At 32.9% G+C, this 72,089-nt stretch overlaps 2 protein-coding genes across 2 annotated transcripts; both read left to right on the forward strand.

The window, feature by feature from the left end:
* The first annotated feature begins 2,930 nt into the window (after nucleotides 1–2,930).
* Nucleotides 2,931–51,826, forward strand: LOC114342412 (peroxiredoxin-6). The gene is made up of 4 exons (XM_028293216.2): nucleotides 2,931–3,115; nucleotides 14,626–15,000; nucleotides 15,092–15,164; nucleotides 51,602–51,826. Exons 1-4 carry the CDS (start codon nucleotides 3,030–3,032, stop codon nucleotides 51,728–51,730), a joined length of 663 nt encoding a protein of 220 aa, XP_028149017.1. The 5' UTR covers nucleotides 2,931–3,029; the 3' UTR covers nucleotides 51,731–51,826.
* On the forward strand, nucleotides 4,833–6,736 carry LOC126888073 (trichohyalin-like). The gene has a single exon (XM_050656095.1). The coding sequence runs from the start codon at nucleotides 4,912–4,914 to the stop codon at nucleotides 6,388–6,390; it is 1,479 nt and encodes a 492-aa protein (XP_050512052.1). The 5' UTR covers nucleotides 4,833–4,911; the 3' UTR covers nucleotides 6,391–6,736.
* Nucleotides 51,827–72,089: the final 20,263 nt, after the last annotated feature.

Here is a 72,089-nt window from a genome sequence, read left to right on the forward strand (position 1 = left end):
TCCCAAAAAAGTGCACCAAAATTGAGAGATGAGGTGGAAACACAGTTTGGAAAAAGATGTAATCCTAAAACAATTAGACGGATATTACAAAGAATAATCTACATAGCTGAACTGCAAGAAATAAATCTTCTATCAGCCAAAGAAATAAGCAACAAGGAGTTTTGTTTTCTTTATTAATATTCTCCTTTAAAAGTTTACATCATTTTAGCTGACATCAAAATCGTACACAAAATAATTAAAGAACTATTGTTATTTAAGTATGGTATATTTGAAACCCAAAACATAGCTTATGCTATTTTAGAGGACTTATAGTTAGTAACTTACTTTCAGTATGTAATTTTTTTTCTAATATTGGGTCACTGACACAAGCTAGTTTTATTGAGTAACGACTGTATCATTTCAGAATTGAGGCTGTGAGTCACTGTAGGTGCAGTACAATAATTTTGCAAATTATCAGTAATAATATTTATTTACATCAAAATAAAAATTCCATCACATAATGATGTCTAACAGCTGATTGTCATTTGTCTTTATTGCTTAATTCTCTGACCAATACGAACACAGATATCACGTGGGTAGTTCTAACCCACGGTTCGTTGCACTTGCTGCAGAATTATTATCTCACACAACTGCAACAGCCTTTAAAACATTATTTTAAAAATGCAGCCAGAGATAAAAAAATCGCAGCACAAAAACTTGGGGAGTTCATAGAGCTTATTAATAGTTGGTTTGATTTAATGAATTCCTTTACACCTGTTACATCTACCACGAAACGACCTTATGGATTGTATATTTTGGAAGAGCAAAATAGGTTACTGGATCTAGTAATTAATACTGTTACTAAAATGGTGTGTATTGGAAAAAAATCCATGCAAATTTTCCAAAGGGGGATTATAATATCATCCAGATCTATCCAGGCGTTATTTACTGACCTAAAAGAGAAATATAAAATTTCTTATTTCTTAACACACAGATTAAATCAAGATTGTCTGGAAAACTTTTTCTCACAGGTAAGAAATAATTTGTTATCTATTTTAAGCATATTTATATTTAATTATTTTATATTTTTAGTTGAGAACAAGGGGTGGATTACATGACCATCCATCACCTCTAAATACCCTTTACAGAGTGAGAATGATCATACTAGGAAAGAATCCAGGTATAGTCGGTTCACTAAACTCAGACGCAATTGGCTAGATATTTTTGTCGATAGTTTTTTTGTTTTTTGCCAATTTTGCAAAAATTGGCAAAATTACTAACTATTTAGTGATTATTAACTATTTAGTAATTATTTTTTGCCAATTTTACTAAAATTGGCAAAATTACCGACTAAAATATTTAGAAAGTTGCGTCTGAGTTTAGCGAACAGACTATATGGTGCAAAGAACTACCAACGTTTCTCATTACGGTGGCCAAGAAAATGAAGAATATATCGTTGCAAAAGCTCTTCAACAAGCAAAGATAAATATGTTGCCACCTGAAGCACCTACAAATAATATAGATACTGTGTTCATGGATCTGCAAAATCAAAGTAGCAGTAGTTCAGACTTGTCAGTTCCAGATAATATTACTAAAGAAACCGAAACAGATGGGTTGATATATATTGCTGGTTTCATAGCATTTAAATTTAAAAATAAATTCCCAAATTTAGGAAGACGTACATATGAAGAACAAAATATAAATCTTCATAATTATTCTGTACCAACCTGGGTACAACATTTATCATTTGGTGGACTCACAAATCCTTCATCAGAATGGGTAGACCAAGTATTAACAATGGAAAAATATTTCCAAAATTTTCATGGTGAAAACCTAAATCGGGGTAAAAAAATTATACATCGAACTACAGAGTATATTTTCCATCATTGTTCGGATATACAGTCGGAAAAATGAAAGAATACCCATGAACGAACATATAAAACACGCTGTATTTTCCTGTCACCGTGTCACACAAAAAATTGGCCAGCGCAAGTACATAAAATAATTATTGTTACATGTACTTGCACTGTACAATTTTCTTTATGATACGGTGACAGGAAAATACAGCGTGTTTTATATGTACGTTCATGGGTATTCTTTCATTTTTCCGACTGTACCTCTTTGTCTAGTAAAAACATACTGTAGACAAAGGATTTTCGTGCGGATTAAGTATTTTAATAAGTGCTTCAAACGTCAGGTTACCAGTGGCAAAAGAAAAAAAGATCAATCAATCAAAGAGAATGATCAATCACGGAAAAATATTAAAAAAATGAAAAAAATAATTATGTAAAAGAAAGCGGGGGAATGGTGCCCGCTTAAGCAGTAATCGCTTCTGGTGTAAATTTTTAGATCTGCAGTGACCGGCACAAAAAACGACCACCCCATAAAATGGATCATTTTTGATGTCTCGAATTTCCTAAACTTGTCCGATTTAAGTGATTTTCTTATATAATATGTTATAGTCTTCTTCTTTATATATTGCTGTAATAATATGTGTTTATAAACTGTGTTTTTTTTCTCAAAGTTCACCACACCCTGTGGAATATTCTAGCAATTATAAAATACTGAAATTAAAACATAACTATAGCTTCAGGTTTTAGTCTAAGAACCGTGGTTGTAACCAATAAAATCGTGGAATTCATAGCGGTTATTAACGGCTCGTCTATTCATGCCTTAATGTGAACAAAGTGGTTAGGTAATATAGCAAAATTTTATTATTTATAAAATTCTTTCATACAGCATGACTTGCTCGAAAACCATTTAGATACCTTTTCTTTGTAAAATCTAAAAATTAATAATTTTCATATTTCTATTTTATTCCAATTTCTATTTGTATGTAATATTTTTTAAATAACTCAAAGGCCCATTTTGCCGATTCAAGTTTATATAAGCAACCCAAATTACACGGCGCAAAGTAGTTGGTCATGATTTAGATAGACGCATCAACGCAACGCATGCGTTATGGTATGCATTTTTTGAACGGCTAAAATACACATAACCTGATTTTTAGTTTTCTGTAAGAGATAATTTCTGTAAGAATTTGCATAAAAATGGTTATTTTAGGAGAACAATTTCCTAACTTTTCGGCAAAGACGACAATAGGAGATATAACATTCCATGACTGGTTAGGAGAATCGTAAGTGTAATATTCTTATAAAATTGATTTGGAAACCCTACTTCTACAATACATATGTTTACATTAGTTTGTTTTAATTTGAAATATTTTAATATAAACCTGCTTGATATAAAAAAACTTATGAATATGAGATATTAATATTTGTGATGACATGTTTACCCAGCAATATTGTGCAATTGAGGGGGTCTAGATGCAAAACCGGACATTTCCACTTTTTGGTCAAAATTAGTTGAATACACCACTGTAATCTGTGATTAGAGATCCATATACAGTTGACTCGCGATTAGCCGAGGTAACTGGGACCTGACTACCTCAGATATGGAGTTAACACTGAGTTTGGTTATATCGATAGAAAAAATAATCATAGCAGTGGATATTTTAATGATAAAACTAATACAGCACTGTCTATAAAAGATAATAGCTATTTGTATTAGCTGTAAAAGGGAGGAAAGTGTTACTTTTCCTCCCGAGAATGAAGTTTACTGCCCGACGCGTAGCGGAGGGCAGTAATCATTCAAGGGAGGAAAAGATACTTTACGCCCATGTTATACATATGGTTTTTCCACCTTCCTCAAATAACAAGTCATTTTTTATTTTTACTTATAATATATTTATGTAACTAACCAACAAAATTTATTAGAACTAAAACCAACAAGTAGGTACATTATAACTGTCAACTGTCAAATATAAGTCAAATTATTAATGTAAACATTGTTTAATCAGAATAACAATTTACTGTTTTTTACCATTCTGCAAAATACTGTAGGATTACATTCGTTTAAGTTATTTTATTTTATCATAAACGCGAGCTGAAAGCCAGTTAAGTGGCATTTGCCTAATAATAAAAAAAAACGCGATAGATCTATAGGTTCAGCATATCATGGCCAAGTGACAGTAGTCAGAAAAGTCAGAGAAAAGTCGAGTTGACATTAAGACGCTGATGATAAGGGGCAAACAGCCTTTTTCATCAGAATAAAGACGAACGATGAAATAAGATAGCATATTTTTGATATACTTAAAGCCGTTTTAGATGTTCAGTGTTAATTACCGTTCACATTAGTTGTTACATTATCCTTGTAATTACGAGTTCTACAATAAAGTATTTGTTGTATCCTAAAATCGACCTGTGGCCAAATAATCAACCCTAGACAAACAGAAGATAAAAGCCTACATTTTGGGGCCTCTGTCCGGGATAGCAGATAGAAGACAGATATAATAAGGATAATCAGAGATATGGATTGAACGTGAGATCGACTGACGCTGAAGTTTAGCCGCATATCGCCGTGCCGATATTGTTTTGAATGCTATGTTTTGAATGAAAACACAATGACGAACTCAAGCCGATGAAATGGTAGTAACGAGTTAAACTATTAGAGACGATTTGCAAGGTAAGAGATTTTTTTGCAACATTCTACCAAGCGACTAAGATGATAAGAAGATTGAACGTTATGTTTTCAATGACATTTCCCTTTTGTTGATGTGCTGATGCAACAGAAAATTCAGATGAACTTTGAAAACACGTTTTAAGAAAAAGTTTTTTATGTGAATGAACGATTAATTGATCTTGATTTAATTTCGTGTCCATTATAAAAATATTCTAGTATATTTTTTGTTGACGATATATTTTCGTTTTAAGATTAGGAAAACGATAATTTTTGTAGGTTTTATAGCACAAATATGCATTACTAAGGTTATTTCATTTTTTAAAAAGGTTTAATTTTTGCATGCTTTAGTTTTTTACGTAGTTATAAATATTTCTTTTGATATTGTTGAATATTTTTTGAAAATATTTTATTATGTCAACTTTAGGTTCTATTCGTAATATTAACGATAATATTACTCACGCTAAGTTGAGAGTTGTTAAAATTTTGCATTATATTTGTTTTACCACTGAAGGTGAACCTCGAAAAACTAGAAAAGCTTTGCGTGCTTTTCCTGGTTTTCGGCTTGACGACACTTCCGAACAATTTTTGAGTAAATGTAACGATGTAAGTGAAAAATTTGATCTTCCTGATTTAATTGCGATATGCCAAATTCTTGATTTGAATTATAAAAATGAGAAGCATGATGTGGTTGTTCGCGTTTGTTCCTTTTTGAATACCTTCATTAACGACGACGAAACTGAAAATGACGAAGAGGAGAATGACGTATCAGATATAGACGAAGACGACGAAAGACGAAAGGAAGAAAAAAGACAACTGGAAGACGAAAAAAGACGAATGCAAGAAGAAAAACGACGATTGGAAGACGAAAGACGGGAAAATGATGAAAGACGAGAAAAAGAGAAACGACGATTGGAAGAAGGAAGACGAAAAGACGATGAAAGACGCGCAAAAGACGATGAAAGACTTGAAGAAGAAGAAAGAAGAAGACGTGAGAGAAGAAACGACGAGGATAGACGAAGACGCGAAGGGCGAAATTATGACGAAGGGCGACAAATATGTGATGAAAGACGTAGATATGAACGAAGTAATGACGAAGAAAGACGAAGATACGAAGACAGACGATATGACGAAGATATTCACGTACATGAAGAAATTGGAGAAAGAAGCTATAGCGCAAGCAATAACGCTGAAATGAGATCCGCGAATAATGGAGCGACTGGTACAAGACGACAGGAATCATTTGCATTAAGTTTTAGAGATGTGGAAGACAGCATAAGATCATTTAATGGAAAAGATGAATATCCTATTCGCACGTGGATTATCGAGTTTGAAGAAGTAGCTGAGATAACAGGATGGAACGACTTACAGAAATTAATCTACGCAAAAAAATGTTTAAATGGACTTGCCAAACTGTTTGTGCAGTCAGAAAAAGGCATCAGAAGTTGGCCTGATTTGAAGAGATGTTTAATCGAAGAATTCGGAGTACATGTAAATAGTGCACAGATACATAAGATGTTGATGACGAGACGAAAAAAATATGATGAGACTGTACAAGAATACATGATTAAAATGAGAGAAATAGCTAATAGAGCTTACTTAGAACAAGAAGTTGTTATAGAATACATAATTGATGGAATACAAGACGAATCATCCAATAAACTAGTGTTATATGGAGCAAAAGATTTTGCAGACTTTAAGGAGAAAATTAAACTGTATGAGAGGATACACGGTAGGGAAACTACTGGACAAGTCAAGGCTTTAGAGCAAATAAAGAAGGATCTAAGAAAAACGAGGACATCGTTAAAAATGAAAAAAGAGAGAAGAATGACAGGAAAAGAGAGAACAACATTACTTGTTTTAATTGTGGAAATAGAGGTGTCACAGATCTAAGGACTGTCCAGATAAGTCCAAGGGAACGAAGTGTTTTAGCTGCAACAAATATGGCCACGTTTCAAGTAAATGTCCCAATAAAAAATCGACGAAGGCTGCTACAGAAAACACAGCTTTGAATGTAATTGAGGTTCAGCCGAAAACAGCGCTTAAACTTACAATTAATCAGATCACACTAACAGCTTTATTTGACACCGGAAGTGATATATGTACGATAAGAGAAGATGTGTATGACAAATTCTTTAATGATATTTGTTTAACACCTGACATCATAATGTTGAAAGGCTTAGGAGAAAATGCGAAAGTTAATACATTAGGATCATTCTCGACACAAGCTGACGTTAACGATGAGAAGTTTGATCTAAAATTTCATATTATCCCAGAAGCTGCGACATCTTTTCAAGCAATAATTGGAAATAATATTTTACAACAAGCATCTGTTAGTATAAGAGATGATGGGATAGTATTGTGCAAGAGGACAGACGAAAACTTTATTATGCACATTATGCTTGACGAAAAAGACAAAGAAGATGAAGTAAAAGTAGCACATATTGAAGACGAAAAATATAGAGAAACTGTTAGGCAGTTAATGGAAAGTTATGAACCAAAGAAAACGAAGACGACAGAAATTGAAATGAAAATTGTCTTAAAAAACGAGGAACCAATTTATGAAAGACCCAGACGATTATCTGTTCCTGAAAAAGAAGAGGTAGATACGCAGATAAATGAATGGTTAAACGAAGGCATAATTAAACCTAGTTGTTCGGATTTTGCCAGCGCAATAGTATTGGTCGGTTAATAGGACGGTCGGACAAGAATTTGCTGCGATTATAGAAAAGTAAAATTTAGGTTTGACGACAAGCAAAAGAAGGCTTTTGAAACACCAAAGGAAAAACTAATAAGTGAGCCAGTGTTACACATTTATCGACAAGGTGCTTATACGGAACTTCACACTGATGCAAGCCAGCATGGTTATGGAGCATGTTTACTACAGCGGTCTATTGATGATTCCAAGCTCCACCCAATATATTATATGAGTAAAAAAACCACACCTGCGGAAGAGAAGTACACCAGTTACGAGCTAGAGGTACTCTAGAAGAAGTTTAGAATATATTTACTTGGGAACAAATTCAAAATTGTTACAGATTGTGATGCCTTTAAGCGAACTATGGACAAGAAGGACCTTACAACAAGAGTTGCACGATGGGCACTGATGCTAGAGGAGTACCAGTATGAAATTGAGCATAGAAAAGGTACTCAGATGTCTCACGTGGATACTCTTAGCCGGTATCCAAAAGTTTTAACGGTTACAGAAGAAGATGGTATAATACAAAGAATTAAAGTGGCTCAGGATAAAGACGAGCACATCAAGGCGATAAAACAAATACTTCTGACAGAAGCATATGAAGATTTTTACTTAGAGCACGAAATATTATACAAGTATGTCAATGGATTAAAACTATTAGTTGTACCGAGAAATATGCAGACTGAGATAATAAGAAGAAGTCACGAGATAGGACATTTTTCTGAGAGAAAAACTGAGGAAGTAATAGTTAAAGACTTTTATATACCAAAGATAAAAGAGAAAATTAAAAATGTTATTTCTAACTGTATAGCATGTATATTAGGAAGCAAAAAGGAGGGAAAAAAAGAAGGAACACTTAATCCCATACCAAAACAAGATGGTCCACTGCATACATACCATGCGGATCATTTGGGTCAATTGCAGTCTACAAGTAAGAATTATCAGCATATACTTGTAATTATAGACGATTTCACCAAATTTGTTTGGCTTTACCCGACGAAGTCGACAACGACGAAAGATGTTATAACTTGTCTTGAAAAGCAACGTAGAATATTTGGAAACCCTTCTCGAATGATAACCGACCGAGGTACAGCATTTCGATCAGAGGAATTGGAAAGATATTGCCAAGAAGAAAACATTCAACATGTTCTAGTCACAACTGGAGTGCCACGAGGAAACGGTCAGGCTGAACGAGTGAATAGAACAATTATCCCTGTTCTTACGAAATTGAGTTTAGAAGAACCTACGAAATGGTATAAGAATGTTGACAGGGTACAAAGTGCATTGAATTCTACTTATCAACGAAGTATAGGTACTACACCTTTCGAAGTATTGGTTGGCGTAAAAATGAAAAATAAAGAAGACATTCGAATCAGAGAACTCAAGATACCGTGGGTCGACAATGAAAGTGACGAATCTGAGTCGGATTCTGAATAGGATGGCCGAGTGTAGGATTACATTCGTTTAAGTTATTTTATTTTATCATAAACGCGAGCCGAAAGCCAGTTAAGTGGCATTTGCCTAATAATAAAAAAAACGCGATAGATCTATAGGTTCAGCATATCATGGCCAAGTGACAGTAGTTAGAAAAGTCAGAGAAAAGTCGAGTTGACATTAAGACGCTGATGATAGGGGGCAGACGGCCTTTTTCATCAGAATAAAGACGAACGACGAAATAAGATAGCATATTTTTGATATAAAGCCGTTTTAGATGTTCAGTGTTAATTACCGTTCACATTAGTTGTTACATTATCCTTGTAATTACGAGTTCTACAATAAAGTATTTGTTGTATCCTAAAATCGACCTGTGGCCAAATAATCAACCCTAGACAAAGAGAAGATAAAAGCCTACAATACAGAGTGTTTTTAAATAAACGTTAAAATCTATAGATACTTACGTAATAGAAAATAGATATTGTACAGGGCGTTAATAAGTTATATTTCATGAATGAAATACCATGACGTCACTTTTACTTTTCCTCCCTAGGGAGGAAAAGTACAACTTTGCTCCCTACAATTAGGTCCGGAAAAGTATACTTTCGGTAGAGGTAGGTGGAAATAGCTATTTGTATAACAAGGGAGGAAAGTGCTACTTTTCCTCCCGAGAATGAAGTTTACTGCCCATCGCGTAGCGGAGGGCAGTAATCATTCAAGGGAGGAAAAGGCACTTTACTCCCATGTTATACATATGGTTTTTCCACCTTCCTCAAATAACAAGTAATTTTTTCATTTTTACTTAATTTATTTATGTAACTAACCAACAAAATTTATTAGAACTAAAACTAACAAGTAGGTACAATATAACTGTCACTGTCAGTATAAGTCAAATTATTAATGTAAACATTGTTAAATCAGAATAACAATTTACTGTTTTTTACCATTCTGCAAAATACAGAGTATTTTTAAATAAACGTTAAAATGTATAGATACTTACGTAATAGAAAATAGATATTGTACAGGGCGTCAATAAGTTATATTTCATGAATGAAATAACATGACGTCACTTTTACTTTTCCTCCCTAGGGAGGAAAAATTTTTTCCTCTCTAGGGAGGAAAAGTACAACTTTGCTTACTACAATCAGGTCCGGAAAAGTATACTTTCGGTAGAGGTAGGTGTAAAAAACATTTACCTTATCAATATTTATTTATTTAAATATGATAAATGATTTATTTCAAATGTCACTTATAAATGTTTAAATTATAAAAATTATTGTAAAAATGGATAAAACACCTTCAAAAAGTCATGATAATTCACATAGAAAACGAAGTCCACCAAAAGAATCCCATCAGAAATTTTTCGGAATCTTTTCTTGAATTTTATGAGAGTTTCGTAGGTCCCATAAACAAAATTTAACAGTAAATGAATTAGTGAGAAGAGGAGCCCAAATTTTGAAGACAGATGAGCGAAAATATTTGATTCCTTTTTGTAAACTTTAAGATAAATTAATGTAGTTTAATATAATCAAAATTTAACCCTCACGCACAAGTTGTAGTCCGTGTGACAAACAACTTCAGTGAGAAACTGGGTTTATTTATAATGTTATTATTTGCTACAAATAAACTCTATTATTATTATCCAGATTTAGCCATACGGCTCACACTCCCTCTAAGGGGAAAATTGACTCATCCCAGATACCTACGGTATCAAAAGGATTGAGCTCTGGTGGGACTCTTTCCGTGTTATCGAGCCCTAGGTGACTTGGTATGCAGGTGTATCTCCCAAAAATTTTCGTACACATCTGGCCGTTGCGAGTAGTACAGCTTTCTGCATGGTCTTGTAAAGATGTTCATTTAGATCCAGCCTTTTTATGCTTTCGAGGAGGTTCTTCGGAATGACTCCAGTAGTAGATATAACAATAGGTATCGTCTGGGTACTTTGCATTCTCCATTGCCTTCGTATTTGAATTTCTAGATCTCTGTACTTGGCGATCTTTTCAGTGAATTTACTACGTAGATTATTGTTGTTAGGTATCGCCACATCAATTAGTGTTGTTTGTCTTGTTAATTTATTGACTAGTACGAGATCTGGTCTATTATGTGCCACTGTTTGATCTGTGAGCACAGTGCGGTCCCAGTATAGCTTGTAGTTGCCATCCTCAAGCATACTCTCAGGGACGTATTGATAATACGGGAGATGGTCCGTTTGGAGAAGTCCCAGCTTGATAGCTATCTCTTGATGAAGGATTTTTCCCACTGCGTCATGCCGTTCCTTGTATTCAGTTGCAGCAAATGCCTGGCAGCCCCCTATAAGATGTTGGATGGTTTCTTGGGCTTGACATCCATATCGGCATCTGTCGTTTTGAACCTGAGGGTCTTTGATGATATATTTCAGGTAGTTTCTGGTTGGTATAACCTGATCCTGAATGGCCAGTAATGAACCCTCCGTTTCAGGGAACATCCTTCCTGATGTCAACCAGTAGTTCGACGCTATATTGTCGACATAATCTTGGCTGACCTCATTGGGATGTCGCCCGTGCAAAGGTTTACCCATCCAGGCGCGCACTTTTTCGTCCTTAGTAAGGTGGTTTATGCGCAGTTCTGCTTCCCTCAGTTTGATCGGTGTTGTGTCATCTACTGCGCAGATAGCGCGATGTAGAGTAGATGTCTCAGCCTGCATCTGAAAATAAGTTCTTAAATTAGCAATTTGTTTATCTAATTGCTCACCTATATCCATAAGTCCTCTTCCTCCTAAATACCGGGGTAATGTCGTTCGTTCCACTGCACTTTTAGGGTGGTGTTTTTGTGCCTTTGTGAGGTGTGTTCGTACTTTTCGCTGAAGATTTTCTATATCCGTTTTTGTCCACTTAACAATACCAAATGAATAGCTAAGCGCGGAACAAGCGTAGGTGTTTAGTGCCTTAAACAAATTTTTACTGTTAAGCTGTGAACGAAGCAGCTGTTTTACCCTTCTTATAAACTCAGTAGTTATCTCAGTTTTCATTTGCTTATGGTCAATTTTCCGCGCCTGCTTTACTCCAAGATATTTGTACATATCATTGTCGCCCATGGCCTCGATGTTCTGGCCATTTTGCATATCGAATCCACCGGGCTGTACCTTTCCTCTGACTATATTCAAAACACGGCACTTGTCTAGACCGAACTGCATATTAATATCATTAGAAAATGTTTCTACAGTTTTTAGCATCTCTTCTAGGTGCTCTCGAGTGGAAGCCATTAATTTCAAATCATCCATATACAACAGATGATTGAGCTTCGCTACCACAGTATTATTGCTTTTAATGCTAAAACCTGAGTCAGTGGAGTTTAATAGCTGGGAAAGGGGGTTCAAAGCTAAACAGAACCACAATGGACTCAACGAGTCTCCTTGAAATAGGCCCCGGTTGATTGCGATATTTTCGGTTTCGATATTGTTTTCACCAGGTATTTGGAGGTGAATTTTAGTCTTCCAATCTCTCATTATATGCCTTAAAAAGGTCACTATGTTATCATCTACTTTGTATATTTTCAATATATCTATTAGCCATTCATGCGGTACTGAATCAAAGGCCTTTTTATAGTCAATAAATGCAGTAAAAAGGTTCCTTTTTTTAGTGAATGCCTGGTTAGAAATGACTGAGTCGATGATAAGCTGTTCTTTGCAACCCATGGAACCCTTAGCGTATCCTTTCTGTTGAGGCTCTATGATATTGTTTAGAGCACAGTGTTGGTAGATACGCCGGGTTACACAGGATGTGACCAATTTATACAAAGTTGGAAGACAAGTAATTGGGCGGTACTTGGATGGATCTTGGGTGTTATTTTGATCCTTGGGTATTAAATAAGTAGTTCCCTGAGTTAGAAATGATGGTAATTCCTGCGGATTAGAAATAACATGATTAATTAATGTTGATAAGCACTCATGAATACTCCAAAACTTTTTAAGCCAGAAGTTCTGAACTCCGTCTGGTCCAGGAGATTTCCAGTTATGAAGCTCTTTGATGACATTTGAGACTTCTTCAGTCGTGAATGGTTCGTAGTTAGCAGTGACGTAGTGGTGACAGTTGCGCGTCGTATCTTCTATCCAGCCAGCATTGTTGTTAAAAGCAGCTGGTGTGGAAAGTTGATTTCCCCAAAACTCATGAATTTCTTCTTGGCTTGGGTAAGACTTGTCGACACTTTCTACGGTGGAATTGAGTTTTCGGTAGAACGCCTTCTCAGAGTTCTCAAAAAGTGCATTGTCACATTTTCGGTTGTTACTAACTTTATACCTTCTTAATCGTCCTGAATAGACGGAGAGTTTTTGTTTTAATGTATCCAGACACTGTTGGGCTGTGTTATTTTCTGGATCGTATCTCGAGTGTCTTGCAGTGCTCCGCATTATTTCTTCAGCTCTTTTAATGACTTTTCTACTTGTAACACCTCTTATATATTCTGTGACTTGACCAATATCCCTACGCAGTAATTCAATTTTTCCGAGAAGTCTTTTTTCCCAGGGTGCAATTCTGTTACCAGTCCTTCCGTTATTAGTACCCCGTCGTGTTCTGATCTTAACGCCCATTACATTGGCAATTGCTGTAGCTGCACAGTAGATTAGCATATGCAGATATTCCAATGTGTGGGCTTCTACGACATAATTGGGTAGGACTTCAGTATTCACAATTTGTAACAGGGCACCTAGTTTCTTACAAGAGTTTATTCGTGGTAGCGGTGGTCTGCTAAGTGGATTTGTTCCATTAAACTCTTGTACGGCACGAGCCATTTCGTTCTCTAGACTATCGCGCAACTCGTTGTTTTCCTGCTGTGTATTGTCAGGTTGAGTTTCTGGTATGGGAATCTCAGGAATCTGCTCATCAAGGATTTCATTAGGGACTTGATCTAAAACTAGCTCTTGGTTATTAATCTCCCGTTCGACTTCGCTTTTGATCGTATTGCGTCTAGTCTCTGGGATAAGGTTGTTTCTTACGATTACCCGGTATTGATCTGATACTCTTTGCTCCGATACTTGAATATCTGGGTACTCCCTGCAAAATTCGGCATACAGCTGTTGTCTGTAGCCGATCGTTTCTTGACCGAGGTTTGTCACCTTATAATAGAAGCGCAAAATGCTTTCGTTAATGGACACAGTCCATTTCATGCGCTGCCTCGGTCGTCCCGCTTGAGTGAGCGCCGGCTGATGTTCCGGCGCAGCACCTTCAGCGAGTGGAGCTCTTGCTCTTGTTTGGCTCGCTTGTGGTTGTTGTTGTTGTTGTTGGGCTGTAGCTGTTTGTGTGACAGGGGCCCGCCTCCTCAACACCCTGCCACCGACGTCCCGCATGCTGTCACGTCCAGCGTCGGCTCCAGACGTGCCCTGGCGATCCCCAGGCAGCGGCCCTAAACATAAACTATTAGTCTCCATTCTCATGGGTGTGCATTTTATACCTACTGCCAGGTGTCAGTTTTTGTTCCACGGCAAGTATTCCTGCTACTCTCTGGGTATTGGCGCTACGAATACCCAGAAAGCATCCCCCATTCGCAGGGGGCCGCGCCTGATAGAAGAACTGACATAAAACTCCCACAGGGAGTTATTATTATTATTATTATTAATATTATTGTTTAAAAAAGTCTTTGATTTTGCTTAAGCTTCATTCCTCTTTTTTATTTTGAGGCAGCGATGTTGCGCCAAGGTTGAAAGTTGTAATTCACCAGTTATGACTTTTGCCTCGGTTAACCGAGGGGCTCAGATAACCGAGACTAGGATAATCGCGAGTCTACTGTATTAACAATTTGATAAAGAGCAAAATTGGACAGTTCCTAGTAGTAATTCAGTGTGAAAGAATTGGTTCAGATGCAAAAGTGGACCTTTCCTCCAATTTGAGATAGGGAACAGTAAAGTTGTAAATTGTTTTTTTAAGTTTACTCAGAATGACATAAAGTGGAAATGTCCGGTTTTGAATCTAGACCCCTCAATTGGTCTTTGTGAATTAATATTTATATGAATCCACATTTTTTAGTTGGGGTATACTGTTTTCTCATCCAGCAGATTTTACACCAGTATGTACTACAGAACTAGCCAGATTGGTAAAGTTAATTCCAGAATTTACAAAAAGAAACACTAAAATCATTGCTTTATCTTGTGACTCAGTAGACAGTCATTTGAAATGGAGTTCTGATATTCTTAACTATAGTGGATGTTTAGATGGCACATTTCCTTATCCAATTATTGAAGATCAAGATAGAGATCTTGCCAGTGAGTTGGGAATTATTGATTCAGATGAGAAGGACTCTGATGGCATACCACTTTCTGCAAGGGCTGTGTTTATTGTTGATCCGAAAAAGAAGATGAGACTGTCCATTTTATATCCTGCTACCACAGGAAGAAATTTTAAGTAAGTCACTAGTAATAGTACTGATTTTGTTTGTATGCTTACTTGATTATTATCATTAGTATCATTTTTTCTTTTCCTCTTTTAATTCTAGTGAAATTCTGAGAGTGTTGGATTCCTTACAACTTTGTGACAAACATAAAATAGCTACACCTGCTGATTGGGTGGTGAGTAATTATTTATTTATTTATTTATTTTGAAACTGTACAAACACTATAAACTAATAGTAATTACATCTAAAGTGCCAGTACTGGCGCTAGGGTATAAGGTGCCCCCCTGCAAAACTAGTATAGGCGCCCTTCGGCCTTTTTTTACATTAGTATTTTGTATAATACCAGCTAAAAAACTCATTTTGGGGCCCTCCAAGCAAGGGCGCCCGCCTGCAGTGCATCCTTTGCAGGCTTGTTATCGCCGGCCCTGTAAAGTGCTAACTGAGAATACTTTCATTATCTTATTATATTACTTCTTACGTCGGTCTTTACGGTCCAGTTAGCTGGGGTGCAGTCGATCAACAAGTTTAGTGGATTTGCGATTTGCGATCACTGGTTCAAGCCTCAGCTAGGTCATGAAATTAATAAAAGGCCAACGCCGTAGTATAAAACTCAATAGAGTCTATGACTTGGTCTGGAATAAACTGGCGTCTGATTGGCCTATGGAGGCAGGGTTGGAAAAAACCCGGGTTTTTTTTAAGTCCAACCCGACGGGTTTTTTGGGTTTTTTTTAGGGTTTTTTCAGGTTTTTTGGGGATTTTCAGTTTTTTATTTAGATTTGATATATAGTTTCTGCTCTATCAAAAGTTTTACAAAAATTATGAATTTTATTGCAAAAATAATAAAATAACAAAATATGCTTACAAAATAAAGCAACTTGACATAAATAAATACATTTGGCATCACTGGCCATCAGTGCATCAGCACCTGCACTACGTCATTTGCCTCCACGCCAACAGCCGGATAATGGGGAATCACCGATATTTCTTCGAGGATTTATTTAGAGCACAAACCTCTTAATTTTGTCAATTTTAACTGTGCGATGTATTGATGAGTGCGTTTTGCCGTGGCGTTCTGGAGTTGTGAAATTACATCATTCTGAAATTATGGCAAATAACAGTAGATGTGGAAGAAAATTAGATTTCAGTTGGGCAGGCGTTAACAAAATTGAAACGGAAGGAAAGCTTAAAGCCGAATGTAAACATTGTAAAATTTTCTTCTTCTTCATGTACCATCTCCTCTAAGAAGGTTGGCAACCATCACGGCAATTCGCACTTTCGATACCGCTGCTCTAAAGAGATCAGCAGAAGTGCAATTAAACCAAGCTCTCAAATTGTTTAACCAGGAGATGAGTCTTCTTCCGCGACTCCTTCTACCCTGTATTCTTCCTTGCATTGTTAATTGTAACAAGTTATAACGCTCGCCCCTCATAACATGTCCCAGATATTGTAGTTTTCTGACTAACTGTATTTAAAACCTCTTTATCTTTTCCCATTCTTCTCAACACCTCGATGTTCGTGACTCTATCCACCCAACTTATTCTTAATATTCTTCTGTAGGCCCATAACTCAAAGGCTTCTAATCTGTCCGAAACATCCTTCTTTAATGTCCAAGCCTCCAACCCATAGAATAATACGGAGAACACGTAGCATTTACATACACGTAGAACGTGTAAAATTTTAATTAGCAGCAAAACTGAAAGAATAAAAGCGCACTTGCAGAAATGTGCGGTGCTAACTAAAAAAAGAGTTGCTGAACGAGCTGACAGGGACATCAATAGAATGAGTGAAATAGAAAGTTGTAGTAGTGGTGGTGGTAGCAGCAGTTTTTTTGAAGAAAGTGCATTAACGAATGTACCTATTAAAAGAAAAAGACAGGCAGGTATGGTAAAATCATTAAACCATTCATTATACTATATTCTATATTTGAGAATTAATTACGTCAATTCAATAAAGTCTCCGTAATTTAAATTTAGTAATTTAAAATTTTAAAATTTAACCAACGCTAACCAATTGTTATTTTTATTATTTCCTTCAATTTTGATATTGGATTCAATCTATAATATATGTATAGGGTGGTCTAACTATTTGGCAAAACTTCAAATATCTAAAATCAATAGAAAATGTCAAAATAACTAATGAGTATTAGTATACTTTGTCATATATCGAATTATCGAAATCATAAAGGGGTGTCAAAGTTTGTCAATTATTGCTGTAAAGTATTTTCGCCGATTTTTATGTAACTTCCAGTGGCGTCGCAGAAAGTGAAATCATCATATTATGTTTATGCTACTGACTATGCCCAAACTAACCCAAACTTTGACAGGATATACAGGATGTATATTTGTATATCTATATATTTTCTACCCACCCTGTGTCTGGTCTACTATAATAAGAAGAAATTTCAAGAAAAGTAACAAACATAATTAATTTTATGTAAATTGTTTTAGGTATTGAAAGCTTTGTTGTGCAGACTTCCGCAAGTGAAAAGCAGAAATTTGATATTAAAATAGCCAAATTTTTTTATGGCTGTAACATAGCATTCAATATTGCTGATAACAAATTATTCAAGGACATGATCTGCGCATTGAGACCTGGATATGATCCACCTAGCCGCAAGAAAGTATCAGGAGAGCTGTTAGATACAGTTTATAAGGAAATAGAAGAAACCCTGAAAAGTGAACTCAGTGCTGAAGACGTTAGCTTCACAATGATGCAGGATGGATGGTCCAGTATTAAGAATGACCCTATAATTGCTACGAGTATTCATACTGGCGAACGTAGTATATTGATTGATGCTGTGGAGCCGTCTGATGAAAAAAAAACTGCTTTATATTGTTCTGAAATAGCTAAAAAAATATTGAATATATTAAAGAAACAGATATACTAAAGAAATAAAGATGTTTTTGCTATATGTACCGATAATGAGGCAAAAATGGTCAATATGAAAGACATTTTGAAGGAAACTTGTCCAAATTTACTAACATATTATGGGTGTTCCTCTCATTTAATGAATTTATTAGAATTATTGGGTGTATATGTTACACCCAAAACAGTTACCAAGCACATAATTGAGGCCCATAAATATTTTAGAAATAAACATTTACCACATGGGTGGCTTAAAGAAAAAAAGGGTCTAATGCCTCAGCTACCCAATGAAACCCGTTGGAAATCACATGAAGCCTGTCTTGCAACATTTATAAGCAACTATCACATATATGTTGAAATTAGGACAGAGAAGGAGCAAGAATTTGATAAAAATATCTCCAAAATATTAGATAATGTCGCCATATATAGAGAGGCTCTGTATTTGCAAAAACAACTTGGCGTTATTGTGAAAGCTCTAGACAGATTCCAAAGCGATTCTGTAAACATGTCTGATGCAGTAGAAATATGGAAAGATGCCCTCGACCATGATTTGTTAGTCATACAGACAAGAAATAAAAAAGAGATATGACTTTGCCATTCAACCATTTCACCTTTTTGCAAATACTATGGATCCCAAATACATGGGAAGACGACTTACAGGGGAAGACAAGGAAACAGTTGAACAATGGGTTGCATCGAATCTTTCTGATGAGTTTTTGGCAGTGATGTTATCATTCAAGATTAAGGATACAGATATGTTCCCCGCAACACTTTTCAAAGAAGAACTTGTCAAAAAATTCTCAACAGAGAAATGGTGGAAGCTGATATCAATAAAAAATAAAAAACAAATAAAATACCAGATGAATTTTGTATTTATATGTTATCTTTGTTCTCATGTCCAGCTTCATCTGCATCTATTGAGCGGATTTTTTCTTCATATGGATTAATATGGACTAAGCTTAGCAACCGATTAGGTGCCGATAGAGCTGCAAACTTGGTAAAAATATATAATCATTTAAGAACCGAGTCCTCGTCCTCGACCGAGTCTAACGAATAACGAATGGGAATTGGGAATGTGACAAAAATACAGATGTATGCTTTGCTGATGCTTTGTTTAACAAGAAACTTGTTTATTTTTTTATTTGTCTATATACCATGTTTAAAATAAGTGTTTTATTAGTTTAGTTTCAGTTTCTCTCGTTTTGTATTCACCTACTACTTACTTCATGGTATTTATGCTAGTTTTTGTTTTTATTCAGAAATAAATATATGTATATGACGTTCATTCAACTGAAAATTTGCTATTTTTGAAAAAACCCCAAAAAACCCAATAATAGTGGGTTTTATCAATTGAAAAAACCCACTGGGTTTTATAAGATGGGGAAATTCTATGCCAACCCTGTATGGAGGAGCGGTACGGCAAGGGATAAGGGCTTGCGGCTTGGTGATACTCCTCCATAGATCCCTGCCGAAGGGCGTTGACGCCATAGAACGGTGTATATATATATATATATATATATATATATATATATATATATATATATATATATAAATAGTTGGTTTTTGCGGTCTGTTATAAATAAAACACTTGATTTTGCTTAGACGTTTCGGCTGTTTGCCATTTTCAATAAGCACTTTTAATTATTAAACATTACACTGTTAACAAACATATTTTATATACAATACACGTAATATTTTGAAAATTTAAAAAAATGCACATCGTGTTTCTCTAAGATGTTATGAAAGAATGCCAGGCATGGGCATTGGGCATATGGTAACAGCACTTCACAACGGTTTTGGATGGTGGTCGTAAAACCAAAACGATAATATACAGGAGATCAAGTTACATAATATACGAAAGAAATAAATCTGACTAATGTTTAACTTTTAATAATGGGAGCAAGATTTTTTGTAGTTATGATCTGAGTATGTAACTCGAAATATGAATACTGAGGTGCGTATTTTTTTTTGTATTTTATATGGAACAGAGGCTTGAACGCTAAAACAAGGATATTCATTAATGATAGAACATTATAATAGAACATAGAGTATTTGATATGTGGGCATATAGAAGATTTTTAAAAATAACCTTGGTTCAAAAGATTAAGAGACAACCACGTTTTGTAACCGAATGAAATAAAGAAAAATGAGATATTAAATACAATTAAAATAGGAAATTTACATTATTTGGAAACATGTTATGAGAAATGAGATATGTGTTTATGTAGACCGTTATATAGGAAAAGATACTGGACAAAAGAAGCTGAGGACGCTGACATATATAATGGCTAAACAAAATTGATGTAATGATACAAACTGCAACTCTGTGGAGTTGCTATAAGAGGTAGCACGTAACAAAAAAATAAGAATGCCGTATTTAAAGTGTTTACCAATGGTGTGCTTACAACCACACTTAATTTATCAAATTGTGATATATATTGGAGAGATCTTTAATATCAGTTTTATTATTGATACAATTTTGGTCTTTCTTTATGTGGATCATCTCCAATATACATCTTTTGTTATAATTTTGCTCTTTTTCCAGAATCTGTACATTTTCAAAATCAAAACTATGGTTATTTTCTACTGAATGTTTGGCTAAGGCTGTGGTGTTTATTTTGTTTGTTTGTACACTATGTTTGTGTGCAACAATCCTTCTATGTAGATATTGATGTGTTTGCCCAATGTATGTTGAATTGCAGTCTTTACAATTTACATACAAAACATACATTGGGCAAACACATCAATATCTACATAGAAGGATTGTTGCACACAAACATAGTGTACAAACAAACAAAATAAACACCACAGCCTTAGCCAAACATTCAGTAGAAAATAACCATAGTTTTGATTTTGAAAATGTACAGATTCTGGAAAAAGAGCAAAATTATAACAAAAGATGTATATTGGAGATGATCCACATAAAGAAAGACCAAAATTGTATCAATAATAAAACTTATATTAAAGATCTCTCCAATATATATCACAATTTGATAAATTAAGTGTGGTTGTAAGCACACCATTTGTAAACACTTTAAATACGGCATTCTTATTTTTTTGTTACGTGCTACCTCTTATAGCAACTCCACAGAGTTGCAGTTTGTATCATTACATCAATTTTGTTTAGCCATTACATATGTCAGCGTCCTCAGCTTCTTCTGTCCAGTATCTTTTCCTATATAACGATCTACATAAACACATATCTCATTTCTCATAACATGTTTCCAAATAATGTAAATTTCTTATTTTAATTGTATTTAATATCTCATTTTTCTTTATTTCATTCGGTTACAAAACGTGGTTGTCTCTTAATCTTTTGAACCAAGGTTATTTTTAAAAATCTTCTATATGCCCACATATCAAATACTCTGTTCTATTATAATGTTCTATCATTAATGAATATCCTTGTTTTAGCGTTCAAGCCTCTGTTCCATATAAAATACAAAAAAAATACGCACCTCAGTATTCATATTTCGAGTTACATACTCAGATCATAACTACAAAAAATCTTGCTCCCATTATTAAAAGTTAAACATTAGTCAGATTTATTTCTTTCGTATATTATGTAACTTGATCTCCTGTATATTATCGTTTTGGTTTTACGACCACCATCCAAAACCGTTGTGAAGTGCTGTTACCATATGCCCAATGCCCATGCCTGGCATTCTCTCATAACATCTTAGAGAAACACGATGTGCATTTTTTTAAATTTTCAAAATATTACGTATATTGTATATAAAATATGTTTGTTAACAGTGTAATGTTTAATAATTAAAAGTGCTTATTGAAAATGGCAAACAGCCGAAACGTCTAAGCAAAATCAAGTGTTTTATTTATAACAGACCGCAAACCCAGAAATTAAAAACCAACTATTTAAAAATTCACGGTCAGGAAATAAGCAATATATATATATATATATATATATATATATATATATATATATATATATATATATATATATATATATATATATATATATATATATATATATATATTGATGTGATCTTGATTATTGATATGAGATAATATTCTTATCTGTCATTTAATTTAATCAATGCATTAATCATAATCTAATTAATTTACCAGATCACATATCAATATGTTTTCAATCTCAGGGCGAATTATAAAATTAATTACTTACTCTCGTGGCTTCTAAGTATTTCTCAATGGTTCCTAATCGGGATAGGAAAGAAAAGAGTAAAATAATACACACATATGGGTTACAATTATAATCAAAATATTGTTTATTTTATTTAAATGGCAATCACTGCTTAATATTTGCTAGATCTTATTATTCTTAAACATAACATTTACAAATGGGAATCTTATTTCCTTTTGGTTTCCAATTGAAAGTTTTTATTAACATTTAACTATTAGGATTTATTAGCAACAATTCTATTTAAGTTTGATGAAGCTTTTCTGATATTATTTATTATGTTCTTCAATTTATAATGTGGTATTTAATACGAAAAACCCATACATTCATGTCCAAACAAATGAGACTGACCTTTTTCTGGTGAACTGAGAATGTCTTCACACAAGACCCGTTTCCTGCTATCCTTGGCTGCGATCAAAACCTCGTCCTGGCTTTCAGTAATGTTCTCCTTTGAAAACTAGCTCGTATAGCTCTCGTTCCCGCTTCTGTCGTGATGCTGTATTCTACCTTTTTCGAAACTGCAATCTGCTACCGGGACACTCTTGGCTCAAGGAGGTTCTTTTACTCTCAACCTGGCCTACCTCTCGTTCCACGATAGATACTCCACACTCACGGAACTACTCCGGCTTTCTCACTCTCCGTACACTACCGTCTACTACTGGACTTCACTTCTCGACAGCTCAAAACATTCTGATCTCTCTTTTCAGTCATTCACCTACTTTCTAAATATCCCTTCCAGATTCACAAATCAACCTTCCACCACCAACTCTCATTCGCAGTATTCCTCAAAACCAATTTTTAATCTTTCTAAATATGCTTAATGGATTTCCAAAAAAAATAGTTAATTCCCATTCTAAAATTACTTTCTACTATTTACAAAATTTAATGACCTATTATCTACTTCAACTGAGTCTTATTTAGCATAGGCTAATGATCGAACCTTCCGCGAACAACGATAATGAACTATTATCTATTTCAACTGAGTCTTATTTAGCATAGGCTAATGATCGAACCTTCCGCGAACAACGATAATGGTACGCGCCATTCACTTTGTTTATTCTCGGCGCATTGTCCCGAGTTTCGTAAGCTCCTTCTAATCACTTCTTAAAATTAAACATAACAATTTGTTGTATACAGGTTGTTCTAAATTTATATGCCCGTGGTTGAGAAAATTGAAAATATTTTATATTAAATTGAATTTTGTTTATAATTATCAAAATTTAATTTTTATATCAAATAGAAATATAACAATATATATATATATATATATATATATATATATATATATATATATATATATATATATATATATATATTGTTAAGATATGTAAAATTTGAATTAATATGGTTTCGATCTTAATATTTTAGAAAAGTTAAAACATATAATAAAAATATACCAAAATTCATTTCGAAGAAATGAAAGTCAATTATCTTTGGATGGCCGTAGGTAAACAAAATTTAAATAGGGATTAAGTATTTTCTTTGTACAGTTAGTATGATAAGAAAGTGGTTATGTGTTTGGACAATGAGACCGGGTTTCCCAAATGGACTTTTGCGGCGAGGGAATAATTGTATTTAGAAATTTAAATGAATGTAATCTTTGTTTAGATATTAAGAAAGGAAAAAAAAAACCGATTGGCATGTAATTAGTTTTAGGAAATTTCTAATGGTAGGGAAAATTGGTGTTTGTTATCTGAAAGGTAGATGGGGATAAAATTGAGGAACTCGGATTGGTGAAGAAGGAAAAAGGAGGGGCTAGGTATGAAGAATGGGAGTTTAGCGAAATGTTAGAGGGTGGAAGAAGAGTCAGTTGTTAAATGATCGTTAAGTCGACTAGTGGTGATCTCTAAGAGTCTCCTGAAGTAGTAAGGCAGATAAGTGAATAGTTGTGAGTTTGTTGAAATGAGTGACCTGACGGAAGCTCATCACGTAAAGCATTGTAAGTTATATTGTTCTACTTATATTCCAAGAGTCACCGTTGCATGCCGGAACGAGAAATAGATTCAGTTTATCGAGAGGAGAAAAGGCTAGCATTGTTTTTTTGAAAGATACGTGCATCTGTAGGGGGTCATTAATGAAAATAGGCTTGCAATAATTTGTTGCGAGATTGCTGACTACATAGGGGGCTGCTAAGAGTAAATTGTAGGCGACCAGAGACAAGAATTTGGACAACTCATCATCCGAGAGACAGTTTTATTTTTTTGTAGAATTATTCATAACGCAAATTTCAATAAGTACTTTAGATAGTGGTAGGGTTATTTCAATAATCAGAATAGGAGATATTATTTTTAGAGGATATTTTGAGGGTGAATTTATTTCAATAGATGCTTTTGTACCATATATGTGTTTTATTCCGTTAATCTTTGACCTTATTTATCATATGTAAAGCAAAGGAGATATTGAAGCACGAGAATATAAAACCCTGAGATTAGAGCATTAAATAGTGTGATTAAATCATAAGTGCATCATTAAAATTAAATTTAATTAATTAGTTAATTATCTAATCAATTGCTTTGAGCACACCGATCTTTGAATATCACATTAACTGGAGCCCAGAACGTGGTGGCTTAAAAATATCGCAGCTTTGCATTTGATGGTAGGGAAAGAGATAAGGAATAACTACAGGTGATCCAGAGATAATTTGACAATTTTTCCAGGTGTAAAAATAATTTTGATTTATGGATTGATCGTAGGTATTTGATATTTACTGCCATTGAATTATTTGATTTTTTTTACCAATCGTACATTTGATATTTATTTTGAAATTTACTGATTGCATATTTGATATTTGTGGCGAAAATTTATTAAATTTGGGGAGAAATATTTGTCGTGTTCTGCAACTTATAGAGTGGTAAAATTTCACATTTGGCGGGGACAAAGAAAACAGTAACGAAAAGAAACAACATGTCGACCACAAGGAGGCAAAGCAAAATGCAAGAAAACAGAGAAGAGGAAAAAATTGTTGAAGAAGGATTGGATAATGAAGGAGATACAACGATTATGGAGAGAAAAGAACAGGAATTAACAGGAATAGAGAAACTATTGCAACTGATGCAACTCCAGTCACAACAAATGGATAGAAATCAACAGGAAACAAAAAGGACAATGCAAGAAAATCAACAGGAATCAAAACGAGCCATGGAAGAAACACAAAGAGAAATATCACAGAGAATAGAACAGAAATTGGAAGAGAATGATGGCAAATTGGAAAAGCGTTTGGAAAAATATGAAAATGAAATAAAAGCCTGTTTAGAAAAAGTTAGAGAAGAAACAGAAAGGAAACTGGAGATGCAACGAGAAGAAATAGAAACTAAAATGAAGGATATTAAGAATGTGCAGAAGATGGAATTAGAACAGTTAGAAAGCAAATTTGAAAATGCAATACAAGAAGACAGGCGAGAAATAGAAGAAAAATTTAAGCAAAACGAAAAACAAATTGCGGAACTCAAGAATCAACAGAATTGTGGAGAAAGAAGGGAAATGATTATCCATGGTACAAGCGACGCGAAAATACAATTTGGCGGGGATATTAGAAAAACACACCCAGTACCATTTGTTAAAAATTTGAGAACCAAATTGCAACATATTAGATATTTTGACGACTGCAAAGAAACAATTAGAAACCATCTGAAAGAAGGAGCAGCGTTATGGTATGAAAGTAAAGAAGATGAGTTTGAAAATTGGACAGATTTCGAAAATAAATTTCTCAACTATTTCTGGGGGAAAGTTAAACAGAGGGAAATCAACCAAGAGCTACAGAATGGAAGATATCACGAGAAAATGGGAATATCGGAGGAAAGATATGCTTTGCAGATATATAACAATTCCAAATATCTAGACTACAAATACTCTATCGAACAACTGGTAGAAATGATAAGCAGACATTTCGAAGAAACGCTGGAGGACCACGTGATTTTGAGAAACTATCAAGATATTGATAGTTTGTGCCAATTCCTTCAAGTAAGGGAAGCAAAACGAAGAGAAATGCGAAACAGAAGACAACATGAACAATATAATGGACCGGCAAGAAGGTATCAATCAAATTATGACCAGAGAAACCGACATGCCCAATCAACAAACGAAGATAGGCCGAGAGAATACCAAAATTACAATAGACAACAAAATTATGATAACAGGAATCACGAAAAAAATAGAACATATGAAAATCACAACAGAAACAGAGATGCACAAAATCCTCCGACTAGGAATACGAACGAACAAAGGGACGGTAGAAACAATCAGAATTTCCAACGACAAAATAGAAGGGAGATGAATCATGTAACAATAGAAAACGAGGAAGAAGATATATGCAATGAATCCGGACATAAACAACTCTCCGGTATATTTTGTCATCCGAGAGAGTTTATACAGTTGGCGGGCAATGAAAGACAAAGTTCTAATTCCAATTTAATATTCTTAGATGCATTTATAAAACATAAAGCGATTAAAATTTTGATTGATTCTGGATCGGAGATATCGTTAATCAATAAGAAACTAGTAAAAGAATTAAATTTGGACAGATTTGTGTATAAAATTCCTAGGGTTGCTTTAGTGGGTGCAAACAACAAAAAATTGACGACAGTAAATGAAGGTTTGGGAGTGCGGATCAGAGTGGGAGACAAATACTATATTATGCAATGTGTGGTGATCGAAGATTTAAACCATGATATGATAGCGGGAATTGATGAATTGAGTGAAAAACATATCACCATAAATTTTTCGGAGAATAAACTGGAAATCAGAGCAGAACCAGACAACATAGAAGAAGAAACGGAAATAGAGAGGAAAATAATTGTTGAAAAGATAAATGAACAGGAAAAACATAAAGAAATCAATATGACTGTAGAGGAAAAACCGAAAGTACAAGAAAAAAATCAACCAAAAAAAAAAGAAGGAAGAAAAGGAAGAAGAGTTCAAAAAGAAAGAAGGAAAACACGGTGGATACAAGAGAAAGACAGGAAATCGAAGATACGGAAGAATTGTCGGCAATCGACGATAAAACAGAAAGGAAGCAGGAAGAAAAGGAAGTTCTCATAAGAGAAATGAAAGCAGTAGAAACATGGTGCTCGGGATACCAAATGGAAATTGAAGATAAAAAAAAACAGAAGAAGAAATAAAGGATGAGGACAGAGAAGAAATGGCAATAATGGACGAGAATCCAGAATTTTATGAAGAAATATTATGGACAGTGAACACATGCGAACAAAATGAGGATGGAAGAAAATTAAAATGTGGAGAAAACATGGAAAAGGAAGTAGAGAAGATTCTAGAAAATTATGGAGATTTGATTAATGAAGAAAGCCGAGTGGCTAAAAATTATGAACATTCTTTTAAAGTTAAAAACTTAGAAAATTTTAAATCCAAGACATATCCAATCCCGTATAAATACAGGCAAAGCGTCGGACAGGAAATTGAAAAAATGATCGAAGACAAGGTGATAGAAAGATGTGACTCTCCATATATCAACCCGATAGTATGCGTTAAAAAATCGAGTGGTGATTTGCGATTATGTTTAGATGCAAGAAACATTAATTCACACACAATCGCGCAATACGAAGCGCCTTTGAACATCGAAGCCATATTTGGACGAATCACAGGGTCACACATTTTTTCCAAAATCGATTTGAAACATAGTTTTTGGTTAATACCTTTGGCAGAGAAATGTCGAAATTATACCGCTTTTTCGATCGACGGAGTGGTATACCGATTTAGGGTGGTACCATTTGGCCTACAGAGTGCATGCGCTGCTTTGGTTCGCGCATTGAACACAATCTTAAATAGGCATGAAGAATTTGTTGTACATTACATAGATGATTTATTAATTTTCTCACCAGATATAACAAGCCATCTACGACATATTCACACTGTGCTAGAAGAACTGGATCAAGCGGGATTGAAATTAAATATTCAAAAGTGTCAGTTTTTCCAAAAGGAAATACTGTATTTAGGATTCAAATTAGACACAAAAGGGATTAGTCTTGCAGAAGATAGAATCGAAATTATAAATAACTACGCTAGGCCAACCAATTTAAAAACATTGCGGGGATTTTTGGGAATGGTAAACTATTTCAAAAAACTAATACCAGACATCAGCACAAAAGAAATACCGTTGATAGCATTACTTAAGAAAAATGTTAGGTGGAAATGGGGAACGGAACAAGAAATGGCTTTCAAAAATTTAAAAGGAGCTTTCTCCACAGCTGTAAGAGTACACCACCCAAGATATGATCAACCTTTCATTCTCCGGACCGATGCTTCCATAACAAAATTCGCAGGGGTGTTATCACAGATCCAAGACGATGTAGAGGTGCCAATCTGTTTTGTCTCCCGTGTAACCAAAACATATGAGAGAAAGTACAGCGTTACTGAATTAGAGTTCGCCAGTGTGTTATTTTGTGTAAATAAATTACGGTTTTACCTACTAGGGGCAAAATTCACCGTTGAAACAGACCATGCAGCTTTGGTACATATAATGAAAAATAGGCTGGTAAATAATAGAATTCATAGGGGCATTCTTTTACTTCAAGAGTATGATTTTGAATTTAAATATATCAAAGGAACTGACAATATCTTGGCTGATGCGTTGACGAGAGATGAACAATTCCGCAAAGAGGACCACAAAACTCTCCACGTTGGCATGAACATAATGAGAGAAGAAGCAGGCTTATTTTCTTTGGCTCAGATCAGGGAAAATCAGGAACAACTGGATGAAAGAGAAAAGCAAAGGGCCGAACAAGAAGATAACTTATATTTTAAGAGGGTCGATGGTAAAGAACTATATGTAATCACGGAACAGATGGCAAAAGAAGTTTTAGCAAAATTACACTGTGACAACGGACACATTGGAAGCAGGAAGGTGTGGCTTATGTTCAGGGAGAACTACATTTGTCGACAGGACTATACAATAGCCAAAGAGATGACTCGAAATTGCGAGACATGCCAAAAGTGTAAAAGTAAGAATTTCAAAAACGAAAACATCACAAAAAACGTCATAGCTCGGAAGAAACTGGATATTGTCGCCATTGATATGTTGAGCGATTTAATAACAACAACACAGAGGAATAAACACATATTAGTTATGGTGGATGTTTTCTCAAAGTATTTAAAACTGTACCCATGTAGAACCACGAAAGGAGCTGAAATACTTCGGAAGATAGACGATTTTATCGAAACAGTGGGAAGACCAGACAATATTTTGTTGGACAATGCGACATACTTTAGGAATGACCGTTTTAAAGGGGAATTAAGAGAGAGAGGCATAAATACAAAATTTGTAAGCATCCGACATCCACAGAGCAACCCATCAGAGCGTTTTATACAAGAAGTCACAAAATTTCTAAGAATTGCTGCGGAAGAACATCATCGACATTGGGACAGAAAAGTGTTTGAAATAGAGACGTATTTGAACTGTGCACCAAATACGGTTACCAAGGAGACGCCTTTATATGTAATGAAAGGAACAATGCCTACGAGACCGTGGGAAGACACCGCCCCCAGACAATACGAAGAAGTGATCGAGGTGGTTCAACGAAGATTGAGACGAAGTGGAGAGAAATATCTCCAAAGGCAAGAGAGGACCCGAAGAAGAAGGCCGGTTACATTCCAGAAAGGGGATAAAGTTTTAGTGAGGGCACTGAGGGTGTCCAATTTACAAAATGGTATTTGTGCTAAATTGATGCCGGTATTTGAAGGTCCATATAGGGTCAATACGGAAAATGGGGTAAATAGTTATGAATTAGCGCATATAGAGACAGGCAAGATACGGGGTATTTTTAACATTCACGACATTTATAAGTATCATGAGTAGAGTTTGGTAACATAATGGAATAATTTGATCCTAAAAAAAAAACTTGTGTCATTTAAATAAATAACAGAATTTTTTCGGCAAATCAAATGGCGGGGAGTTGTTAAGATATGTAAAATTTGAATTAATATGGTTTCGATCTTAATATTTTAGAAAAGTTAAAACATATAATAAAAATATACCAAAATTCATTTCGAAGAAATGAAAGTCAATTATCTTTGGATGGCCGTAGGTAAACAAAATTTAAATAGGGATTAAGTATTTTCTTTGTACAGTTAGTATGATAAGAAAGTGGTTATGTGTTTGGACAATGAGACCGGGTTTCCCAAATGGACTTTTGCGGCGAGGGAATAATTGTATTTAGAAATTTAAATGAATGTAATCTTTGTTTAGATATTAAGAAAGGAAAAAAAAACCGATTGGCATGTAATTAGTTTTAGGAAATTTCTAATGGTAGGGAAAATTGGTGTTTGTTATCTGAAAGGTAGATGGGGATAAAATTGAGGAACTCGGATTGGTGAAGAAGGAAAAAGGAGGGGCTAGGTATGAAGAATGGGAGTTTAGCGAAATGTTAGAGGGTGGAAGAAGAGTCAGTTGTTAAATGATCGTTAAGTCGACTAGTGGTGATCTCTAAGAGTCTCCTGAAGTAGTAAGGCAGATAAGTGAATAGTTGTGAGTTTGTTGAAATGAGTGACCTGACGGAAGCTCATCACGTAAAGCATTGTAAGTTATATTGTTCTACTTATATTCCAAGAGTCACCGTTGCATGCCGGAACGAGAAATAGATTCAGTTTATCGAGAGGAGAAAAGGCTAGCATTGTTTTTTTGAAAGATACGTGCATCTGTAGGGGGTCATTAATGAAAATAGGCTTGCAATAATTTGTTGCGAGATTGCTGACTACATAGGGGGCTGCTAAGAGTAAATTGTAGGCGACCAGAGACAAGAATTTGGACAACTCATCATCCGAGAGACAGTTTTATTTTTTTGTAGAATTATTCATAACGCAAATTTCAATAAGTACTTTAGATAGTGGTAGGGTTATTTCAATAATCAGAATAGGAGATATTATTTTTAGAGGATATTTTGAGGGTGAATTTATTTCAATAGATGCTTTTGTACCATATATGTGTTTTATTCCGTTAATCTTTGACCTTATTTATCATATGTAAAGCAAAGGAGATATTGAAGCACGAGAATATAAAACCCTGAGATTAGAGCATTAAATAGTGTGATTAAATCATAAGTGCATCATTAAAATTAAATTTAATTAATTAGTTAATTATCTAATCAATTGCTTTGAGCACACCGATCTTTGAATATCACATTAATATATATAAAAGAGGAGCACTCGTAAGTGTAGGGTTTTATCGGTCAAGTGGGTGAAAAAAGAGACAAAGAATTCGGCTACTTCATCTATTTATTGAAGACGTTTCGTCTACTGCTCAGTAGACATCATCAGTTCATCTACAAAAAGTGTGTTATAAGAAACAACATCCAAAGGAGAGGTAAAAAAGCACTAGCGTTACCTTAAAAAGACATGTAGCAATAGATAAGTTGTACATAGTAAAAAATCTTATCCATGAACCAATGCAATGTAAAAGTATATAACATTTAAATGTATAGTTAATATTTAAAAACTTTAATACAGCTAAAGACAAGACCATGTGGTAAGTCACATATAAAAAACAAATGAAAAAAGCCGGCTTGCTCTTTTTAATGTCAAGGATGAACCAAGAAAAAACCAGATTCACACTTCCAGAATTAGTAGTATTTAAGCATACTTCATTTTAACTTTAGGTAACATCATTACAGGATTTGAATGCTAATGTGCAAAATTGAAAATTTAAAGTTTAATAGTTACCAACAGGTCGATAATCTGAGCCCACCAGACATCTCCAGACATCTCGCCAAGAGGCAGGCAACCTTGAAAATTTTAACAAAGAGTGACTGACAGCTGCATTGCAGCGCACTATAATTCAAATTGATGTAATAAAACAGTTGGAAAAGTGTTTAAAAAGTGAAAATAATATCAAGAAGTAATCAAGGGATGTACCCTATACCTCGTGGACAAGAATCACAGTATATTTTAAACACGTGAGGGCAAATCACACAATTCTATGGAAAAGTGCCTACGTTAGTACTGGTTATCCAGTAACCAACAAATATATAAAATAGTACAATATTATAACTTCCATATATCGCAGCTCAATGTGCAGACGAAAAAATGCAAAAATATAAGAAAATTCATAAATTAGTTTAACAAATTGTAATTTATAATTCATATCAGTAATGCAAAATTTTATCCTATGGAAATTTTTATTTATTTATTTTTTTTAAATATTAAATCTATTAAGTAAACTGTTATTATTAAAAAGTGGGAAAAGCTTGAAAAAACCACAAAAAACTTTTTTACAATATCATAATTTGAGTGTAATAATACCAACTAATTATGCAAAATCAATGCATGGTATATTTGACTCAAGTTACTGATGTTAGTTCTCTTGTTAAGTACATTAGAAGTCTTCAATATGAAACACATCTCTAAGCCCGGCCGCACATCAAAGAAACATGAAACGTAAATTACGTTTCATGGAAATAAACCACTGCTAAACAAATATATATCCGGCCATTTATGAGACTCTCCGAAAATAAAAATGTGTCATGATCATGAATCACACTCGTTTCATTAGTAGGCGGACTTTGAGATTTTTTTAGCAGTGTTTTCTTTTCATGAAACATGTTTTTCGTTTCATGTTTCTTTGGTGTGCGGCTTGGCTAAGAACTGTCTTTTCGAGAGGTTGCGTTCATTACAAAGGATCTTGGTTTCATCAAAGTCCACCTTATGTTTTGTATCTATTGCATGTTGGGCTAAGGCACATGTTGGTTTTTCAAAGTGATATCACTACGGTGTGAAATTAAACGTGATTTTAAAGCTCGCTTTGTCTGCCCTACATAACATGCGTCACATTCAGCATAAGGTATGTGGTAGACCACATTAACTTGTTCAAAGGGGGACAAGGGTGTTTTAGTCTTAGAGAACAAATTTCTGACTGATCTTGCATTCTTAATTGCAATCTTAACAGGAATATTATTATTTTTATATAGTTTAATAAGTTTATCAGTAACCTGAGGGAAATAAGGAAGTGAAGAAAACTGGGAAACAGGAGTCCCAAGATTAGTAGTAGGCAGAATTGTGATGTTAACAGTATTATTCGATATTGATCTAAGTTGGTCACCATTGGGTATGTCGTTCAGAGAAGAACCGTAACTTTGGGAAAAAAGAAATTTGTTGATAAGAGAGGAAGGGTAGGAGTTATCTACCAAAATACTTCTGAGTAACAGAAGGGATTCCCTTCGATTAACAGGATGTGTCAACCTATGTAGCCTACAGCTTAAAGCTTTAATAAGGTTTATTTTATATTTAAAAGGATGACAAGAATGGTAGTTGAGAAACCTATTGGAGGCCATTGGTTTCCTATACCAACTTGTAATAAGTGTGTTATCTCCACTTCTAGTGACACGCATGTCTAAGAAGGGGATACTATGGTTAATGGGGTCCTCGAGTTCACATGTGAACTGCAAATGAGGATCAAACCCATTGAAGATGGACAAGGTGGCCTGAGTCTTGTCTGGTGGTAAGGCTAGTAATAGGTCGTCTACATACCGTTTAATAAAAGGAACTTGAAAATCTAAACAACCCAGACGGTTAGAGACTAAATCATCCAAAACATAATTCACTAGGATGGGTGAAATCGAGGAACCCATTGGTGTCCCAAAAATTTGTAAATAAAACTTATCGTTGAAGACCAAAAAATTAGTGTCAAACACTAATTGGAGCAATTCTGCAAACACTTCCCAGGAAACTGGAGAATTAGGTTGGATAATATTCCAATGATTTCTTAGCGAAGTAAGGACACTAGCAAAGGGAAGGTTAGTAAAGAGTGAAACTACATCAAAACTCACCAAAATATAACCATGTGGTAGCTTAAAGTCATTAATAAATTCACTAAATTGAAAAGAGTCAACAATGTTGTAATCATTATTGTAGTTATAAGATTTTGACAAGATATCAGTCAAAAATTTTGCAATATGTATGTATAATGAACGCAACCTCTCGAAAAGACAGTTCTTAGAGATGTGTTTCATATTGAAGACTTCTAATGTACTTAACAAGAGAACTGACATCAGTAACTTGAGTCAAATATACCATGCTTGATTTTGCATAATTAGTTGGTATTATTACACTCAAATTATGATAGTGTAAAAAAGTTTTTTGTGGTTTTTTCAAGCTTTTCCCACTTTTTTAATAATAACAGTTTACTTAATAGATTTAACATTAAAAAAAAAATAAATAAATAAAAATTTCCATAGGATAAAATTTTGCATTACTGATATGAATTATAAATTACAATTTGTTAAACTAATTTATGAATTTTCTTATATTTTTGCATTTTTTCGTCTGCACATTGAGCTGCGATATATGGAAGTTATAATATTGTACTATTTTATATATTTGTTGGTTACTGGATAACCAGTACTAACGTAGGCACTTTTCCATAGAATTGTGTGATTTGCCCTCACGTGTTTAAAATATACTGTGATTTTTGTCCAAGAGGTATAGGGTACATCCCTTGATTACTTCTTGATATTATTTTCACTTTTTAAACACTTTTCCAACTGTTTTATTACATCAATTTGAATTATAGCGCGCTGCAATGCAGCTGTCAGTCACTCTTTGTTAAAATTTTCAAGGTTGCCTGCCTCTTGGCGAGATGTCAGTTTAGACCTGATATTTCAAACTCCATTTGCTTTTGTGTGCCTGGTGGGCTCAGATTATCGACCTGTTGGTAACTATTAAACTTTAAATTTTCAATTTTGCACATTAGCATTCAAATCCTGTAATGATGTTACCTAAAGTTAAAATGAAGTATGCTTAAATACTACTAATTCTGGAAGTGTGAATCTGGTTTTTTCTTGGTTCATCCTTGACATTAAAAAAGCAAGCCGGCTTTTTTCACTTGTTTTTTATATGTGACTGTTACCACATGGTCTTGTCTTTAGCTGTATTAAAGTTTTTAAATATTAACTATACATTTAAATGTTATATACTTTTACATTGCATTGGTTCATGGATAAGATTTTTTACTATGTACAACTTATCTATTGCTACATGTCTTTTTAAGGTAACGCTAGTGCTTTTTTACCTCTCCTTTGGATGTTGTTTCTTATAACACTCTTTTTGTAGATGAACTGATGATGTCTACTGAGCAGTAGACGAAACGTCTTCAATAAATAGATGAAGTAGCCGAATTCTTTGTCTCTTTTTTCACCCACTTGACCGATAAAACCCTACACTTAAGAGTGCTCCTTTTTTATATTGGAATTGACGGTCGTACTCCTTTATGATATATATATATATATATATATATATATATATATATATATATATATATATATATATATATATATATATATATATATATATATATAAAAATTAAGGATCACTCCAAGAGTGGTGGGTTTTTCGGTCAATAGGTGGAGAAATAAGACAAAGAAGGTGGCTACTTCATCTATTTATTCGAAGACGTTTCGCTCTCTAATCAAAGAGCATCATCGGTTCATCTAAAAAGAATAATATGAAAAACCAAACATCCAAAGAGAAGTTAATACAACAGTGTTACCTCAAAAAGACATGTAGCAGTCAAAGGTATAAAATTGTAAAAAAAGCTTGAAACAATGAACCATTGAATCGTTAGGTTGTAGAAACAATCAATAAAAAGTACAGTTTACAGTTTAACAAAGACTTTGAACAGCAAAAGCAGCATGTGGTTATCATACATGTGATTAAAAAAATATGTAAAAAACTTGTATTCGCCGAGAAACTAAGTAAGATCACAAGATCAACCTTCCAACAAAAGCATATTAATTTAGTTTGATTTTGACTTTAGGTAACATTATTAAAATGATTATAAAAGGTAATAGTAGCTAAATTTATAAAAAAGGTATTAAAAGTTACCACAAAAAGTGGTAACTTTTTTGGTTTTGTGGTAACTTTTAATACCTTTTTTTATAAATTTTGCTACTATTACCTTTTATAATCATTTTAATAATGTTACCTAAAGTCAAAATCAAACTAAATTAATATGCTTTTGTTGGAAGGTTGATCTTGTGATCTTACTTAGTTTCTCGGCGAATACAAGTTTTTTACATATTTTTTTAATCACATGTATGATAACCACATGCTGCTTTTGCTGTTCAAAGTCTTTGTTAAACTGTAAACTGTACTTTTTATTGATTGTTTCTACAACCTAACGATTCAATGGTTCATTGTTTCAAGCTTTTTTTTTACAATTTTATACCTTTGACTGCTACATGTCTTTTTGAGGTAACACTGTTGTATTAACTTCTCTTTGGATGTTTGGTTTTTCATATTATTCTTTTTAGATGAACCGATGATGCTCTTTGATTAGAGAACGAAACGTCTTCGAATAAATAGATGAAGTAGCCACCTTCTTTGTCTTATTTCTCCACCTATTGACCGAAAAACCCACCACTCTTCGAGTGATCCTTAATTTATATTGGATTAACGGTCGTACTCCTTTTCTCGATATATATATATATATATAGGAGCAAGGTTACCAATTTTGGTCAGGTTGTTAGAAGACCCGCAGTCGCAAGGCTACAACTAACATTGCCAAGGAGGTAAAGCTACCTGAGGAAATGAAAAGCCATAAAATTGTAGCCTTGCGACTGCGGGTCTTCTAACAACCTGACCAAAATTGGTAACCTTGCTCCTGTAGTAATCCTTTTACAAGTTAACAAACAACTTTTATATATATATATATATATATATATATATATATATATATATATATAAAGAAGACAATATATATAAAGAAGATAATAAGTCTTTGCTGACAGTAAATGTACAGTTTTTGGTTATTGGGTTATGCAGCAATTGATAAGTGTACTCTTTTAAGTCTTTATTCCGAGCTTTCGGTCATAATTATGAATCATCGTACTGATATAGGCCACCTAAATGAAATGTTTTCTTATCTACTATTTTTAGATAATCGTGAGTTATTTCCTAACTCCTCTTCTAGATACTCTGACTTGTCAACAACATTATAAATTACTTTTGTATAAATTAATTTTTGTCAACAACATTATAAATTACTTTTGTATAAATAATTTAAAACTTTTAATTAACCTTGATCAATAAATCTTACTCATTTCTTTTTAAATTTTACCTTAATTTATAATTTCAACAGTAATTTATAAAATTTAAAAAAATACTTTCATACTTATCATTGACCCTTATTGGTCGTTTACTAAATTGATCATCTTTAAAAAAATTTTGTTAGATATTTCAAATAATGTCATGTCATGAATGTCCAAGTGTCATTTTGTATTTCGTCGATTTTGAAGTTGTGCTAAATTAAATACCCTCTATTTTAATAATTTTGTTATATCGAGGCATTACATGACCATTTTAATAAGTACAAATCTCATTTTAATGACCACCTATTTGAAATATCCTCAATAAGTTGTAAGTACATACACATATATACTTAGTAATACACATACTGTAAGTTTATACACATATTTTCATATTGTCTCACATATATAATATAATTGTAGCACCCTGACGATGGTCATAATTATGACCGAAAGCTCGGAATAAAGACTTAAAAGAGTACACTTATCACTTGCTGCATAACCCAATAACCAAAAACTGTATATATATATTATTGTGTTTTCAATTTATCAATCAAAGGCAAAATGAAAATTAAATTAAATGTTTTTTTAAATAACGCGGGCACATAAATTTGATACACCCTGTATATTTATCTGTAAATATTTATTAGAATTTAGTTTGGATGTAAGTGGATTTCTTTTTTAATGAGCTTTCCGATGAACCATTAAAGACTTTTGTGAATAATTAAAGTGAAAAGGACGATGTATTTAGATTTAAAATGGAAAAAGATTGTTTATTACGGGAACTATAGAATCCGCAGGTAGAGGTAATTATCATTTTCTAGAAAAATGGTTTAAAAGAAAGTTTGGAATTTAATATCTTTGTTTCACCCCGAGTAAATGTTGTAGAGTTTCCCCGAAAGTAATTAAGATGGTCGGAATAATTTTGAAAATGACTGTTTGTTTGTCGAATAGAAAAGAGAAATGTTTCTGATTCTTGGCAATTTGGAAGGGGAAAAGTGGTTTGAATGATTGAGTGAGTTTGAAAAAGAAGGCATTATGTTATTGGCATCGCTGAGGAGCAGTTCGACGTTTTCGTGGATAGATAGTTAGCAAGTACCAGTGGTTGTTTGATAGTGGAGAATAGTGCTGAAAAGTGGAACGAGAGACAGATCAAATTGAGACGAAATACCTCTTTGATTCTGTATTATTGTGAGAAGGAGAGCAGAGAATTTTTGGAGTTTTGTTTGAATCGAGTACTGGTCAAAAGAGGCCTGGCTTGTTGGAGAATTGGTGCTGGTATGCTGATAGTTTTGAAGCTGGAGAACGGAGAGTGCTTTGATGAGTAGCTTTTAACATAGTCAACGAGGGAGAGCTGTTTTGGGTCACGAGAAGACATCAGAGTGAGTCAACTTATGTGAAAGATATTTTTATGTTCGGAAACTAAAATTTTGAGTAAAAAGCGTAGGAATTAAAATTCCAATATTTCAGACAGTAAATAGGGAGTATAGCTAATCTTGCGAATACATAATTTGGTTTTGTTTATTTTGTTGTACCAAAGTCATCGGGAACAAACCGATAAATTGTTTTTTTTTTAACTAGAATAAATTTAAATGGTAGAAATTTCATTCGGACATCTGTCCACAGGTTTTAGATTTGATAGATTTTTAGAGTATCGATTTTGATAAATAAAAGACAATTCTGTATGTTTATTTTATATTTTGCTTTATTTCTTTTCCCTATTTTATCCCGATTGGGATCAACTAAGAGATACTGAACCCACGAGAGAAGATAAGTATAACGTAAGATAATTTAAACATTTTCTTGATATTATAAAAAGGCACCCTGAGATTTTTTATTCATTTTTTATGTATCATTTGCGACAATTAAAATTAATCAAATAAATAATAATTAATATAAAATTAATAAGAAGCAGATCATAACAATATATATATATATATATATATTGTTATATTTCTATTTGATATGAAAATTAAATTTTGATAATTATAAACAGAATTCAATTTAATATAAAATATTTTCAATTTTCTCAACCACGGGCATATAAATTTAGAACAACCTGTATACAAACAAATTGTTATATTTAATTTTAAGAAGTGATTAGAAAAAGCTTACGGAACTCGGGACAATGCGCTTAGAAAAAACAAAGTGAATGGTGCGTACCATTATCGTTGTTCGCGGAAGGTTCGATCATTAGCCTATGCTAAATAAAACTCAAGTGAAATCGATAATAGGTCATTATCGTTGTTCGCGGAAGGTTCGATCATTAGCCGATGCTAAATAAGACTTAGTGGAAATAGAGAATAGGTAATTAAATTTTGTAAATAGTAGAAAGTAATTTTAGAATGGGAATTAACTATTTTCTTTGAAATCCATTAAGCATATTTAGAAAGATTAAAAATTGGTTTTGAGGAAGACTGCGAATGAGAGTTGGTGGTGGAAGGTTGATTTGTGAATCTGGAAGGGATATTTAGAAAGTAGGGGAATGAATGACAAATAGAGATCAGAATGTTTTGAGCTGTCGAGAAGTGAAGTCCAGTAGTAGACGGTAGTGTACGGAGAGTGAGAAAGCCGGTGTAGTTCCGTGAGTGTGGAGTATCTATCGTGGAACGAGAGGTAGGCCAGGTTGAGAGTAAAAGAACCTCCTTGAGCCAAGAGTTCCCGGTAGCTGATTGCAGTTTCGAAAAAGGTAGAACACAGCATCACGACAGAAGCAGGAAACGAGAGCTATACGAGCTAGTTTCAAATGAGAACATTACTGGAAGCCAGGACGAGGTTTTGATCGCAGCCAAGGATAGCAGGAAACGGGTCATGTGTGAAGATATTCTCAGTTCACCAGAAAAAGGTCAGTCTCATTTGTTTGGACATGAATGTATGGGTTTTTCGTATTAAATACCACATTTAAAATTGAAGAAACATAATCAATAATATCAGAAAAGCTTCATCAAACTTAAATAGAATTGTTGCTAATAAATCATAATAGTTAAATGTTAATAAAAACTTTCAATTGGAAACCAAAATGAAATAAGATTCCCATGTGTAAATGTTATGTTTAAGAATAATAAGATATAGCAAATATTAAGCAGTGATTGCCATTTAAATAAAATAAACAATATTTTGATTACAATTGTAACCCATATGTGTGTATTATTTTACTCTTTTCTTTCCTATCCCGATTAGGAACCATTGAGAAATACTTAGAAGCCACGTAAGTAAGTAATTAATTTTATAATTCGCCCTGAGATTGAAAACATATTGATATGTGATCTGGTTAATTAATTAGATTATTATTAATGCATTGATTAAATTAAATGACATATAAGAATATTATCTCATATCAATAATCAAGATCACATCAACTGTCGTCCAACGTGGAAAGCATTGTAAAGTATTTCTAGTGGCAAATTTGAAGGATAGAAAGAGTAAAGCCGGTATTTGAAAATTTATATGCCTGTGGTAAAAAGTGAGATACTTACATTTGATAACATAAAATTTTAGATCTCTTTAGGTACAAATTTTACATAACTGATTTAATATTTTATTTTACGATATTTACATTTGATATATTTATTGACAATTTATAATATTTGGGTGAGAAAAAGTCGTCTTGGTAACATACTAGTAAAATTTCATATTTGGCGGGGACAGTACTTCTTGAAAACAAATGTCTGTGACAAGAAGCCAAAGCAAAGACAACAAAAAACAAAAAGAACATTCAAATCAAGAGAATAATTCAGACCAAGAAGATATTTTAGACAAGACAATCATGGCATCAGAACTGCAAGAATTATCAGGAATAGATAAACTATTACAACTGATGCAACTCCAGTCACAAAAAATGGATGAAGCAAAAAGGACAATGGATAAAAATCAGGAGGAAACAAAACTAGCAATGGATGAAGCAAAAAGGACAATGGATAAAAATCAAGAAGAAACATCAAAGAAAATGGATAAAGTGGATCAAAAAATGGATGAAACACAACAAAAAATGGATGAAACACAACAAAAATTGGATCAAAAAATGGATGAAACACAACAAAAAATGAAACAAGCAATAGAAGAGAACAACAAGAAAATGGAGGAACGAATAGGAAAGTATGAAAAGGAAGTAAAAGGATGTTTGACAATGATCAAGAACGATATGGGACAACAAGAGACAGAGATTAAAGAAATCAAAAGCAAAATAAAGGAGATAACGAATTGCCAGAAAAAAGAAATGGAAAGTTTGGAAAACAAGTTGCAAAACGCTATTCAAGCAGACATAGAAGAAGTGGAAAGAAAGATTGCGGAAATCAATACGCAACAGAATGTCGGAGAAAGAAGAGAAATGGTTATACATAGCACAGATGACGTGAAGATAAGGTTTGGCGGGGATGTAAGAAGATTACACCCAGTGCCGTTCATAAATAGCCTGAAAAAGAAAATACAGCACATCGGAAATTTCGAAAAGCAAAAGAAACTATCAGAAACCATCTCAAATATGAAGCAAGCCTATGGTTCGATAGCAAAGAAGAAGATTTCGGAAATTGGCAACAATTTGAACAAAAATTTTTGAATTATTTCTGGGGAAAAGTCCAACAATTGGAAATTAACAAGGAATTGCAAAATGGGAAATACAATGATAGGATGGGTGTATCAGAAAGGACATATGCTTTGCAAATTTACAATAATGCAAAACATTTACAATATAATTACTCATCGGAACAATTAGTCGAACTGATTGCAAGACATTTCGAGGAAACGCTGGAAGACCATATCACATTGCAAAATTACAAAGACATAGATAGTTTATGCCAATTCCTACAAATAAGAGAATCACGTCTAAGAGAAAGAAAGTCAAGAAGGTCGCGAGAAGATTACAGGCCCCGAGAAACACAAGATTACAGAGATAGAAATCAAAATAGGAGGGACTATACAAGACGAGATTTTAATCCCAGAAGGGAAAACGAAAATAGAGACAACGGAAGAGGAAATTATGAACAAAGAAATAGGCAATGGAATGAGGACAGAAATCGAGAATACCAGAATAGAAACACCACACGCTCAAATCAAGAAAACAGAAATAATGGTAGACAAAATGAACAGGGATATCGAGAAAACCGAAACAGATCCGACAGACCTAGAGAAAATAGAAGAGAAGTAAATAATACCCAGACAGATGAATATGACGGAGAGAGACATTATGACGAAAATATAAACAACGATGAGCAGCCGGCGTCTTTTCACGACGGCGCTCACTAAAAACCAAAAATCAAACAGGAATCTTTTGTCACCCCAAGGAGTTTATTAAATTGGCAGGAAACAACGAAAAGAAAAATGGAGTTAATTTAAAATTTGTGGATGGATTTATCAACGAGAAACCAATTAAAATTATGATAGACACTGGATCTGAAATAACATTGGTCAACAGAAAACTAATAGAAGAAGTTAACTTAACAAATTTAATTTACAAAATACCTAGGGTAAATTTAGTGGGCGCAAACAAACGGACATTGGCAACTATAAATGAAGGCATACGAGTAATGGTACGACTGGGTAAGAATATGTATGCACTACAATGTGTAATAATGCCAAACATGTCACATGACATGATAGTAGGAGTTGACGAATTGGCAGAAAAACATGTAGTGATAGATTTTAAAAATAATACGATGAAACTAAAAGAAGAAAAAGGAGAAAAGGTCAGAAAAAGATAAAAGAAAATGAAACCTGTGGCTCCTCAAAAGAAGAGTTGAGCCCAGAAGAAGAAAATTTGAGAGTATCAGAAACAAAGGAAACCTGGGATTCCTCAAAAGAAGAGACGAGCTCAGGAGAAGAAGAAATAAAGCTAAAAAATGAAAGTGAAAAGAATATGATTGAAACAGTGGTATTTGAAGAGGAGGTATATGCACACGAGGATGCAGAATGCACGGTAAACATGTGTGAAGAATCTGAGAAAAAAGACAGAAAATTGATATGTGGAGAAGGGAAAGAAAAAGAATTGCGGTTGATGTTAAGAAACTACGAAAATTTGATCAATGAGGAAAACAGAGTGGCTAAAAAGTACGAACATTCATTTGAGGTGAAAAACTTGGGAAATTTTCGATCAAAGACTTACCCGATTCCATACAAGTATCGACAAGAGGTGAAAGAAGAAATAAATAAAATGTTGGAAGATCAAATCATCGAAAGATGTAATTCACCGTATGTTAACCCGATTGTGATAGTAAAGAAAAGCAATGGAGAATTGAGATTATGTTTAGATGCCAGGAATATCAACCAGCACACTGTATCACAATATGAATCACCTCTAAACATCGAGGCCATTTTTGGAAGAATCACCGGGTCACACATATTTTCGAAAATTGATTTAAAACACAGTTTTTGGTTGATACCGTTAGCTGAAAAGTGTAGAAACTACACCGCTTTTTCTATTGATGGTATTGTCTACCGGTTTAAGGTAGTGCCATTTGGATTGCAGAGTGCTTGTGCTGCACTCGTCCGAGCTTTACATACCATTTTGAATCGCCATGAAGATTTCATAGTTCATTATATCGATGATTTATTAATTTTTTCACAAGATACTCAGAGTCATCTGGAACACATAGAAATAATTCTGGAAGAATTGGACACAGCGGGATTGAAATTAAACATTGAAAAATGTCAATTTTTTCAAAAAGAAGTCATTTATTTGGGTTTTCAATTGGACACCAAAACAGTAAGATTAGCCGAAGACAGAGTCAAGCTCATAGATGAATACCCAAGACCAACGAATTTGAAAACATTGAGAGGTTTTCTTGGCACGATAAATTATTTTAAAAAGCTGATTCCCGATTTGAGCCAAAAGGAAATCCCTCTGATAAAATTGCTTAAAAAAGGAATAAAATGGAATTGGAAAGAAGAACAGGAGGAAGCTTTCGAAACATTAAAACGAGAATTCGCAAAAGGAACGAAAATATACCACCCCATTTACAATTTACCTTTTATACTCCGAACTGATGCGTCCATACAAAAATTTGCAGGAGTTCTGTCTCAAATACAAAACGACCAAGAAGTGCCGATATGTTTTATATCTCGAGTGACTAAAACACATGAGAGAAAATATAGTGTTACAGAATTGGAGTTTGCCAGTGTACTATATTGCGTAAACAAATTGAGGTTTTACTTATTGGGAGCAAAATTCACAATCGAAACAGACCATGCAGCTTTAGTACATATCATGAAGAATAGATTAGTAAATAATAGAATACATAGAGGCATTCTATTATTACAGGAGTATGATTTTGAGTTCCGATATATAAAAGGGAAAGACAACATAATAGCCGACGCTCTAACACGGGATGAGGACACCGGAAAAAAGGAAACAATTACTCTACAGGTGGGACTAAATAGATTAATACAAGAAGAAGGGATATATTCGTTAAATGAGATAAGGACAAACCAGGAAGACCTAGAGGAAAGAGAAAAAAGAAGAGCGGAAGTAGAAAATAACATATATTTTAAGAGAATAGACGGAAAGGAACTATATTTAGTGACACAGACATTGGCCGAAAAGATAATAAAGAAATTACATGAGGACAATGGGCATATCGGTAGCAGAAAAGTTTGGCTCGTTTTTAGGGAAAATTACATCAGCCGACAGGATTACCGCATTGCAAAGGAAATTACCCAGAAGTGCGATGTATGTCAAAAGTATAAGAGTCGGAATTTCAAAAACGAAAATGTTGCCAAAAATATTGAAGCCCGAAACAAACTAGACATTGTAGCAATAGATATGTTAAGCGATCTAATTATGACCACTAAAAGGAACAAACATATTCTGGTAATGGTGGATGTGTTTTCAAAATACGTAAAATTATATAGTTGCCGCACCACAAAGGGGGAAGAAATATTAAGAAAAATCGACAATTTTATAGCCATAATAGGAACACCAAAAAAGATTCTACTGGACAATGCAACGTATTTCCGAAATGATCGTTTCAAGGGACAACTTCGAGAACGAGGAATAGAGACAAATTTTGTCAGCATCAGGCATCCACAGAGTAATCCTTCGGAACGATTCATACAGGAAGTGACGAAATTTCTTCGCATTGCAACAGATGGTCAACATCGCCACTGGGACAGGAAAATGGCGGAAATAGAAAGGTATCTAAATACAATTCCGAGCACAGTAACAAAAGAGACACCAGAATACATCATGAAGGGTGTACTGCCGATAAGGCCATGGGAAGACCAAGATCCAAAAGAAGATCAACAGGTGATTGAAACCGTACAGAGAAGATTACGGCGAAGCAACGAAAAATATATCCAAAGACAGGAACAAAATAGAAAAAGAAGACCAGTGACTTTCCAAAAGGGTGAAAAAGTACTCGTGAGGGCATTACGAGTATCAAGTCTTCCTGGGGGCATTTGCGCAAAGGTGATGCCTGTTTTCGAAGGCCCGTACATCGTGAATAATGAAAATGGGATAAATAGTTATGAGTTGAGGCACAGGAACTCGGAAAAGATCCGAGGAATTTATAATATTCACGATGTATACAAATATCACGAATAAAAGACAGATACATGAAGTAGATAGTAAGTTAGGATATAAGACGTAGATTAAAGTAAGGAAATATACAGGGAGTTGGTTTTGCCTCGAGAAAATTTATTTAAAAATGCAAATAAATTTTATCGAATACAAGGCGGGGATTTGTTATATTTCTATTTGATATGAAAATTAAATTTTGATAATTATAAACAGAATTCAATTTAATATAAAATATTTTCAATTTTCTCAACCACGGGCATATAAATTTAGAACAACCTGTATACAAACAAATTGTTATATTTAATTTTAAGAAGTGATTAGAAAAATCTTACGGAACTCGGGACAATGCGCTTAGAAAAAACAAAGTGAATGGTGCGTACCATTATCGTTGTTCGCGGAAGGTTCGATCATTAGCCTATGCTAAATAAAACTCAAGTGAAATCGATAATAGGTCATTATCGTTGTTCGCGGAAGGTTCGATCATTAGCCGATGCTAAATAAGACTTAGTGGAAATAGAGAATAGGTAATTAAATTTTGTAAATAGTAGAAAGTAATTTTAGAATGGGAATTAACTATTTTCTTTGAAATCCATTAAGCATATTTAGAAAGATTAAAAATTGGTTTTGAGGAAGACTGCGAATGAGAGTTGGTGGTGGAAGGTTGATTTGTGAATCTGGAAGGGATATTTAGAAAGTAGGGGAATGAATGACAAATAGAGATCAGAATGTTTTGAGCTGTCGAGAAGTGAAGTCCAGTAGTAGACGGTAGTGTACGGAGAGTGAGAAAGCCGGTGTAGTTCCGTGAGTGTGGAGTATCTATCGTGGAACGAGAGGTAGGCCAGGTTGAGAGTAAAAGAACCTCCTTGAGCCAAGAGTTCCCGGTAGCTGATTGCAGTTTCGAAAAAGGTAGAACACAGCATCACGACAGAAGCAGGAAACGAGAGCTATACGAGCTAGTTTCAAAGGAGAACATTACTGGAAGCCAGGACGAGGTTTTGATCGCAGCCAAGGATAGCAGGAAACGGGTCTTGTGTGAAGACATTCTCAGTTCACCAGAAAAAGGTCAGTCTCATTTGTTTGGACATGAATGTATGGGTTTTTCGTATTAAATACCACATTTAAAATTGAAGAAACATAATCAATAATATCAGAAAAGCTTCATCAAACTTAAATAGAATTGTTGCTAATAAATCATAATAGTTAAATGTTAATAAAAACTTTCAATTGGAAACCAAAAGGAAATAAGATTCCCATGTGTAAATGTTATGTTTAAGAATAATAAGATATAGCAAATATTAAGCAGTGATTGCCATTTAAATAAAATAAACAATATTTTGATTACAATTGTAACCCATATGTGTGTATTATTTTACTCTTTTCTTTCCTATCCCGATTAGGAACCATTGAGAAATACTTAGAAGCCACGTAAGTAAGTAATTAATTTTATAATTCGCCCTGAGATTGAAAACATATTGATATGTGATCTGGTTAATTAATTAGATTATTATTAATGCATTGATTAAATTAAATGACATATAAGAATATTATCTCATATCAATAATCAAGATCACATCAATATATATATATATATATATATATATATATATATATATATATATATATATATATATATATATATATATATATATATATAAGATGTAGATCTTTGAAACTGGAAAAAATCCCCTTACGAACAATTCACACATCCACCATTTCGGGCTGGGAAAAATTTTTTAAAAAAAAAAAATTTCGTAAGGGGATTTTTTCCACATTCTCTATTTCATCTATATATATATATATATATATATATATATATATATATATATATATATATTTATTATATAGTTTTTACTTTAATTTATATTATTTACTATTTACCAAGACAAAATTTCATTGTTATGTCAGTATTTAACAACTAGGCTCTACATCCTCAAATAATGTAAGTACCAAAACATATAAATAATAATTTTTTAGTAAGATTGTTCTGTGATATGCGGTGTTTCTAGTGAGAGTATTAGCTCTGCATTTCTCAGAGCAATATTTTGTTATTTTTGTGTTTCTGGGGATCCTAGACACCTGATTTAGTGAGAGAAAACTATGGTGTTTTGGATTTTTGATAGCACAAAGATAACAATTTTTATTAATTTTAGTTAGACTAATTGTTAAATACTGTATTTTTATATTTGTAGTTTCCCTGAAGATGATAATAAACATTATCGAAAGCTTGGAATTATTATAAAGAGTTTTCTTTGAGATTGCTGCTACCCCAATATTTCAACCTTGTTTTATATATATATATATATATATATATATATATATATATATATATATATATATATATATATATATATATATAGGGTGGTGAATCGGAAAACGGGCCATAGGAAACTCAATGTAGAATTTTAAACTGTTGAATTCCTGCTTCCCTAATTATGTTACATCAAAAGTCATGAGAAGTTATTTGTAGAGGATTGAAATCTGTATTAAAAACAGAAGTTACAATTGTTGTACGATTTAAACACATTCCAAAATTTTGAAAAATATAATGTAATTACCGCAGTAGGTATGTGTGGGCATGTTAGGCCACACGTTACTATTTAACTGACAGTGAGCACACTATTGACTAAAGAAAATATCTTTATTATTAATACTTTCTCCTTAACTGAGGGTATCTGATCAACTTTATTGTGTTTTAAAGAATAAATGATAAAATAAATAAAGAAATTGACAGTTCAAATTGTTAATATAATAAATTCATTGTCACCGAATGCAATCTTATACACATTATTGCAGTGTGTGTGGCGTAACTTTGGCGTATTTCTCTGAAAATTGTATTATATTTTTACAAAATTTTGAATAATTATTGTTTGTAGAACAATATTAACAGTCGTTTTCAATACAGATTTCAATCCTCTACAAATAGTTTCTAATGTCTTGTGATGTAAAATAATTAGGGAAGTAGGAATTCAACAGTTTAGAATTTTACATTGAGTTTCCTATGGCCCGTGTTCCAATTCACCACCCGGTATATATATATATATATATATATATATATATATATATATATATATATATATATATATATATATATATATATATATATAAAGCAGTTAGGTAATATTGACTGACACTATGTAAAATCTTGTTAATTTTGAGGTTGCAGTCATAAATTTCAGGGGGCAGGATAAGTAAAACTCTTAGTTATTATCAAGCTTTATTGGCGCCACTTTATTGCTAAAAATAATATTTTACAAATTACTTATATCCATAAATTCTATAATAAGTACGCAGATAAGAAATAATAAAAAACTAGTTATTAGCAACTTAAAATAAAATATAATAAACAGATACGAATGTCTTTCTGACATACTAAATTTCAAATTAAATTGTCAAATTATTTTTCTTTTTAAATTAACTAAAATTAAGGCATTGTAGAAGATTAGGAATTAGATTAAGAATTTTATATATTTTTTTGTTATGTATGCCAAAAATTTAATGGATTAACCTCACGTTGTAAGTTTTTTATACTTTTTATGTACAATATTTTTTATCATCTTAATTTCATTGTATTTACTAAAACTTTTTTAGCATATCTTGAAGAAGCAAATAAATTTTGCGAAAGCTTGATAATAACTAAGAGTTTTACTTATCCTGCCCCCTGAAATTTATGACTGCAACCTCAAAATTAACAAAATTATATATATATATATATATATATATATATATATATATATATATATATGAAAGGAAACGGCAATTGCATTTTATTTCACTTCGACCACCACCGATATTCTACACGACGTGTTTCGAGCTCATGTCAAGCTCTCGTCAGGAACATCTAGGTGGATGGTCGAGGTGTAAGAAAATGCTTTTGGCCTTTCTGGTAATAATAAAATAACCAGACTTCAGTACACTTGGTACGACATCTATATTAATTAAACGAAAAGATTTCTCTGGTATACAGAAGAAATCTTTTCCGTAGCGGACGCGAAAATGTAAATTTCAAAGTCTTCATAAAAGACGATGAACGACAAAAGACACCTCTTTGTGTTACAGATTTGTCTACAAAGCCACGTTATTCGCTACACATTCGTCAATAACGGAGAAGAACCGTGATATGAAAGGAAACGGCAATTGCATTTTATTTCACTTCGACCACCACCGATATTCTACACGACGTGTTTCGAGCTCATGTCAAGCTCTCGTCAGGAACATCTAGGTGGATGGTCGAGGTGTAAGAAAATGCTTTTGGCCTTTCTGGTAATAATAAAATAACCAGACTTCAGTACACTTGGTACGACATCTATATTAATTAAACGAAAAGATTTCTCTGGTATACAGAAGAAATCTTTTCCGTAGCGGACGCGAAAGTGTAAATTTCAAAGTCTTCATAAAAGACGATGAACGACAAAAGACACCTCTTTGTGTCACAGATTTGTCTACAAAGCCACGTTATTCGCTACACATTCGTCAATAACGGAGAAGAACCGTGATATGAAAGGAAACGGCAATTGCATTTTATTTCACTTCGAAAAAAGATTTCTTCTGTATACCAGAGAAATCTTTTCGTTTAATTAATATATATATATATATATATATATATATATATATATATATATATATATATATATATATATATATATATATATATATATATATATATCCTTTAAATAATCAGCTGGATACCCAATAAACTTCAACCCCATATATATATATATATATATATATATATATATATATATATATATATATATATATATATATATATATAACTTTCATTAAATTAATGAAGTATTCCCTCCATGACACCTAGCATCAGTTCTGCACACCAAATTCACCTGATATTTTTGGATCTCAAAAGTTGAGGTTAAGCATATGAAAGTGCAAATTATTAATAATAATTAGTTTTTTTAACGATTTTCCAATTTATAAAGTTCATAGGTTAATTAAGTTATGTCAGTGATTTTTTGTGTTTTCTAAGTTACTCCTTTAATCTTTAGATTTTTAGTATAGATTTACATAAAAAAACTTGTTTTTAGAACTCTTAGCGAATATTTATTAGTCGTATAAGTTGTCCAATACTGATTACTGGATTACCATCGAAGGCTGACATGGTCAACCAAAAAGAAGATCAATCTGGTGGTTTTTATAGTGACATTAGTTGGTGTGAATCTGTCTTTTGAATTAACTCCTCCTAGTTTAAATCTTTTCTCTAATTTATATGTCATTATTGGAGATCTATTGAAATTACACTTACTAATTTGGTTATTATTAGCACAATTAAATACTTACGCAACATTTATTTATTATTTTTGATAAAATTTGTTATGCAAACAATGACATTACAAAAATACCTCCAATATTGTCATATCTCGCCGCTACTCACGCTGGCATTGTTTCAGGGTACCCCCACCATGGTCATGCACGAAAAGAGTAGCATACAAAATGATCAAAAACACAAATATTTTACTTATAACTAGAGTTTGGATAATTATGTATTTATAGTATGTACAGTAGAACCCTGATTATCCGTGTGCGGATTATTCGGACTGCGGATTATGAGTGCTATGCTTTTCTATTACTCAAATTGTATTTTTGAGGTTTTATCAAATTGCATCACCGTAAATCACTCGACAAAACTCTATACGCCTAGAGGGAGAATCAAATCATAATAAAAGATTTATTTTTTCTGTTATTTTTTTATGGTGTACAGATGTATGAATTTACGTAGATATGTATTTTTTATAAGAACTAAATGTTCGGATTATCCGTGCCACGTCCGGTCCCGAGGAGCACGGATAATCGGGGTTCTACTGTTCTACCATATTTTTAACAGACTCATTTTTTAGTGGAAGGCTATTGTTCTAGTTGTGAAATTACATAAACAAGGGGTCATTTCCTAAAACAGATAGGTCTTTTGTTTATGGAAATTTATACCCCAAACAAAACTATACCTATAGTAGTACTATAAATGCATAATTATCCTAACCTACTTATAACCTTTTTTAGTTCTCATTATTTTATTACTATTTTTCTAATACTGTTTGAACTATTTACAGCCTGGTGAAGATGTAATGGTACAACCCACTGTTTCTGACACTGAACTTAAAAGTTTGTTCCCATATGTTAAAGTTACGACGGTTCCTTCAGGAAAGAACTATATAAGAATGATACCAGATCCAAAATAAAAAATATTGTTGTTTTTTTCTATTGTCTGTTCTCATATTTGCATAATTATGTTTATTTTGTAATATTCTTTAATAATAAAAATACTTAATTAGTAAGTTTTAATATTATAATTTAGGCAACAAAACTATAAATTACAAAACAAATAAGAATGTCAATCTGATTTCAATGTAATGTACACTCCTGACCAAAAAAAATCGGAACGCCTTAATAATGGGTCATTTTTGATTTCTCGAATTTCCTAAACCTGTTGTCCGATTTTAATCATTTTTTTAATATGCTATAGCCTTATTCTCTAAGAAAATGGATGTAGTAATAGTGTTGCTGAACAGGTAAATGTCATTGTATACCGGGTGTAACAATAATACTGTGTTTTTTTCCAGAAAGTTCGTAACACCCTGTGGAATATTCTAGCATTTAAAAAATATTGAAATTAAAACTCAATTTTAGCCTTAGCCTTTCGTAACATTCTGCTTTTTGACTCATTTACTTATGTTGGATAATGAAAAAGTTAGGTACTTTGACAACTAGCCATGTTCTTCATCAATACAGGGTGTTTCTAAATAAGTGCGACAAACTTTAAGGGTTAATTCTGCATGAAAAAATAATGACAGTTTGCTTTATAAACATATGTCCGCAAATGCTTCGTTTCCGAGATACGGGATGTTGAATCTTTTCTTACAAACTGACGATTTATTTATTGCTCTAAAACTGGTTGAGATATGCAAATGAAATTTGGTAGGTTTTAAGAGGTAGTTATTTCACATTTTTTGACATACAACTCAAATGTTTATATTCACTATTTGCGGTCATACAGGTAATATGACCCATATGCACGCCAATGGTGAATATAAAATGCATAATTGTATGTAAAAAAATGCGCAATAACTGCCTCTTAAAACCCACCAAATTTCATTTGCATATCTCAACCGGTTTTAGAGGAATAAATAAATCGTCCGTGTGTAAGAAAAAATTCAACATCCTGTATCTCGGAAACTAAGCATTTGCAGACATATGTTTATAAATCAAACGGTCAATATTTGTTCATGCAGAATTACCCCTTAAAGTTTGTCGCACTTATTTAGAAACACCCTGTATTGATGAAGAACATGGCTAGTTGTCAAAGTACCTAACTTTTTCATTATCCATCATAAGTGAATGAGTCAAAAAGCAGAATGTTAAGAAAGGCTAAGGCTACAATTGAGTTTTAATTTCAATATTTTTTAAATGCTAGAATATTCCACAGGGTGTTACGAACTTTCAGGAAAAAACACAGTATTATTGTTACACCCGGTATACAATGGCATTTACCTGTTCAGCAACACTATTACTAATTGGACAACATGTTTAGGAGATTCGAGATATCAAAAATGACCCATTTTTAAGGTGTCCCGATCTTTTTGGCCAGGAGTGTATAAGTTACATGTAACTGAGTATACATGTGGTAACCCTACAGTTCCTAACTCCACAAATTGTAAAGCTGTCAATTCGTAACAGCGACACTTGTAACATCAACAGTTCATAACTATAACTCTGCATAATGCCAACATTTAGTTTTACTGAATATAAATATAACAACTGAAGAATTTTTTTAAATTGTTTATCCTGAATTATCACTTTAAAGTAGTAAAACTACTGTTGCCGTAGATTATATTCATAGGCTATTGATTATGTTCAAAATAAGAGAGCTAAAAGGAACTACAACGTTAACGGGGTTTTATTATTTCATATGGTCAATGGACCTCTAAATATGAAAAAACCGCGGAGTGCTACCATTTAAAGGGAGGGAGGGTGAATTAGTCCCTAGGCACAGGGTGCATTAGGGTGAGTTCTATGAACTTTTGGTACAAACAAGTCAAAAAAAATGTTCCATGTTAAATTTACTACCGAAATATCACCTTTTAACTTTTGCCCCATAACTTTTTTCCACAGGAATATAGGTACAGGCATTGCTTCACAGAAAAAAAACTTCTATCCTTCCTCTTTAAAATGACGTTTCTTATTTAGATAATACAATTTCCGAAATATGATTTTTCAAATTCGCCACTCACAGCATTTTTGGGTCAATTTCCCTATTATTTTGCAAACCTTGTTCTGTAACTCTTTTCTACGCAACTTTAGGTATATGCAATGGTACATTTAGTAAGAAGAGAAGTCAATTGCCTTTAAAATGGTCTATTGTAGAAGGCTGTATGACTATTTTTAAGCAAGATATGGTTTTTCAAAGTTTTATGCTTTTAACGATTTTTGATAAGTTTTGAGATTATTTTTAACTTTCTCATTATAACTTTTTTTCTTCTACATTTAGGTAGGTATATACATTTCAGATTACTAAAGAAAGCTTATTTTCTTTATTTTAAAATTTAAACTGGTGTATTGTAAAAAATTGTACGACTATTTTTAAACGATTATCTACGACTATTATTAAAAAGATACGCTTTTTCAAAGTGTGACATATACACATGCAATATGTCCCACTAAGTTGGAACCACAAGGAAACCTTTTTTGTTATTAATTTGATGAAGAAAAATTATTCTTCATAAAATGCTCTATATAGCCTAAAACCTAAGATGCAATCATCAGATATCAAATTGTATCAATAGTATACGAGTAAAGAAAATAAGCTTTCTTTTTTTTCCACCATGTATATACCTAAATGTACAATAAAAAAATTATAATGAGAAATTTAAAAAATAATCCTTCAAAAATCGTTAAAAGTATAAAATTTTGAAAACCCATAACTTGCTTAAAAATAGTCGTACAACCTTATACAATAGAACATTTTAGTGGCCATTGACTTCTCTTCAAACCAAATGTAACACTGTCAGAAAAACGTCAAAGTGAAAACCGATCTTTTAAATTGCTCTTTAAAAAATATTAGTTTTCGACGTTTTTTTCTACAGTTTTATAGTAGTAATCATAGAAATCGGACGTACCTTCGGTACAACGATAATTGAGACTACAGATAACCCCCATTGTCTTAATTTAATTTGAATTTTTTACGACTGCAATATCGTTTGCTGAAGCGCCTACAACTGCAATATGAGTGTCAATAGCGGAGGTAGGCCTCCTGATCCACCGCCCAGAAAACCTATTATATTCGATAGTCAAAATGATGCCGAACAAATGGAACTTTCTGTAAGTACTCCCATTCCAATAAGTTTGACAACCAAAAACAACAACAACCAGTATCCAAATGATCCAAATACAACGAATATGAATGTTAATAATGAAACAAAACAGAACTTAAAAGAGGTAAGGCAAGCATTTTTATTTAATAGTAATGACCTAGGACCATATCACGTTTACATCGAAAACAGTGCTACTGATTTTAAAGGTAAATTAAATTCTTTGAAAATTGGTGAAATTATTTTGTCTAACTTTCCTGAAGCAGACAATATGATTTCCAGTATAGATGCCATCGGCCGAAATAGGATTAGAGTCAAATGCAAAGACTATAAAACTGCAAATAATCTTATTAAAAACAAATCTCTGGAAATTTTTAGATCAAATAATTTGGATCTATATATTCCAAAATTTATTTTACACAGCGAGCGGCCGTGGGTAACGGCATAAACGCTGGCCTCATACGCCAGTAGATGTGGATTCGATCCCTGCCAAAGACAAACCATTTTCATTTCCAATAATGACACGAGCCGTCTCACCGTGCCTCGGAGAGTACGTTAAGCCGTCGGTCCCCTGGGCTAGTGTACATCGACACTAGTTACTTGAAACAGGGTTAAAGATGTAATTGGCGCTGGAACTATCCGAAAGGATCTCCCCGGCAAAAATGCCATACGATATTATATATATATATATATATATATATATATATATATATATATATATATATATATATATATATATATTACCAACACCAGTAGGCCAAATAAAAGGCAAAAGTCAAATAGTCCAGACCCAACTGATATAGCCAGAAAAGAAATAATATCTGTAGTTTCCCCTCCAAAACATTCCGAGGGAATAGTTAAAAGTCAATTCTATCAACAAAACTTAAACGTTGCAGATTCACAGTCAGAAGAGTTAGATTCTTCTGTAATAAATGTAATTTTAGAATCAGTTCTTACAATTGTTAATTCAATTAAACAAAATAATAATTTTAATATTTCACAATCTGATGTAATTCAGTTAATTAGTAACCATTTTAACCAAAATCTAACATCAAATCGCAGGCCTAACTAAAATAAACATATTACAATGGAACTGTCGTTCGGCAGTTGCTAATAAACAGAATTTAGAATATTTACTCCATCAGAACGACATCAGTATAGCTCTATTATCTGAAACCTGGTTCAAACCGGAAAAATATTATAATTTTAAAGAATTTAATTGTTTTCGAGCTGACCGCCCTGATGGATATGGCGGATGTGCCATCCTTTTGAAATCTAACATAAAATGTGAAGAAATAATTTTTCCAAATACGTATTCGTTTACATATAAGTGTATTTCCATTAAAATTTCATCTTTCAGAAAACTTTACATATAATTTCTTTATATAATGAACCCAATAATAAAGTTTCAATTCAACAATGGATAAATTTTTTAGAAAATTTGGCGTGGGGTTGCGAAGTTGATGATAGATTAGGTAAAGATCTTCTAGATGCTATAGAATATTGTAATTTAGAATATTTAAACGATGGGTCTCCCACTCTCGCTATTTCCAAAAAATCTTCTGCTGTAGACTTAACCATTTGTTCCCGAGATATTGCTTCTTATTTCCATTGGAATACTCTACTAGAACCTCATGGATCTGACCATGTGCCAATAATTATTTCATCACAAAGATTATCCGCAACAGAAGCCACATCCAGGAGAAAACATAGAATATGGAACCTTAGCAGAGCCAATTGGATGACTTATGCCAGTACTTTGGAAGCAATGGAAGTTCCATTAATCTACGAAGAATTGTTAACATATAAACCAGGCATCGCTATTCCAAAATATTCCTCCATTAACGAAAAAAACAGAAGCCATATTCCGAAACCATGGTGGAATAATCAGTGTCAACTAGCAGCCGAAAGTAGAAAACATGCGTTCATTAATTATAAACAGAATCCAACACTCCAAAATTTAATAGAGTATAAACGACTTGACGCTGTTGCAAAGAAAATCTTCAAACAGAAAAAAAGAAGAATTGGATTGATTTTTGCGAAAGCCTAAACTCAAGAACACCATTAAAAAATGTCTGGCGAAAAGTTAATTGTTTTAAAAACCGCAAACAAGCCAACAGTGTACCTATTGATCCAGAAGATACATGGTTGCTAGATTTCCACAGAAAAATTGCTCCGGCATGGGTTCCAAATGACGACACCGTACAAGAAGATATTCAAACAGTATCCAGACAAAACCACAATTTTGACGAAAATTTTCATCTATGGGAATTGCATCGAGCCCTTGAACAAAGAAATAATACTTCTCCAGGTATAGACAATGTGTCATATTCGCTGTTGTACAACTTACCGATCGAACATAAAATTTCACTACTAAACATTTTCAACAATATTTGGACAAATAAGATACCAGTACCAAATAGTTGGAAAGAATACCTGATAATTCCTATTAAAAAACCTGACCTTGATCCAAATTCTTACCGACCTATCTCCTTGTCTTCATGTCTTTTAAAAACATTCGAAAGAATAATTAAAAATAGATTTGAACATTGGTTAGAACACGATGGTATACTTCCAAGATCCCAATATGGTTTTCACAAGTCTAGGTCTACTCAAGATGCAACTGCAGCTCTAGTTACGTCAATTCAACTTAACTTTACAAGAAATAAATACTGTGGATTACACAGTAATAAATACTGTGGATTACACAGTAATTTATACAGACGGTTCTAAAAATCAAACAGTAGTAGGATGTGCTATGTATGTGCAAAATACCCATCAACATAATAATTACAAATTATCTAGTATTAGTAGCATTTTTACAACTGAGATTATAGCCATCGAAAAAGCTCTAGAATGGATCAAAGAGAATAATATTGAAAAAGCTGTGATAATAACAGACTCCAGATCTGCAATATATGCAATTGAAAATACTGATTTTAGTTCATACAAATCAAAAATTGTATGTAATATAAAAAATAATTTGTCTAGAGTGGAAGTAGTATTTATATGAGCAAAAGGGCATGCCGGTATACTGGGGAATGAGAAAGTGGATGAGTTGGCCAAAGATGCAATAAAAAAAGGTGAGATACTAACTCACATCTTATCGACAGATGCAATAAATGACGTCAAAGTTAGAATAAATGAAATATGGAAAAAAGAATGGAAAAATATTACAAGCATGTCAAAAAATTTATATTTTTCTTTACATCAAGAACTTCCTCCGCCACCTGAATACATATTTAAATATAACCTGCCAAAGCAAGATATTTCTACTATCGTCAGATTAAAAACTCGACACGGGAAATATGAGGCACATCTGCACAAATTAGGAATAATTAATTCATCAGTCTGTTTTTGTGATAATGTTTCGATTAGAGATTTAAACCATATTTTCTTGGAATGCAAAATTAACGAGAGATATATAAATCAATTATATTACAATTTACGACAAACACAAGTTCATTTTCCAATTAGTATAGAATATCTACTAAGTTGTCATAAAATGGAAATATTTAAATTACTCATAAACTACTTGAAAGAAACAAATATAATCATTTAAGTGAAATACGTATAAATTTAACAAAACTAATAAATTGAGGTAAAAATAAAATAAAAATCTGTGGCTAACGGACTCGCATCCAAGCCATTTTTTCACACACACACACAAGAAATAAATCTACAGCAGCTGCGTTCCTTGACATTTCCGCTGCTTTTGATAATGTTAATTTAGACATTCTTTACAAAAAAATGTTGTATATTGGAATCCCTAATTCATTTGCTCTCTTTTTAAAATCTTTATATTCCAACAGATTAACTTATTTAAAAATTAATAATGATGAATTTTCATATCCTCGACTAACTAATATTGGATTGCCACAGGGGAGTATTTTAAGCCCGATTTTATACATCCTGTACAACATAGATCTTGAAGTTAGTACCTATACCCAACAATACAAAAATTCTTCAATATGCTGATGATGTTGTTTAATATATAGAAGGAAAATTGTTAAGTAGATGTGAGGATAATTTAAAAGTCGCATTAGAAATCGTAAATCAGTGCTATGAAGAAGTAGGATTATCAATTTCTGACACAAAAACTGAGGTGTGTTACTTTGCAAAGAAGCGTAGAGTTCCACAAGGCAATCTTAACGTTGGAAAATTTAATTTTCCAATTAAATGCTGTGTTAAGTATCTTGGTACCTATCTAGACAGGAAATTGTCATGAAAAGATCACATTCATCATATTGTTAAAAAATCAGAAAACTCAATAAATATTTCAAGAGCTTTCTGTAAAACAAATTGGGGAGCAGACCCAAATATTGCTTTGATGTTTTACCGTAACATGATCAGACCCATTCTCGACTATAGCTGTCATTTATTTGGATCAGCGACCAATACACTTCTAAATAAACTTGAAATTCAAAAAAATAAATGCTTAAGATTATGCCTAGGTTATTTAAAATCCACTCCAGTCCAAATAATGGAAAATGAAGCAGTGGAACCTCCATTGCATTTACGCCGCCAATTTCTCAGTGATAAATTTACAACTCAAATTCTGTCCAAAAAATGTAAACACCTTCAAGATCTACGTGAGCTATCAGTTTTAGACCTCACTCATAGGTACTGGAGAACTAAAAAATCTATACCTTTGGTAGAAAGTTATCTAAGTACGGTAAAGTACAGTGAAATTATCTATAAAAGCCAAATTCCGCCTTACTACAGTGCAATGACAAAAACATTATTTTCTAACAAGGTTAAAACATGTTATTTAAACTCACATTTACCGCCAAATATGTTGTGATATACTTATTAGAGAAAAATGGTCAAATTTTCAGTACATATTTACCGATGGGTCAAAAGACGCAAATGGAACGGGCTGTGCAGTATTCCACGAAAATAAAAATTACCATCATCAATATAGCCTACCTATTGAATGCTCAATATACACAGCAGTAATGTTTGCTGTTCAGTATGTACTACTGAATCCAACTAGCAATTATGTTATATTTACTGACAGTAAAAGCGTGGTGGACAGATTAAGTAACATTCAAATAGTCAAACACATAAACCACATTGAATTGAATATACTTAAAACTCTGTTTGAAATTACACAATTGGGAGTAAATGTAACAATTGCTTGGATTAAGGGTCATTCGGGAATAAAAGGCAATGAAATAGTTGACAATTTTGCTAAATCAGCTTATGTGATCGGAGAAAAAATAAACAAAAATTTAATTCCAGCTTCAGATATTGATACTTTTAGCAGACAAAAACTTAAAAATAATTGGCAATTGCATTACAGAGAATGTAATACTGGCTCAAATTTTGCTCATTGTAACCCTAGGATATTCTCAAAAAGATGGTTTTACACAGAATATAACAGACATTTTATAAAGATCATTAATCGGCTGAGAGCCAATCATGCTCTTACGCCATATTACATGCATAGAATCGGCTTGTCAGATACTCCCAATTGTATTTGTGACAAAATCCGGAGATCTAACACATGTCATATTAGAATGTCATTTAAACATAAATAACATAAACGACCTTTATAAGGAATTAAAAGATTTAAAATGTTTTTTCCCAATAAACCTTAACACTTTAATATTTACAAATGATATGGAAATTCTTCATCTCATTTATAAACATGTTAAATTATGTAAATACAAGTTGTAAACGTAATATAATAGGCATAATTTGTTAATGTGGTTTGAAAAAATTAAAAAAAAATAATATATAAAAAACACAATAAAATAATAACAAAAAAATAATAAATAAAAAAAAGAAAAAAAAAATAGAAACAAAATAAAAAAAAAGAAGTAAAAAAAGTGTTTCGCACAAATTAAAATATACATTAAAAAAAAGTAAAATAATTAAAAAAAAATAGAAAAAAGCTACACAATGTACCAATGTATCTATAAAAATAATATTCTAGAATGTACTTATGTTTATAAGAAATTTATGACTATGAATCTGCAATCAATCACAAACAAGTCTGGCTAATTGGCTCTGCCAAAGCTATTTTTCAAAAAAAAAAAAAAGAGTTCTTTTCCTAGTAAATGTACCATTGCATATACCTAGAAAGGCGTAGAAAAAAGTTACAGAACAATGTTTGAAAAATCATATTTCGGAAACTATAATACCTAGAGACTTCTACCAAACATCATTTTAAAGAGGAAAGATGGAAGTTTTTTTCTGTGAAACAATGCTTATAGCTTATAGATACCTATATCTCCGTGGAAAAAATTATGGGGCAAAAAACAAAATTGCTTTCTTTCGTGTTTTTTTTTTGCTTTTTCTTTTAAATATATTTTTGTAACAAAAAATATTTTTGACTTTAAAAGTTTCGATAGTAAATTTCATCTGGAACAATTTTCCTGTAGACGTGTTTGTACCAAAAGTGCATAGAACTCACCCTAATGTATCCCGTGCCTAGGGACTAATTCACCCCTTTCTCAAAAACGCACCCCTTTAAATGGTAGCACTCCGCGGTTTTTTCATATTTAGAGGTCCATTGACCATTTGAAACAATAAAACTCCGTTAACGTTGTAGTTCCTTTCTAAAGTACCTACATAATCAATAGCCTATCATTTTAAGAAACAATTTTCAAAATACGTTTTTCTATGGATGCTATACAATGTGCAACTTCTCTCACTACTTACACACATTCAAAACGAACAATTCCTCATGCAGTGAGAAAAGTCGGCCATTGCAGTGAGAAATATTTTTTCTCACGGGTTCTCCTACGGTTTTCCATACATATCGCCGTTTCCATGGTAACATGCACAATACAAACACAATTAATCTTGTCAAAAAAATGTATTGAAGCAAAACTTACCAGGAATAACCTTTCAAAACTGTTCAAAAATAACTGTTAATTCGAATTTTAAATAAATAACGTATATAAATTTTAAGAATAGAGAGATATCGGAAAGGCTAACGTTAATACCGTGTCAAGACGTAAATAAGGGATAACGGTATATTTCAACACAGGCATCAAGAGAGTTATCGCAAATGTTCTGGGGGCAGGGTTTAACGTTATTATGACAACCGACGTTTGGGATTAAATATAACCTAGAAATTAATGCTGAGGAATACTATAAATGTTTTTTATTGAAAATAATATTTGGATACTGAGCAGGTTGACATGCATTTTAATTTTAATGATTTAACCAACAATAAATATAAATAATTAGTATAAAAATAATATAAAATATCTGAATAACTAATATCCTAACCACAAAAAGTTGTCTATTGTATACAAAATAAGAACACCCGTGTTTCTCAACACAGGAAACAAGATGATTCACAGTTTTTGCTTTATAAAATTTGTATTCTATAAATTATTTTTATGTTTCATCCCAAATGTCAAATTAGCGTTAACGTTATTACCGTCCCTTATTTCAACTTAAATAGCGGGACACGTTATCCGGTATTACCGTAACATTCACTCTGCGCTTGCGTACCTACATGTCAAAATAGCGTATTCCGCTATTAGCGTGCGATAAAAATGCCTTTGCGATATCTCTCTAATATTAAATACCTACATGTATATGTATTGTATTTCAATTTATGCATATAATATACCTAAAAGCACCTAAATTATTTAATTTTGAAGTTTGAACTCTTGACAAAACCGCATCCATAGAAAAAGTACAGTGTACAACACATGAGAAAATGACAAATTTCTCCCTCGCTTGATCTGCGCTCGTGAGAAATAAGTCTTTTTTCTCACTTGTTGTACAATATACTATTCTCCACGAAATATGAAATGTGTTGAAAATGTTTATCGTGTAGCTGGTTCGTTATAGTTATTAAGGTATCAAATATTATAAGGATAATACCAGTGGTGTCTTCAACATTTATTGTCCTACTAAATATTATTTATATGAGAAAAATTTGAATAAATTAGTTTCAAATAAGTACCAGCATTTACCTGAATATAGTCGTAACGTAATTGTGATAACCATAGTTTTAGGCCTGGATCCCGCGTACCAAAAAAAGATTATTAATAGCAAGCTGAAAATTTGTTAATAGCTTAACGGTGTCTAGTCGGGCAAACTTGGATGTATATGGGAACACGGGAACAGGGGAAATTTTAATTGTGGAACGTGTCATCCTGACAAGTTTATGATTGTGAAAACTAGCAGGTTTGTTTTTAAGTTTATTCAATAGCAAACTTTATGTATAATATATGAAAAAATGTTTGTCCGACAAATATGTTGGGCATTTTAATAAGTCCGACACATAGAACATGTTAAATGATAGGAATTATGTTGGTGATAAATAACAGTATGATTTTTGCATGAAAGTTTAATGAAAGGGTAACAAATCAATTAGAAGTTATGTCCGACGAAATACATGGGACGTTTTCATAGTCTGACGTTCGAAACCTCTAACCTGTTCCACAATTAAAACTTCCCTGCTCCAGTGTTCCTGTACATCAAAGTTTGTCTGACTAGACACCGCTGAGCTATTAACACATTTTCAGCTTACTATTAATCAACTTTTTTTGGTACGCGGGATCAAGGCCTATTTTACTTAAGTTGATATTTGTCAACTTGACAGTATATAATTTTGCGATTGAGGCATAAAATGTTCGAAATGTCCGAAAACACAAATCTCCTCCACAATATTTTAGTGAAAGCTGCTAAATCTGTAGATTATTAATTCTAACTTCATACATCTACGTCATAAATCTTTGGTATATACCAAAGACTGTAACGGTGCGAAAGTCATTAATAGGGAGTTTTTGTTGCTACGTAACGTACGCATCTCCGTATACGTAAAGCCACTAACGTGTCGTAGAGGACGAACGTTAAAATAGGTAGTTTTTGTGACTGCCTTAACGTAACGTAAAGCAAATCGTAAAGTAATTTTTAAATTCCGTTGACATTAAAAAAATAAAACAATGTTCACACAATATACAATTAATATACAAATGTAAAGAAAGATAAATGAATGATGAAATTGTATGGTTTTTATTGCTTCTATTTAAATATAAAAATATTATTTTTCCTTAGGTTAAAATTTTTTTATTTTTGTTTATACCTACTTTTTAGTTGTAAATTATTGTACCTACATCAGAATTCCAGTATAATGTAAATAGTTTGTTCATATTTATTTGAAAATTGTACAGAAATTAGCTCATTTATTTATCAAGTTATTAATTGTGGTGATCACTGTATTTCTTAAATTAATACAAGATTTGTTTGTTTTGCTTTATTAATAGACAACTTGAAAACAATAAAATTTTAAATCTATTATGAAGTTCCAATTTCCAATTACAAACACAGAATAATTTTACTCAAATAGACTAAACCAATAACCAATATAATCTTAAATATTTATAAACGGGTACTGGTAGTACGCTGATGAAATGTTCATTTGGTAGCCATTGGTAGGTAATCGCCAATCGGGCAAGATCCTCGTGTGCATTCGGTGACTTTCGTCTCGATAGGGATGCGTTCTCACGTACGTATCAGAGCGCTACTTTAGGTAATACGCATCGAGATACGGGAGTTCAATCATTAATGCGCAAGCGTATATGTCAAAAAGATGGGTTACGTTTACGTATTTGTGTGCACAAAAACTCCCTAATATTTCACCCTTTAATTTTTTATGTTAAGACCGTATTTATAGTACGCCCCTGGTATAGATACATTTATCGTTCCCAATAGGTTAGCAAGTGTAATGTTTTTTCGTTAGGGAACTGTCGAATCTTTTCATGTATGATTGTGATTCTCACGAACGTCAAATAGGGCTTTTCATCGATTGTCATTTGTTTCGAGCTTCTGTCAGGTGTCACATAATATTAGTATATCTACGTCATACGTCTTTGGTTTGTATCATTGGCAATACCAATAACGTATGACGTAGATATATTAATATTAGATGACATATGACAGAAGCTCGAAACAAATGACTGTGAATGAAAAGCCCTATGTATAACGGTCTGTTTTTATGCAAAATATGACGTAATTGTTTTTGAGTGTCTCAGTGATGTTTGCTTGGAAGCCCGCCGACAAAAGAATCAAAGTCGTAAATTTTTTAATAATGTGTTATCGGCGACAGTAGAACTGTGGAATATTTATACAAGTGGCTATAAGAGTCCAGAAGTATTTTTGCTGACTCATCTGAGAAAAAACCTTGAGGTTATCCTGAGAACAGGCCTCAGTTATAAAGACAGCTGAATCAGTTGTCTTCATGGGAAAAGTGGGTTGTAGGATCTGCTACAAGCCGTTTGTTATCCTTTTCATGATTGGATTGAATGTTTTTGATGGACATGGAGGGTGTGGCTAAGAATATGTCCAAGTGACTTCTTATTTGTCAAGATTTTAATTAAGGAAGTGTCTTAAGTCTATGATTGGTTGTTGAGGATTATTGATGGGGAAATGGAATAATTTTGGAAGAGACGTTTGGTTTCTGAGAGATTGAGTTGAAGAGATCGAGAGATGGAGGGTGTGGCTAAGAATATGTCTAAGTGACTTCTTATTTGTCAAGATTTTAATTAAGGAAGTGTCTTAAGTCTATATGATTGGTTGTTGAGGATTATTGATGGGAAATGGAATGATTTTGGAAGAGGCGTTTGGTTTCTGAGAGATTGAGTTGGAGAGATCGAGAGATTCATTCAAGTTTGAGCCGTCGAGGACCGAGGATTCTAGTTTTGGCATCCCAAGAGAGAAAGCAGTTAGCCTCGGAGGTCCGCTGTTTGCGGCGGCACCTGAGGGATTGAGTTTCCATTTTAAGTTTGAGTATGATGAAGTTCTTGTGCAATTTTACATTTAAGTTTCTTAACCTTAATGGCATCTCTGCGCACTCCACATGTAGAATGTTTATTGGAGTAGATTTTAAAGCACCTATGCAGTCTTAAACATTTATTGACAATATTTTCAATTTTTTATAGATGAACATTTGCTGCATCTGCATAGAAAATAGATCCGTAGTCTATTATTGATCTAATATAGGATCTATACATCAGTAAAGAAATATTAGGATCTGCTCCCCATTTAGAATGTGAAATGGTTCTCAACACGTTCACTCCTCTTTCTGTTCTCTTAACTGTGTTTTCTATATATTCCTTCCATAAGAGTTTCTGATCCAAAATCACCCCAAGATATTTTATTGATTTTTTAACCGGAAATTTAATACCTTCAATTACTTCTATTTACTTTGGAATGTCTTTCCTACGTTTGGTAAATATAAATGCTTGTGTTTTTTTTTATTTGAAAGGGTCATACCATTTTTAAACGCCCAATTTCTAATTGCAGTGTAGCTCTTTTTTACCTTTTCTACACCTTTATTTCAGTGGCGGCTGGTCAGGGTCGGCAGTGCCGACCCACACATTTATGGACACATTATAGATTTTTTTAAATATATAAGTTAATCAGAGTTGATGATATTCGTTTCTGTGAAATAAAAAAAATATCTGTGAGATAATACAGACTAAATTTTATTCATTGTTTTTAAAAGAATTCGAACGATCTGATACGTTAAGTGGTCCCTGTGCGTTGTGCGTAAGAGACTTTTCAAATTAAGGATCCTAGCCAGCCATACAATCGACTGCGAATGTGTGAATTCATGGCCCGCTTCGGCTAGCCGTACCCAGTTGACCATTTGCTTGTAAAATAAGACGATATGGAATATTAGCCGATAAGCAACCAATTATACATTCCCCGTATTTATTTGAATGACAAGTACGGCAGAAAAACAATCTGCCGAGCACAACGGTGATCTGCAAACGGCAACAAAACACGTACTTGGACGTTGAGATTTAATTTGGACGTTGAGAGGTGACTCATATTTGTTTGCAGAAATTGCTTGAAAATAACTCATATAATAATATTTGAGTTATCCTCCGACTCAAAAAGGTCCGGAACATTGTTTAAATAATCAAAATGTCAAAAAATAAAGGAAAAATTCGATTTTTTTCTTCATTTTTTGATTATAACTTTAAAAGTATTCATTTTCGAGAAAAGTTGCACTGACATAAAAGTTGCGTAATTAAATTTTCTACAATAAAGGATTAGCTAGAAATTTTAAAAATCGTCACCCTTGTTGCAAAATAGCAATAAATGCGAAAAAATCATAAAAAACAAGTATTCGCATTTTACGTTTTTCAACCGTTTATGCTACATTTAAGACCTTCATAATTTTACCCAGGAAAACTATATCATATAATAAAAAAATACTGTGAATTTCATTAAGATCGGTTCAATAGATTTTGCAAGATAAATTTTGCAATCCAGCTTTCGCAAAAAAATTAATTTTTTCAAAATGTTGCAGAACTGAAAATAAAGCAGACAGCAAGTTGAATTTATTTTTACATATAGAAGAATACTGTACCTTTCTTCTATATGTAAAAAAATTCAACTTGCTATCTGCTTTATTGTCAGTACTGCAACATTTTGAAAAAATTAATTTTTTTTTGCAAAAGCTAGATTGCAAAATTTATTTTGCAAAATGTTTTGAATCGATCTTAATGAAATTTACAGTATTGTTTTATTATATCATAAATGTTTTCTGGTTAAAATATGAAGGTCGTAAGTGTTAGCATAAATGGTTGAAAAACGTAAAATGCGAATACTTATTTTTTATGTTTTTTTCGCAATTATTGCTGTATTGCAACAAGGATGACACTTTTTAAAATTTTTAACTAATCCTATATTGTAGGAAATTTATGCCCGGTTGCACCAACAGATCTTAGGCTTAAGTCGAGAATATCATAAGAATTAATATAATATAATTATAATAATATTATAATATAAATATTATATAATATAATAATTAATATAATATAATATAATATATTACAATAAGAATACCGTAATATAATAATAGATATAATTGATAATAAGATAAGAATCTAAAATTATGGTGCAACGTAAGTGATACTCAAGGAGGCCCTATCTATAAGTAGAGCTTAGCTAAGCTGGAGCTTAAGATCTGTCGGTGCAACCAGGCATTAGTTGCCCAGCTTTTATGTCAGTGTAACTTTTCTCAGAAGTGAATACTTTAAAAGTTAAAATCAAAAAACGAAGAAAAAAATCGAAGTTTTTCTTAATTTTTTGACATTTTGATTATTTAAACAATGTTCCGGACCTTTTTGAGCGGAAGGATAACTCAATTATTATTTACAAGGAATTTTCAAAATATCTATTAGACAAGTTCATTAAAAATTATCCATCATTCTTTATTCAAATAAAATAAGAAAATGGATTAACAGTTTTATATGCTGATCTAAGTATTTTAGGAAGGTGGGATAAGCTACAAAATATGTTTAATTTTATATACTGCAATTCATTAGGTACAACAAACTGTTCCCGAATTTAATAAATTATTGTGCTCAAATGTGGGCAAATTCTGCCTCAAATGAACGGGATTTCTCTTGTCTCAAAAAAGTCAAAACGTATTGTCGAAACACCATGAAACAAGAGAGAATGTCAAACTTGTCTCAAATGTCAATAGAAAAAAACTTTTAAAACCTCTCCAAAACAATAATAAATTTTACAATGACGTTATAACCCATTTTGCTACTTCGAAACAACATAGACTAGAGTTAATTTATAAACAGGTTTACAAAAAAAAACAAAAAAAAAAATAAAAAAAACAAAAACCAAAAATCTTCTATGAAATTGAAGAGATCTGAGGAGACAAAACCTTGCCGACCCTGTCCCTAAAGCCACGAGCCGCCACTACTTTATTTATTTCTGTTTGGTCACTATAAATTACCAAATCGTCTGCAAATTGTAATATTTTAGTATCTGTTACCGATTTTTCCAAATCATATATACTTACCTATATATTAGGTATAAAATTGGACTTAATATTCCTCCTTGTGGTAATCCGTCTTGAGCTATTTGTGGTCCTAAGCGTTCGTTGTTAATTTGAAGATATAATTTTCTATTACTATACAACTTAATTATTTTTGTGTTAAAAGACTCTGGTAATCCAACTTCAATAATTTTATTATACAATATGTTGAGGTTAACGTTATCGTATGCACTTTCAATATCTATAAATAGAGATGTAACTGATTTATTGTTAGTGAAGGTTAAATTAATGTCTGTTATTAAATGACTTAGATTTTCTGTACCAGAATAACCTTTTCTGAAGCCGAATCGAATCTAATTTTAACAATTCTTTCAAAAGTTTTAGCAATACAAGATCCCAAAGAGATACCTCTATATGAATCTGGCGATTCAGGACTTCGATCTGGTTTTAGAAAAAGCAACAAGAATTCTTTCCAACTAGAGGGGTAACTTTCAGTTATCCATATATTATTGTATATTGCCAAGATCATCTCCTTTACAGCCATCCCTAACTTATTTAACATAACATCAGGGCCGCGCCGTCCACGTGTGCAATGTGTGCGGCGCACACAGGCGCCAGTAATTAAGGGGCGCCACTAGAGTTATTACAAAAATTTTACGCGAGTCAAAATAACACTTACCCATTTACCGACCTTTCCAGCCTGTAATATCTTAACTTCAAAGGCAGGCACATTACGTATTGATTTACAATCTGCATAAACAAGAAAAATCATGTAAAGACATGCAGCCAAAAAATGTTTGGGAGATAAAATATATCAACATTTACATTCGTATGCTCAGTCCACATATGGTATGAAGTTACCTTACTAATATGGTATTACTAATATGCAGCATACCTTAAATGTTGTACCTACAAGAGTTAAAACAATTCTTGCTCGAGTATCGGACAGATAGCAAATTTAATGATGTAATTACTACAGCACATGAAACTGCAGAGAAACTGGATGTGCCCATTTTTTAACTAGCCACACCGTTACGGTGCCGGAATAAAAGCAGACAGTTTGATTACAGACAGTTTGAAATGAAAATTTTAAATCTTTACTGTATTTTCCTGTTGCATGTGTGAGAATTTTTAGTTATTTTTGTTTGGTTACATGGGAAAAGTATGGAAGAAAATAGAACCTATAATAATAAAGAGTGCAGCAGGTTAAAAATCGGAATGGGAATATAAGAACTGAAGAAGACCACATTATAGAAAGATGAAAAGAATATTTTATGAAACTTTTAAACAAAGACAAGACAACAACAGAAAGCAAAAAGGCAAATTTTAGAAAAACAACCAGAAGAACACGATGTAATTTGGGACAATAAAATACAAATGACTGAAGTGGAAGACGGCTTGGACCAACTAATAATAGGTAAAGTTTCAGATATAGATGGATTATATGCCGAGTTATTGCAATATCTGGGAGAATTGGGCAAAAAGGAACTTTATGAACTGTTAAACCTAACATGGCAAACTAAAAAAATATCGAGTGACTAGAACACGACTATAATACTGCCTATGCACAAAAAAGGAGACTCGAGAGAATGTGGAAATTACAGAGGCATATCGCTGCTCTGTCTAACATTAAAAGTCTACAAAATTAACCTAGAACGGAAGCTCCGGAATTTAGTCGAGCCTAGATTAGCAGATATTCAAAGTGGTTTTAGGCCAGCACATAGCATCCAGGATCATAATATCTTCACTCTACAGCAGATCGTCGAAAAAGCAACACTAAAAGATGAAACGGTATATTTGGGATTCATAGATATGAAAAAGATTTTGACTTGGTAAACATGATATTGCTATTGTGAAAAGGACTGAAAAAGCTCTGGAAGAAAATATAAAAATCTGGGAGACAGAATTAAAAAAATACAACATTATAATAAATATGGAAAAAAAAATAAAAGTGATGGCAATACCCAACAAAGAAGTTAACCTGGATATTGAAATCCAAGGCAATAAAATAGAACAGGTAGAGATATTTAAATACCTTGGAATAATTTTAAATAAGGAGACACACAAAGATGAAATTGCAAATGATATTAGAAGAGAATTAAAAGTAAAAACATTAAAGGAAAAAATTCATGAAAAGAAATTAAAATGGACTGGACACTTATTTAGAATGGATGACAACAGACAAGTTAAAATGACATGGAAAGCGAGGCCGATAGGGAAAAACAGGAGAGGTCGACCAAGGAAAACGTGGAATACAAGTGTGATGGAAATATTGAAGAATAGAGGAAAATCGCAACAGGAAGCCAACGAATTAGCTAGGGTCAGGAAAAAGTGGCGTAAGTTCGCAGAGAATAACGAATAAAGAAGACATTTCGACACCTTCCGGTACAAGAGGAACATCGATTATGTATGTATGTATTATCATGATACTACGACAACCAGAGATAAAGCCACGCGCATGAATAAGTCTGTATCTCTCTCTTCTACGCCTACGTCACTGACCGACAAACGCCAGGCCAAATGTTCGATTTTTAACTTATGTTTATTATTTTTATGCAGTTTGCGAAAGTTTCGAAAAGCATAAAGCTATATTTTCGGGATAAAATTCTTAAATATAATTAGAAATAGTCATTACTGCCCTTTCAGCATGGTATTATTGTTAGTATTAAATCTTTGCGACTACTCTTTGTAGATTTAAAAAAAATATTTCAATATCAATTATATAACAACATGTAATTTAAATCAAGATTGCTTAGAAGGACTATTCTCAGTAATACGTGCGATTGGAGGTTTACATGATCATCCGTCTCCTTTGCAATTTAAATACCGTCTTCATAATGTGAGTAACCTACCAGAAACAACAGACATGTTGCTTCAAAACATGAAACCAGGAAGCTCTTTGAATCTTGATTGTTACAACAATGACGTAGTAGATTCAGTGATGATAACCGAACCATTCTTTAGTCAATTAAATTTTCCAGTAACTTCAGAAAATGAAAACCATCAAACAGATTTTGAAATGGAAGAGTTGTATCATGATGGACTAGAAAATTTAGCTGGTTTCATAGCTTTCAAGCTACGACATGAAGAGAGTTTGGGCAGTTCTACAAATAGTAACACTTCTTCCTCGTGGGCAAATCATCTCTCAGAAGGGGGTTTGGTGAAGCCTTCAGAAATATTACTTACGAACTGTCGTGAACTAGAAAATATATTTTGCCAATTCAATGGGGACACTATTTAAGTTGGCATCAAAAATTATCAAAAATCTTTATTGGAAAGATCAGTTCATGTTAAAATATCTGGTGATGTGGAAAAACTATTTTTTAGATATGTCGGATGTATTTTCGAATGCGAGTTTTGAACCAAAAGTTGAAAGAAAAGTCTAAAATACAAAAAAAAATTGCAAAAATCGTTAAGTAAAATGAATCAAATATAATATGGTTTTTTTTTTGT

The sequence above is a fragment of the Diabrotica virgifera genome, chromosome 7 (assembly GCF_917563875.1).
Source record: "Diabrotica virgifera virgifera chromosome 7, PGI_DIABVI_V3a".
NCBI classification, from domain to species: Eukaryota; Metazoa; Arthropoda; class Insecta; order Coleoptera; family Chrysomelidae; genus Diabrotica; species Diabrotica virgifera.

What these genes read in the sequence shown, in the direction of transcription:
- LOC114342412 (XM_028293216.2), top strand. Translation starts at nt 3,030, where the DNA reads ATGGTTATTTTAGGAGAACAATTTCCTAACTTTTCGGCAAAGACGACA. An exon ending in CATGACTGGTTAGGAGAATC is followed by an intron (nt 3,116 to 14,625) that starts GTAAGTGTAATA and finishes CACATTTTTTAG; the next exon opens with TTGGGGTATACTGTTTTCTC. An exon ending in CTACACCTGCTGATTGGGTG is followed by an intron (nt 15,165 to 51,601) that starts GTGAGTAATTAT and finishes AACTATTTACAG; the next exon opens with CCTGGTGAAGATGTAATGGT.
- LOC126888073 (XM_050656095.1), top strand. Translation starts at nt 4,912, where the DNA reads ATGTCAACTTTAGGTTCTATTCGTAATATTAACGATAATATTACTCAC.